Source organism: Rutidosis leptorrhynchoides, chromosome 4 (genome assembly GCF_046630445.1).
Source record: "Rutidosis leptorrhynchoides isolate AG116_Rl617_1_P2 chromosome 4, CSIRO_AGI_Rlap_v1, whole genome shotgun sequence".
NCBI lineage: Eukaryota > Viridiplantae > Streptophyta > Magnoliopsida > Asterales > Asteraceae > Rutidosis > Rutidosis leptorrhynchoides.
The window spans coordinates 128,957,141-129,029,229 of NC_092336.1; positions in this window are offsets into that span (position 1 = coordinate 128,957,141).

A 72,089-nucleotide genomic window follows, 5' to 3' on the forward strand; every position below is an offset into this window, starting at 1 on the left:
AGCATCTTTTTCTAGGAGTTTATTCATAGGAGTGGCAATTTTAGAAAAATCTTTTATGAAACGTCGGTAAAAACTGGCATGCCCTAGAAAACTCCTAACTCCTCTAACATTGGTGGGATGTGGAAGTTTAGCAATTACATCTACTTTAGCTCTATCCACTTCAATTCCTTCTTTTGAAATTTTATGACCAAGAACGATGCCTTCTTTAACCATGAAATGACATTTCTCCCAATTAAGTACTAGATTTGATTGTTCGCATCTAATAAGCATTCGTTCAAGATTAACTAGACATGATTCAAATGTATCACCGAAGACTGAAAAGTCGTCCATGAATACTTCCATGCATTCTTCTATCATGTCGTGAAAAATCGCCATCATACACCTTTGAAAGGTTGCAGGGGCGTTGCAAAGTCCAAATGGCATGCGTTTGTAAGCAAAAGTACCATAAGGGCACGTGAATGTGGTTTTCTCTTGGTCTTCGGGTGCTATTGGAATTTGAAAATATTCGGAAAATCCATCTAGAAAACAATAGTAACTATTTCCGGCTAATCTTTCCAACATTTGATCTATGAAAGGTAAGGGAAAGTGATCTTTTCTGGTGGCGTCATTTAATTTTCTATAATCAATACATACACGCCATCCTGTTACAGTCCTAGTAGGAATAAGCTCATTTTTCTCATTTGTAATGACAGTCATGCCACCCTTCTTAGGTACGCATTGAACTGGGCTTACCCATGGACTATCAGAGATTGGATAAATTAGACCTGCATCTAGCAGTTTAATAATCTCTTTCTTAACTACATTTTGCATATTAGGATTTAATCTTCGTTGGCGTTGCACATACGTTTTATGACCTTCTTCCATAAGGATTTTATGTGTGCAATACGAAGGACTTATTCCTTTAATATCATGAATCTTCCATGCAATGGCTGGTTTATGAGCTTTCAACACAGAAATGAGTTGTGATTTCTCATTTTCAGTAAGAGAAGACGATATTATTACAGGTAATTCAGATTCACCATGTAAATAAGCGTATTCCAAATGGTTTGAAAGTGGCTTTAACTCTAGTTTCGGAGGTTCATCTATCGATGATTTGTATCGATATCTGTCTTCTTCTTTTAGCATTTGAATTTCTTCTGTTGTTGGTTCATATCCATTAGCTATAAGTGTAGCTAACATTTCAGCTTCATCAATTGGTTCATTACCTTCTCCTAAAGAACATTCTCCTGTTCCTTGTAATTCTGGAAATTCTTCTAATAATTCTGCATGTGCATCTATAGTTTGAATATAATAACATGTATCATTTGCAGATTACGGTTGTTGCATTGCTCTATCAACTGAAAAGGTAACACTCTCGTCCTCTATACTTAGGGTCAGTTTCTTACCGAACACGTCTATCATTGCTTTAGCCGTGTTTAAGAATGGTCTTCCTAATATGAGAGGAACTTGAGAATCTTCTTCCATGTCCAAAACAACAATATCTACTGGAAATACTAAAGTACCAACTTTAACTAGCATGTTCTCCATTATCCCTCTAGGATATTTTATTGATCTATTGGCTAGTTGTATGCTTATTCTGGTTGGTTTCAATTCTCCAAGGTCTAGTTTAGCGTATAGTGAATACGGCATTAGATTTATACTAGCACCTAAGTCTGCCAATGCTTCTATTGAACTAAGACTACCCAGAAAACATGGAATTGTGAAACTTCCTGGATCTGATAATTTTATCTGGTATCTTATTCAACAGCACTGCTGAACAATTAGCATTCATAGTAACAGCCGAGAGTTCTTCCATTTTCTTTCTATTTGAGATTAGATCTTTCAAGAATTTAGCATATCTAGGCATTCCTGAAATCACATCAATGAAAGGAAGATTTACATTTATCTGTTTAAACATATCCAAGAATTTGGATTGCTCGGCTTCAAGTTTCTCTTTCTTCATTTTACTCGGGTAAGGAAGTGGTGGTTGGTATGGTTTAACATAAGGTTTATCCTTATCTGTGTTATCTTCATTAACCTTTTCAACTACCGGTTCTTTTTCCTTATCTTGATCAGGTTGTGGTTCTTGTGGAGTAGGAATAGCTTTATCAGAAGTTACAGGTATTTCCGGTGGTTTAAGTGTTGTACCACTTCTTGTGGTAATAGCTTTAGCTGTTTCATTCCGGGGGTTAGCATTTTTATCACTAGGTAAACTTCCCGGTTTTCTTTCACCTATTAACCTTGCTAGGTTACTTACTTCTTGTTCCAAGTTTTGAATAGAAGCTTGTTGATTTCTAAATGCTTGAGCATTTTGTTCATTGGTTTGTTTTGAGATGTGAAAAACTGCGTTTGAGTTTCAACTAGCTTCGTCATCATATCTTCTAAATTCGGCTTTTTATCATCGGTTTGTTGTGGTGGTTTGTTTTGAAAATTAGGTCTTTGCTGATTGTAAGTATTATTGGATACTTGTTGATTGCTAGGACCTTGTTGGTTGTTGTATGGAATATTTCTGTTATAATTCTGGTTTTGATTGTAAATCGGTCTTGGCGGTTGATAATTATTCTGATAATTATTTCCAGGCCTTTGGTTTATGTATGAAATATTCTCTCTTTGTTCCATTGTTAATTCAATACTGAGACAATCTTTTGTCAAATGTGGTCCTCCACACTGCTCATAACTAATTCGTATTGATTGTATATCCTTAGTCATCTTTTCCATTCGTCTCTCGACAGCATCTATCTTTGCGGAAATGGAATTTAAGTCATGGCTAGAATCGGCTCTAGCTGCTTTAGATGATCTAACGATATCTTTTTCTTGGTGCCACTCATGTGAGTGGGAAGCAGTGTTATCAATAATTTTGTAAGCATCAGTTTCGGTTTTCTTCATAATAGAACCACCAGCTGCTATATCTATGTCTTTCCTTGTAGTGATGTCGCATCCTTGGTAGAATATTTGTACTATTTGACAGGTGTCTAAACCATGTTGCGGACATCCTCTTAATAACTTTCCATATCTAGTCCACGCCTCATATAGAGTTTCATTTGGTTTCTGTGTAAACGTAACAATTTCTGCTTGAAGTCTTACGGCTTTAGATGCAGGAAAGAATTGTTTAAGAAATTTGTCAACTAAAACGTCCCATGTATCAATCGCCCCTTCAGGTAACGATTCCAACCAATCTTTGGCTTCTCCCTTTAAAGTGCAGGGAAATAACATGAGATATATATGTTCATCCTCAACTTCTCGGATTTTAAATAGTGTGCAGATCCTATTAAAGGTACGTAGATGTTCATTTGGATCTTCCTTCGGTGCACCACTAAATTGGCATTGATTAGTCACCATGTGTAGAATTTGTCCTTTGATTTCATAATCTGGCGCATTAATGTCTGGATGAGTAATTGCGTGACCTTGGCTAGTGCGTTTAGCTCTCATTCGGTCTTCCATACTTAAAGGTTCCAGATTCTCCATAATTGAATTTGTTGAATCTGAATCACTAGAGGATTCTGATTTAATAGTTCGTTCCTCAACAATCTCTGTTTGTATGATTGGTGGTTCCGGAGGAAAGTTTAGTGGTTCAGGATCTATGAATCGTTCCTGAATATTCTCCGGATTCTCAATTGTGAGGTCGGGTTCAAAAAATGGATTATCGGAAATTTGAACTGAAGTACTTGGTCGACTGGATGACGATTCTAAAGAAAAATCAATGGTAGTAATATTTGCTAAATGTCTTGATCTAGTTACAGGTGGTGAACGTACAAAAGGTGGTGAACGTCTTGCTCGGTGCATTCACTGAATATCCTATTAGTTTTTAAAAAGGAAAGAAAAATTATAATAAGTTATCCAATCAATAGACTTTTCTGATTTTGCCCACGTTTCGAATAGCCAAAAGATGCAGCAGAGGGGCAGGATTCGTTTGGTCTCAATATAATTGAGGACTGTTTGGCTCCAATAACCCGGTCCACGTACAAATCCAACTATTACTACGAACCAGAAAATTTTGATGTCTATCAATTTAACCACTTAAAATAAATTTTCGTAATTTTAAGAAATTTAGATAAGAAGTAGAATAAAAATCTATGTCCTAAAAACTAGAATAGCGAGAAATAAGAAAGAAAAAGAGTTCGTCGAAAAAGGTCGAAAAAAGAAAAATGGTTGAAAAATAAAAGGTGACGGAAAAATAAAAGAAACTTATAAAACTTAAAAATACTTGACTAACCTAACCTTATTACTACAACTAACTTAAAATTATAATCGCAAATTGAGATTACTAATTGGAATGATAATTGATACATAGGTAAAAGTCGTCTAAAATATTAAAGCTTACAGGGAAAACTAAATCCCAAATGGAAATAACTTAAAAAGAAACTAAAACTTAAAAGGGCGTCGCAAAAGTCTAAAGCACCTAAATCTTAGTCTAAAGAAAAAGCACTTAAGGAATTCTACGGCAAAGCCTAAAAATCTAGAAGTAAAAATAACTATGGCAAAAACTAAGTTTAAAACTAAATATGAGCTAAAAATATAAATATTACGCTAAAACGATTAAAAAGGGATAAAATATAAAAATATACAAAAAGTTGTAAAAATTACAATTTTTATAAAAATATTATTTTTATATTATTTATTTATTAAAACTACTAATTTTACAAATTAATTAAACTAATTAATACTAAATACATAAATTAAATAAAAAGTAAAAGTAATTATAATAATAATAATTAGGTAGGGTTATAATAATAATAATTAATAATTACTCCGTAATTAATTGAGTTAGGGTTTCTGTCGGTGTCAGGTCCCCTCCGCGAGTCGCGGTATTTAAAGCAGCAAACCCCACGAGTCGCGGGCTTCAAAAATTCAAATGACAGCTTGTTTAAAATTCGACGCGTTTTTTTTTTTTTATATTTTCTGTTTCTAATTTAATTAATCTATTTATATAAGTTAAATAAGACTTATCTTAAAAACTAAGATAAAAATAAAATACTTTATAATTTTATAAATAACAATCTAAAAAATAGATTTATATATAATTATTTTTTTCGGTTTTATATTTATAAAATATATTTATAAAATAAATTAAATAAAACTTATATTTTTACAAACTAAAGAAACTTTATAAAACTTAAATATTTATCAAACTCCTAAAAATATTTATATTTTTGTTTTTCTTTTTATATTTTAGAATATTTAAAACGTATTTTTATAAAAATGAATTTTAATAAAAGTAAACTAAAAATCTTTTTTTTTATATTAGCGTTGCGCTTCCGGCGTTTAAGAGTTGTCCCCGGCAGCGGCGCCAAAAATAACTTGATGTTATAGCAGAGTGTATAAAATACTATTAAATTTTACCAGGAAATACTATTAAATACGATACAATTTTACACAAGATATTTATTTATTTATAGAATGGATATACTTAAACCTTGCTACAACACTTATAGGCAGTGTACCTAATCGTACAGTAGTGTAGTTTTTAGTAAGTCCGGTTCGTTCTACAGGAAAATCTATAAACAAAGCTTAACGCTATATTAGTTTACTTTTATAAAAATACAAATATATATATATAAGTAATATTATTATTATAAAGGGGGGTTTTTATCGTTTAATGACCGGTTTGTCGATTTTAAAACTTTAGTCACAGTTAAAATCCAATGTAAAATATTAAAAATAAATACAAGACTTAAATTAAAGCGTAAAGTAAATAACGATAATGAAATTGCGAATAATAAAAGTGCGATAAAATAAACTTGCGATAATTAAAAAGTACGATAATTAAAAGTGCAATTAAATACAATAACAATAAAAATGCGATAATTAGAAGTGCAATTAAATATAAAATAAAGGAAATAAAATATGAAATAAGAGAATTATGCTTATTTAAACTTCCGTAATCATGATGTTTGACGTGTTGATTTTAGTTTTATGCCCATGGGTTAATTGTCCTTTGTCCTGGATTATTTAATATGTCTATACGGATTTGTCCATAATAGTCCATCAGTCATAAATATAAAGAGCGAAAGCCTTCGTCAAATTATTCTTATTCCCGAAGTCAAATATTCCAACTAATTGGGGATTCGAATTGTAACAAGGTTTTAATACTTTGATTAATGAATACACCAGGTTATCGACTGCGTGTAAACCAAGGTTTTACTACTTTGTTAACAATTACACCAATTACCATTGAATGTAATTCACCCCTGTTTCAACAAGTCTATTAACTATTAATCATGTTTCGTGTCCGGTAAAATGAATAATTATTGGTATTTATAGATATCCCGCCCACCGTACCCAGTCAAGCGTATGTGGTTATATATAAATACATCGAATTATAAGTTTGTATATTAAATTAACAAGGTATTGTTTAGTTAATATAAAACCCATTAATAGCCCATAGTCTAATTTCCACAAGTGTCGTTCTTTTATCCAAACTCCAATTATGGTACAAAGCCCAATTACCCAATTTTAGTAATTAGCCCAACATCATGATTACTTCGGATTAAATAAGCATAATAATAACTTAGCTACGAGACATTAAATTAAAAAGGTTGAACATAACTTACAATGATTAAAAATAGCGTAGCGTTACACGGACAGAATTTCGACTTACACCCTTACAACATTCGCTAACTTACCCTTATTATTAGAATTATAATTAAAATTAAAATTAAAATATAAATTATATATATATATATTTTACGTATATAGATAGAGAGAATGATATATGATTCATTAAAAATGCTCAGAATTCGATGGCTTTTATAGGGACTTTCAAAACTTGGGGCTCCGCGACTCGCGGCACATTTTGCCTTCAAACTCCGCGAGTCGCGGAGTTTGTAAATACAGCTCAGTCCCTTTTAGAGTCTTTCTTGCCGACGATTTATTTATAAATATAATATATATATAATTAATATAATTAATTATATATTATATTATATTTATATACATAGTTAACTTGTAATTTTTAGTCCGTTGCGTCGAGCGTTGAGAGTTGACTCATGTCCCGGTTCCGGATTTTCGAACGTCCTTGCGTACAATTTAATATCTTGTACTTTGCGTTTTGAATCTTGTACTCTTGTAATTTCGAGACGTTTCTTATCAATAATTGGAACCTCTTTGATTGTCTTTTGTACTTTTGAGCTTTTTGGTCGTTTGCGTCTTCAATTCGTCGAATCTGTCTTTTGTCTTCACCTTTTATTATTTAAACGAATATCACTTGTAAATAGAACAATTGCAACTAAAAGCTTGTCTTTCTTGAGGAATAATGCTATGAAATATATGTTCGTTTTTAGCAATATCAAATATTCCCACACTTTAGCGTTGCTTGTCCTCAAGCAATATCGTCTTGAAATACTAGAATCACTTCTTTATTCTTCACACTTTGTACATCAGTGATTTCTATACGGCGGTATAAACAATGGTAGTAACGATATGGTTTACAGTCCCACATGACTATAAAAATTTAGATCCATTAAGGAAATTGGATCTTTATGAAAACATTTGATCTTTTGAAAATTAAATCTATTTTTTACCCTAGATAAGTTTTCCGGAATAACCCTTCACCGGTGTTTGCAAAATATTTTTGTGGGTTTGATGGGTTTCAGATTTAAAAATTTTAGCTCAAAACTTGCGGTTTTGTGTCACCCACTTGCTAACCTTGTATTTGGAAAGCAACAAGTCCAGTTTACTTGTCCCGTATATTACCTTTCGGTAAACTACCGTCCGGTTGTAAAGGAAAGCGTTGAACAAGCAACTGTTAAGTCAATGTCCCCTGACATGCTTTTAATTATGGTCTATAACGTGTCGGACGCAATTACTATCCTTGGTAGGAGCAATAGTAAGCTCACCCTTATGATTTTTCGGTCTGGCACAAGGTCCTGTCTTTGACCATGCTATGCAACCACCGTTCTTACGGTTGACACCCGATTTGGTTCAGGTGACCTAATGAACTCCAGGTGAATTCCTAGGATTTTACATTCAATGGTAATGAACGCATTGAAAATAGGTTTTCAGAAAACAAATCGGTTTATAATTTGATCAAAATATTTTCTCGTTCAAGCTCGAGTTTAGATATCATTGAATTCCATGAGTTTGTAATTCTCAATCTTTAAGGTCAATCTCAAGGATTGAGTAATATCAAGCTTAAAAGCTGATTTTTGATCTTTTAAGGAGATTATCCTTTCTGGAGATCTGATTCATTAGTCTTATCCAGCTAATTTGCATGGTGCTCCCCCATTGTACGAGATAAATCCTTCTCATGGTTAGGATAAATCTGACCACTTGGCGACCCTGTTTAATGCTGAGGTCCGTGGATTTCCTGCTGATTTTAGTGATGACTTTTCTAGATTTTTCGTCAACCAACAGCTGGTCTGGACGACAACTTCATGACCTAAATCAAAGCGCGTTTCTTTTTCGGAAGACTTTACTTCCTTTTAATGATGGAATTGATTCATCGTGTAGATTCATCTCTTCTTTTTTTTCATCGGGTAAAACAGTTTAGTTTAGTCCAAAGCAAAAGTATTTTCAGTTATTTGTTACAGATATATGTGACATATGTTTAAGATAACTTGGTAAATTTTCCCACACTTGGCTTTTATTTTTCTTTTTATCGTCCTCTATTCCATTTTAAATGAATTTTAACATTTTGGTTTGTTTCTCAATTTATGTCCTTTCTGAGGTAACAATAATTTCGGTGTTAAAACCTAATTTTATCGTTCATAAATATGTATAAACATGATTTTGAGTTCATTTAATTGAAAATTTTGAAAAATTTTACTAGAATTGGGTAGTCAGTATATAAGAGTAGGGCTGTTCTTTATTATCAGAGAGCACTAGATTCTAATACAACTACTGCTTTACTAGTATTTTTAATGGTAACCAAGTGTTTAAGATAAAAATTTTAAAATCCGAAAGAATTTAACCCCTTCCCACACTTAAGATCTTGCAATGCCCTCATTTGCAAGAAATCAGTAACAATTTAAATTATTGAGGGTGATTTGTGTGAAAATGATTAAATTTTTACCAAAGTTTCCAAATATATTGGCGTTTGTTTGCTGAATGATAAATGGTGCACATCATTTGTTCATTCCGTCTTGTTGTTATTTCACATATATTTTGCATCTTGTCGTCAAAATTAGTTGCTTTTGCTGAACTTAATGCCAGTCTTTGAAAATGCGTTATTTTACCCTGTTGTGTACATAAGATAAACTGCAAACATATATACATATTTTTGAAGTTTGGTATATTACCCCACATTCAAAAATTATTAAAATCTAAGAATAAAAGTTAGAAAATTATAACAACTATTACAATATTAACATAAGTATTAAACGTATCAACATTACAAATTACAAAATAAATAAAACTAAGTAGACTAGGGATGATATTGGTACCATTAGGGGTTCCAAGCATAACCATAGGTGCTATAGAATGCTTCGGCAGGGTTATACGTAGGATACGGTGGTTGCATCTCTATAGACCAGGGAGGGAATATGGGTTTCGGTGTAGGAATATAGTTTCTACCTATGTGTTGGCAATGAGCTATGATTTGGTTCTGATGAACTTGCCAATCTTCAAATGCTCTCTGTCTAGCATTTTCGTACTCCTGTGAAGCTATAAACCTTTGCATTTCTTGCATCTCATTTCCCCCTCCTACATTACCTTGCTGTTGGTTTCTCTCAACCTGTGGATGTCTACCATGGTATTGTATTGCGGCGTTATTTCGCCTCTTTAAAACTTTCGCACCATGGTATACATTTAAACCTATAGTATCGCGGGGTTCTGGTTCTTCGACTAATAATCCCCCCGACTTATATCCACACCGAGATATTCAGCAATCAAAGTAATAAAAATACCACCTCCTATTATGCTATGCTGTCTCATCCCCCTAACCATAGCTGATAAATAATAACCCACACAATAAGGTATACTTACAGCGCTTTGTGGGTCTCGAATACACATATGGTAAAACAAATCCTGTTCATTTACCTTTTCCTTGTTCTTACCTCTTTGTGTAATCGAATTAGCTAAAAACCTATGAATTACTCTTAATTCAGCTCTATCTATATCCAAATAAGAGTAATTTCCCCCTTTGAAACGGTGATGGCTTGTCATTTGACTCCACACACCGTGTGTATCAAAATTTTCATCTATCTTTCTACCATTTAGTATCAACCCTATACAATCGGCAGATGCTAACTCCTCAGGTGTATATATACGTAAAGCCTGAGCCATGTCTAGTAAAGACATGTGGCGCATCGAACCTCCTAACAAAAATCTAATAAAAGATCGATCGGTTAAACTAGCTACCCGATCATTTAATTCTATACTACACAACAATTCTTCACACCATACTTTATATACAGGTCTACGCATGGTGAATAAACGTACCCAGTCATTAAAAGTAGAATTACCATACCTCTGTACAAGTAATTCCCTAATTGGTCCGGCCAATTCTACAGCTTCTAAGGGTCCCCATTCTATGACCCTAGGTACCTCAACAACTTTGGAATGAAGAGTATGCAAACCCCTTTGATATTTTGGATAATCTATCCAAAGTCTGTCAAATCTCAGGTTCGGGTGCAAATCTTCCAAGTGCATATCAGAAAAGGTCATGACTGGATGAGGTATATCTTGCTTGTAGTAGTTATCCACCTCCTGTTGTTCCGCATTCTCAGCAGGAGCATTGCGAGCTTGGGATGAAGATTCACCCCTTTCAGTCTGCAAAACACATCAAACACAATTTTTGTGCATCCAAATATGCATTAGTGTCAGCAAAATCATCAATCAAAATAATTACAATGACATGATCAATTTATATCAAACTTAAGCTTATTTTCATATTTTCATCAAATCTACACTTTTTCAAATAAGCATATACGAAAATGTTCGCCAAGTTCATAAGCATTCAACTCAAATAACATGTCAAAATAATCATTACTAGCAATTAAACAAGTTTCAAATGGCATTATCTCTCAAAAATCAAGTTCATGAATTTTAGACTTGAAAAAGTCCACTTTAATTCTCAAAATCATGTTTAGGCTCAAAGTTTGGATCATTTAACTACCTAGACACGTTACACTACTTAATTTAGCAACAATTCATGACAAAAATCGGCCATAACCTGTTTATATCAAAAAGCCCCAAATTGCTCAAGAACACAAACCCTAGATTACTCAAAATTTGAAGTTTAAGGCTTCTAATCATGTTAAATAGCATCAATCTAGGTTATACAAGCATAATACATAAACAATTTAAGCCTAATTACACTAAAAAGCATCAAAATCAAATTGGGAAAAAAATTGCTCAAGAACACTAATTTTCGAATTAAATGGTGTTTAGGTGTAGAAATTTACCGTTTTTCTTGAGTAATTCCTTGATAGCATCCTTCTCAACATGATTTTAGTAAAAAATTTGGTGATTAACGGTTAAAAATTGTGATTTTGGGGTGTATTTTTCGGGTTTTTCGTGCAGTATATTCGCAGTTTGTTTGAGTTTGTGGTGTGCAACTGAGTTGTTCTGCGTTTTTATTTTTTTTTCTGATTTTCGGTCCTCCCGCGACTCGCGGTGAATTACCCTTCAAACTCCGCGAGTCGCGGAGTTTGCTTTTTTTTTATATATCTTATACTAATTAAAACAATTAAGTAATTAATTTTAAATTTTTGTTTCCCTTGTTATTTAGGACGAGGTCGTTTCGGATCGATGTCCTAGTCCGTCCTTCGACAAAATTTTAAAATTTGTCTTTTTGTAGCGATTGTTTTAAAAGCTAAGATTTTTGGGTTTTTTAATGTTTTTGGCATACTTTAATTCAATAAGATTAAAAATAATGATAATAAAAGTTCTCGTCCCTCCCTCGGGTAAAGCAATTTCGGTTTAAAGACCTAGTCTTCAACTTACGACGAATTTTAAAAATCATATTTTTAAATTAATGAGATAAAGTAAATTTTTGTTTTTAAATTCACACAACTTAAATATAAAATTCAAAATTAATATTAAAAATTCACACCAAACTTAAAATTTGAAATACATAAAATTAAAAATTCATATTTTAAAAATTAAAAATTCACACCAAACTTAATTTAAAAATTCATATTATAAATTCACACCAAGCTTATATTAATTTTTCAAATATTTACAATTTTACAAATATTGTTTTTACAAAGTTTGCAATATTAATTTAAGATTTATATATTAATTTTAAAAACATGGTAAAAATAAAATTAAAAATCTTTTTGACTTTTTATCCCACTTTAATCAATCAAATATTATCAAAAATATGCGCCCCTCTTTTCGGTAAAGTAATTTCGGTTCCAAAACCTAATTTAACTCATGACGAATTTTTGAAATATTTTGGGTTGATTGTTTAAAGATATTTATACCTTAAGAATAAACGTTAAATTTCGCAGTGATGTAATAAATTTTTGAATGATATCAATAATTTCGGTCGCCAAACCTAATTTTATTCAATACCAATTTAATACTTTTTAGCGAATAAATTAGCGTTTATTATCAAAAGGTTAAAAATAAAAATAAATAAAATAAAAACTGTACAGACATACCTGTGAAATAGATTTCTTAGTTATATGATCTATCCCATTCATAAGATAGTCGGTTTAATTGGTTTTCCATGGCTACATAGGCGTAACCTCGAGCATTCAGTGTCTTTTCTTCTAAACATATGAACGGTCCGTCTCTGCATAAAGTAACAAATTCGGTGTTTGAATAGGTTTGATTATTTGAACATTTACCTCCATGTGACCATTTTCCGCATTTGTGACATCTTTCTAGGTGTCGTGCTCTTCTTTTCGCTGCGGATTTTGATTTTCCTTTACCAAATTGTAACTTATTATCTTCGTATCTGGATTCTTTTCTAACTCCGTCCATTCTTTCTCTGATTACTGATACTATTTCACTCGGTAGTGTGTCATTATTACGTTTAGTGATCAAAGCATGTAGCATTAGACCATGGTTTAGTTCACAGGCAGTCTTCATTTCCTAAAAACCTAAAAAAATAAAAATTCAGAATGGGGGAAGAAGACTAGTTCTTTAGGGTCTGCTAGGGAAAGACCATTCGGGTTCCATTTTCGAGAACTACACGAAAACAGACAATCTAACTCTAACAGAATTACATATTATCCTTTAAAGACTTGATTCTCCCCACACTTAGTTAGCCTTGGTGTCGAAATTGTGATTAACTTCGTTTTCAACTTCCATCGGACCATGTATGTAGTGTTTAACTCTGTGACCATTAACTTTAAATTCAATCCCATTTGAATTTATTAATTCTACTGTTCCGTATGGGAAAACTCTTTTGACTATGAATGGTCCAGACCATCTTGATTTCAATTTTCCAGGAAATAGCTTGAATCGTGAATTGAAAAGAAGAACTCTGTCTCCTTCTTTAAATTCTTTTGAACTTCTGATTCTTTTATCATGCCATTTCTTCGTTCTTTCTTTATAGATTAACGAATTTTTGTATGCTTCATGTCTTAATTCTTCTAATTCGTTTAGTTGACTTAATCGTAGACGTGCAGCTTCATGTAAATCAAGATTACATGTCTTCAAAGCCCAAAATGCTTTGTGTTCAATTTCTACTGGAAGATGACATGCTTTTCCATAAACAAGTCCAAAAGGTGTGGTTCCAATTGGAGTTTTGTAGGCTGTTCTAAAAGCCCAGAGTACATCCTCCAATTTAATGGACCATTCCTTCGGATTTGATCCTACGGTTTTCTCTAGAATACGTTTTAAAGCTCGGTTGGTATTTTCAACTTGTCCACTTGTTTGTGGATGATATGCGGTGGAGATTTTATGAGTTACTCCATATCTTTTAAGAACTTTCTCAAGTTGATTATTACAGAAATGAGTACCCCGATCACTTATTAAAGCTTTCGGTGTTCCAAACCTTGCAAAAAGACGTTTTAAAAAGTTGACTACAACTCGTGCATCGTTAGTTGGGAGAGCTTGTGCTTCCGCCCATTTAGATACATAATCAATGGCTATGAGTATATATAGATTATTATGAGATTTTGGAAATGGACCCATAAAGTCAATACCCCAAATGTCAAATACTTCACATACTTGGATGACATTTTGTGGCATTTCATCACGTTGACTTATTTTTCCGGCTCTTTGACAAGCATCACAGGATTTGCAAAGAAGGTGTGCGTCTTTGTAAATTGTAGGCCAATAGAATCCAGCATCATAAACTTTTCTTGCTGTTAGTTGAGGCCCATAATGCCCTCCTGTTGGTCCTGTGTGACAATGGTTTAATATTTTACTAGCTTCATCTCCAAATACACATCGGCGTATTATTCCATCGGGACAACTTTTAAACAGATGTGGATCTTCCCAAAAATAGTGTTTTATATCACTGAAGAATTTCTTTCGTCTTTGGTACGATAATCCTTTTTCAAGGAATCCACAAACTAAGTAGTTTGCATAGTCTGCAAACCATGGAATTTCTTTATAATCTATCTTCAATAGATATTCATCAGGAAAGTTGTCTTGTATGGCCGATTCATTTAGAACTTCTAATTCGGGATTTTCAAGACGAGAAAGATGATCAGCGGCGAGATTTTCTGCTCCTCTTTTATCTCGGATTTCAATATCAAACTCTTGTAAGAGTAAGATCCAACGGATTAATCTTGGTTTAGCATCTTGTTTTGAAAATAGGTATCTAAGAGCAGAATGGTCGGTATAGACCACCGTTTTTGCTAGAACGAGATATGATCGAAATTTGTCAAAAGCAAAGACAATAGCAAGGAGTTCTTTTTCAGTAGTTGTATAGTTCGTTTGTGCTCCTTGTAACGTCTTACTAGCATAATATATAGGTTGAAATCGTTTTTCAATCCTTTGTCCTAAAACGGCTCCCATTGCAAAATCACTTGCATCGCACATTAGTTCAAATGGTAGATTCCAATTTGGTGTTATCATGATCGGCGCATTAGTGAGTTTCTCTTTAAGAATATTAAAAGATTTGATACACTCATCTGAAAAGATGAATGGAGCATCCTTTTCTAGGAGTTTATTCATAGGAGTGGCAATTTTAGAAAAATCTTTTATGAAACGTCGGTAAAAACCGGCATGCCCTAGAAAACTCCTAACTCCTCTAACATTAGTGGGATGTGGAAGTTTAGCAATTACATCTACTTTAGCTCTATCCACTTCAATTCCTTCTTTTGAAATTTTATGACCAAGAACGATGCCTTCTTTAACCATGAAATGGCATTTCTCCCAATTAAGTACTAGATTTGATTGTTCGCATCTAATAAGCATTCGTTCAAGATTAACTAGATATGATTCAAATGTATCACCGAAGACTGAAAAGTCATCCATGAATACTTCCATGCATTCTTCTATCATGTCGTGAAAAATCACCATCATACACCTTTGAAAGGTTGCAGGGGCGTTACAAAGTCCAAATGGCATGCGTTTGTAAGCAAAAGTACCATAAGGGCACGTGAATGTGGTTTTCTCTTGGTCTTCGGGTGCTATTGGAATTTGAAAATATCCGGAAAATCCATCTAGAAAACAATAGTAACTATTTCCGGCTAATCTTTCCAACATTTGATCTATGAAAGGTAAGGGAAAGTGATCTTTTCTGGTGGCGTCATTTAATTTTCTATAATCAATACATACACGCCATCCTGTTACAGTCCTAGTAGGAATAAGCTCATTTTTCTCATTTGTAATGACAGTCATGCCACCCTTCTTAGGTACGCATTGAACTGGGCTTACCCATGGACTATCAGAGATTGGATATATCAAACCTGCATCTAGCAGTTTAATAATCTCTTTCTTAACTACATCTTGCATATTAGGATTTAGTCTTCGTTGGCGTTGCACATACGTTTTATGACCTTCTTCCATAAGGATTTTATGTGTGCAATACGAAGGACTTATTCCTTTAATATCAGGAATCTTTCATGCAATGGCTGGTTTATGAGCTTTCAACACAGAAATGAGTTGTGATTTCTCATTTTCAGTAAGAGAAGACGATATTATTACAGGTAATTCAGATTCACCATGTAAATAAGCATATTCCAAATGGTTTAGAAGTGGCTTTAACTCTAATTTCGGAGGTTCTTCTATCGATGATTTATATCGATATCTGTCTTCTTCTTTTAGCATTTGAATTTCTTCTGTTGTTGGTTCATATCCATTAGCTATAAGTGTAGCTAACATTTCAGCTTCATCAATTGGTTCATTACCTTCTCCTAAAGAACATTCTCCTGTTCCTTGTAATTCTGGAAATTCTTCTAACAATTCTGCATGTGCATCTATAGTTTGAATATAATAACATGTATCATCTGCAGATTGCGGTTGTTGCATTGCTCTATCAACTGAAAAGGTAACACTCTCATCCTCTATACTTAGGGTCAATTTCTTACCGAACACGTCTATCATTGCTTTAGCCGTGTTTAAGAATGGTCTTCCTAATATGAGAGGAACTTGAGAATCTTCTTCCATGTCCAGAACAACAAAATCTACTGGAAATACTAAAGTACCAACTTTAACTAGCATGTTCTCCATTATCCCTCTAGGATATTTTATTGATCTATCGGCTAGTTGTATGCTTATTCTGGTTGGTTTCAATTCTCCAAGGTCTAGTTTAGCGTATAGTGAATACGGCATTAGATTTATACTAGCACCTAAGTCTGCCAATGCTTCTATTGAACTAAGACTACCCAGAAAACATGGAATTGTGAAACTTCCTGGATCAGATAATTTTTCTGGTATCTTATTCAACAGCACTGCTGAACAATTAGCATTCATAGTAACAGCCGAGAGTTCTTCCATTTTCTTTCTATTTGAAATTAGATCTTTCAAGAATTTAGCATATCTAGGCATTCCTGAAATCACATCAATGAAAGGAAGATTTACATTTATCTGTTTAAACATATCCAAGAATTTGGATTGCTCGGCTTCAAGTTTCTCTTTCTTCATTTTACTCGGGTAAGGAAGTGGTGGTTGGTATGGTTTAACATAAGGTTTATCCTTAGCTGTGTTATCTTCATTAACCTTTTCAACTATCGATTCTTTTTCCTTATCTTGATCAGGTTGTGGTTCTTGTGGAGTAGGAATAGTTTCATCAGAAGTTATAGGTATTTCAGGTGGTTTAAGTGTTGTACCACTTCTTGTGGTAATGGCTTTAGCTGTTTCATTCCGGGGGTTAGCATTTGTATCACTAGGTAGACTTCCCGGTTTTCTTTCACCTATTAACCTTGCTAGGTTACTTACTTCTTGTTCCAAGTTTTGAATAGAAGCTTGTTGATTTCTAAATGCTTGAGCATTTTGTTCATTGGTTTGTTTTTGAGATGTGAAAAACTGCGTTTGAGTTTCAACTAGCTTCGTCATCATATCTTCTAAATTCGGCTTTTTATCATCGGTTTGTCCTCAAGCAATATCGTCTTGAAATACTAGAATCACTTCTTTATTCTTCACACTTTATACATCAGTGATTTCTATACGGCGGTATAAACAATGGTAGTAACGATATGGTTTACAGTCCCACATGACTATAAAAATTTAGATCCATTAAGGAAATTGGATCTTTATGAAAACATTTGATCTTTTGAAAATTAAATCTAGTTTTTACCCTAGATAAGTTTTCCGGAATAACCCTTCACCGGTGTTTGCAAAATATTTTTGTGGGTTTGATGGGTTTCAGATTTGAAATTTTAGCTCAAAACTTGCGGTTTTGTGTCACCCACTTGCTAACCTTGTATTTGGAAAGCAACACGTCCAGTTTACTTGTCCCGTATATTACCTTTCGGTAAACTACCGTCCGGTTGTAAAGGAAAGCGTTGAACAAGCAACTGTTAAGTCAATGTCCCCTGACATGCTTTTAATTATGGTCTATAACGTGTCGGACGCAATTACTATCCTTGGTAGGAGCAATAGTAAGCTCACCCTTATGATTTTTCGGTCTGGCACTGTAGTGACCCGGGAATTTCCGACCAAATTTAAACTTAATCTTTACAGGATTTCGATACGATAAGCAAAGTATGTAATGTTGAGTCTTGGAAACATTGGAACGATGTTCATATATTCAATTAATCTTCGATAGCTCTCGACGATTCACGAACCATTAATTGTAAATAAATGTGTATACATGTAAATATAAATATAAATATATGTATATATATAATAACTAAAAATAATAATATACGATTTAATTAAACTGTTATTAAAATAAATCTATATATATATAGATATATATATATATATATATATATATATATATATATATATATATATATATATATATATATATATATATATATATATATATATATATATATACATATATAGAGTATATCAAATATAATTATTTAATAATTGTAATACTCGTTGGACGTTTCGATTATTATTCAGAGAAGTTCAATTCGAATTTATGTGATTTTAAAATAAACCGTGATCCAAAAATGAGATATATAATTTATGGGCTTATTAAAAATATATTTAAGAGCTACTTGTTAAATTTTAAAACTTTTTATATCTTACCTGTAATCGAACGCGGACAGTTGAGTTTATATTTATTTAACAACTTTAAACAATTAATGACCGCTCTTATGATTAGATTAGATACTTATAATTTATGTAAAATTCTAGAATTTCATCATCCGCCACTAATCTTCAAAGGAGTACGAAATAATAGTCCGTGAAATTTTGTTATAGAGTAATACAAATTCTTGACTGTTAACTTTGCTTTTCACACCTTTCTTGCAACCTATTATATATTATTATTATTATTTATTATTAATATTATTATTATATTATATTTCTGACCTAAATTATAATTCGTGATTTGAATTCATGAGAGATTTTTTACTATTTTAAATTGATACTTGTTTGATATATATTGAATTATGATCTACTTTCTGTTATCAATCTTATCCTGTCCCTATCTATCTTACCTATTCTATTACTATATCACTATATCTATATGTACACATAGATACATATTGAGAATCAAACACCCATATTTTACTTTACTCGTTCAATCCAATATAGCTACTACATAAACCAAAATACCCTCAATTATCATCATAATAAAACAACTACTGCTTCTTCTTTTGTACATTTCCAATCGATACAAACCATCACCTTCTATTTCGTGATCAACTACAAACTCAAATTGGAACCATAAACCACCATTTTGTCTACTCATCTTGCAAACCTTCGTCTTACATCACAACTATGGTATACAACCGGAATTTTCATGGTCATCTAGTTGGTTTTTCTATCTCAGTTTAGTACAACGGGTAATCTATCTATCTTTTGTGTTTTCAATTCTCACTACTGCTATTCTCTTTGCGTTTTATGTCCGAATACAATCATGACTACCACCTTCAAACCTTGACAACCACCTTTGTCTCTTGTGATGACCCAGAAATTTCGACTAAATTTAAACTTAATCTTTGTATGATTAACATTTCCGACACGAAAAGCAAAGTCTGTAAAACTGAATCTCAAAATTTTTGAATTACTTTTATATATTTAAATACCTTCGGTTGTTTTCGACGATTCGCGAACAATTATATGTAAAAAGATACATATATACTATAACATGAAAAGGTAACAATGTATTAATTGTTTGATACCGTACATTAAACTTATTGGTTTAAATATCTATTTGAATGTATATGATAAGTTGAAATATTTATTATTAAAATTTATTTATAAATAACGTCCAATGTGTATTTAAAAACTGATTTATGTATATTAAAAAGATATATACATATATATAATAAACGATAGTAACATTCGTTTATTGATTCAATTGATATTTAGATAAGTTAACTAAAGCGTTTAAGATGAACCAGTTAAACACTAATTTGCTACAGTGTTTTCAAATTGCCACATTACTCAAAATGCTACAGTGTTTTCGAAAATCACTATTTGCTACAGTAAAATTGACTTTGCTACAGTGAATTGCTACAATAACTTTGCTACAGTAAAACACTATTTTAAAATGTATTTTTAACAAATAACGAGACGATGATTTATAGAAGTAAATGACCAAAATACTCGAAAGTTTAAGATATACTATGAGTGGTATAGTTTATGGATAACTTAAGGCTATATCTTGACAAAGGTACGTGTCACGAAACGTAAAATGCAAGTTTTCTCAGCGTACGAAAGGACATTCGAAAAACCAGAACCGGGACATAAGTCGAGTGATGACGTACGACTTATCGGAACAAAAATTACAAGTCAACTATGCACGTGAATTTAATATAATATATAATTAATTATTTAAATTATATATATTATATTAATATTTAATTATGTCGACAAGCTAGGAGCCAAAACAATGTGAGCTGTCCCTGGTCCTCATGCGAGTCGCATGGCCAGAAGGCCATTTCCATGCGAGTCGCATGACTCCAGATTTCAGGCCACATCTATAAATTTCAGTGTTTTCGCTCGATTTAAATCACACACATACACAAATATATATATACTCCGTAATATTATTTATTATTTATTATTATTATTATTATTATTATTAATAAGATTATTATTAATCTTATTATTTTTTATTATTATTAGTGTTATTATTTTTGCGATACAAAAATAATAATGTACAAAAAATATTACGACGGAGTGCTGTCCAAGTAATTTTCAAAATATGTTTTCGAGCGGGAAAGAGCTAAGGAAAATATGAGTTATTGCCAAGGAAATTATGGGTAATGTTCGGGGGTATTTTTGTGAATCAAACCTCGTGTTTATCATCTCCGATGCGTCTACGTGCTTTCCTGCAATATTGTATATCAATATTAAACTGTGAGTTTCATAAGATCCCTTTTACTCTCTACATTTTTGGGCTGAGAATACATGCAAATGCTTTATTAACCGATATACAATATTTATATGCGTGAGTTTCATTTGCTCCCTTTTACTCTTTATGTTTTTGGGCTGAGAATACATGCAAATGATTTCATAACTGTTTTACAATATCTATATGCGTGAGTTTCATTGATTCCTTTTTAATTGCTTTTGCAATATATATTTTTGGGCTGAGAATACATGCACTTTATTTAAAACACAATGGATACAAGTACATACTAAATTCTACACTGAGTTTGAACCGAAAATCCCTTAGCTTTGGTAACTGTTAACTGCCAGTTATAAGAACTGGTGGGCGCGAGTAGTAGTATATGGATCCATAGGGCTTGATATCCCCGTCCGAGCTAGAGCGCTAGCCTTTTAACGGACGTATGCTATTTGAGAAGCGTACGCGTTGGTTTGCGTGTATTATTAAGATGATTATACAAAGGGTACAAATTATATAAACATTAAAGTTTAGTTACCAGGGTGCTCAATTTTGTAGAACCGATTGATAAACGTTTCGAATGAAACAACTGAAATCTTGTGATCCACCTTTTATGTAAAACCTATTGATAAACGTTTTGAATAAAACAACTGAACTTTTGTAATCCACATTGATATACGGATTATGTGTAATATTAAAACTATGAACTCACCAACCTTTGTGTTGACACTTGAAGCATGTTTATTCTCAAGTTTCTAGAAGTCTTCCGCTGTTTGCTTATACGTGATACAAGATATGTGCTTGGAGTCATACATGCTATATACAAGAAACTTGCATTCACCAAACCATTACCATGTATCTTATTTTGACTGTATTGTCAACAGATGTATTATTGTAAACCATTTAAATGGTGATTGTCTATACGTAGGAATCATCAGATGTTAAAAACCTGGAATTTATATATTCATTTATGAAATACCTTTTCAAACGAATACAATGTTACAAAATGTATCACATAGAGGTCAAATACCTCGCAATGAAATCAATGAATGACGTGTTCGTCCATATAGATTTGGAGTGATCGTCACATCTCTCCTTTCCTCCTATTCTCAACCGATAACCACCACGACACCTCATACCATCGAATCACTCACTAGTATACTCCTGTTTCGGTTTCTATTCTAATTTTCTGATCGAACATCACACAGCTCACTTGTTAATGATCAAGTGATACTATATGGTTGTATATTATTCTGTTGGCCGACAATCCCTCAAAAGAAAACCCAATACACCTTTATTAATATTAGTTTCTAATCTTTCTTTTTAGCACATTACCTTGTCTCTTCTTGTTGTTCGACACATGATAAAGCCAACAACTCCACTTATTGATTATTAAAGATAATGATTGTAATAGGTAATGAAAAGTTGACGTGGGTGCAGTAGAGGATAGAAAGAAGAAAACAGAAATGTTACATGTTGAGTTGCACGTTTTTGTTTCTTCCTTTCCACTCTGGTCGACCAATAATGAACGCTAATGAGGGAATTGAAGACCCCACCAGCTTTTTCTTTCCTATCGAGCTGTAATCCACTTCTTAATACACAAAAACAGTTTATGGACTCATATTAATTAAGGACTTGTTAAATATAATTTTTTTGGACCGTAAACTTGTTTTAATTAGTGGGCCGATATACACCTACTATACTGCTATTGGATTGCTGCTATGTCGTTGGTATGTTGTTGATCGAAGATCCAAAGAAAACTGTCACTTGAGCATCTCGTTTAATGTTGCCCGTTTTGTGTTTTGCAATCCTGCGTGAACACAACTCAAACCATAACCTACAATAGAGAAATTAGGAAGAGGTTGATTATGATGATAACAAATGTGATGATGAATAAATCGTGATCTTATGTCAAAACAATATTACGCGTATGATATATTTAAGCATCATAATGACATATGAACAATGATGATGATAATGATCACATGTTTATGTGTTGATGAAAATAATGCGAACGTAATAATAATTCTGTGGCGAGATGAGGTAATGATTATGGGTTATGATGTTAATGACGAATTTAAACAGAAATGGTTTGGCAATGGAGTGGTTTGGGTATGTTTTGGGTTAGCAGGAGGTCATGGGTTCGAGCCCGGGCTGCGGCGTATTTATTTTTAAAAGCCTATTCTCTTGAGGTAGTTAACATATTAAAATTCATTATTATTATTATTATCATTATTATTATTATTATTATTATTATTATTGTTATTATTATTATTATTATTATCATTATTAAGTATTAGATAATATTATTATTAAGATCATCATTTTAATAATTATCAATAATGTTCTTATTAATAATATAACTATTATTATTATTACTACTAGCATTGGTATTGGAAATAACATTAGTATTAATATCATTAATATGTTTATTAAGATTATTATGATTATTATCATTATTAACAATATCACTATTATTATTAATATTCATTATTAACAAGGTTATTATTATTATCTAGTAGAACAATAATATCAAAACTATCACTTCTAGCAAGTAATTATTTTGTACATAAAAACACCCTTATTATATATATCTATATACTATAATTATATTGATAATCCACATAACTATATATTATCATTATATATAATTACATATAACAAATTAGGTATTTTTTTAAAAAATAATACTAAATATATATAGATATTAATATAACTATATAAATATTAGTCATTTTTAAAGATACATACAAATTGAATATATATAATATATAATTTAAAATATATTAAATTTGTTCGATTATAAATATATGTATTAATATATATAAATGATATAGGTTCGTGAATCCGAGGCCAACCCTGCATTGTTCAGTTGTTAATGTCGTTATATGTATTTTTACTACAAAATACATCATGGTGAGTTTCATTTGCCTCTTTTTACTCTTTATATATTTTTGGGCTGAGAATACATGCAAATGCTTTATTAACTGTTTTACAATATTTATATGCGTGAGTTTCATTAATCCCTTTTTAAATGCTTTCGCAATATATATTTTTGGACTGAGAATACATGCGCAATTTTTATAAATGTTTTACGAAATAGACACAAGTAATCGAAACTACATTATATGGTTGAATTATCGAAATCGAATATGCCCCTTTTTATTAAGTCTGGTAATCTAAGAATTAGGGAACAGACACCCTAATTGACGCGAACTCTAAAGATAGATCTATCGGGCCCAACAAGCCCCATCCAAAGTACCGGATGCTTTAGTACTTCGAAATTTATATCATGTTCGAAGGAGGATCCCGAAATGATGGGGATATTCTTATATGCATATTGTGAATGTCGGTTACCAGGTGTTCAATCCATATGAATGATATTTTTGTCTCTATGCATGGGACGTATGATTATGAGAAATGGAAATATGAAATCTTGTGGTCTATTAAAATTATGAAATGATTATTTATGTTAAACTAATGAACTCACCAACCTTTTGGTTGACACTTTAAAGCATGTTTATTCTCAGGTATGAAAGAAATCTTCCGCTGTGCATTTGCTCATTTTAGAGATATTACTTGGAGTCGTTCATGACATATTTCAAAAGACGTTGCATTCGAGTCATTGAGTTCATGAAGATTATTATTAATTTAATTATAGTTGGATGTATTATGAAATGGCATGCATGTCGTCAATTTTCAATGTAAAGAAAGTTTGTCTTTCGAAAAACGAATGCAATGTTTGTAAAGTGTATCATATAGAGGTCAAATACCTCGCGATGAAATCAACTATTGTGAATCGTTTATAATCGATGTGGACTTTGTCCGGATGGATTAGGACGGGTCATCACAGTTGGTATCAGAGCGATGGTCTTAGCGAACCAGGTCTGCGTTAGTGTGTCTAACTGATAAGTCGTTAGAATGCATTAGTGAGTCTGGACTTCGACCGTGTCTGCATGTCAAAAGTTTTGCTTATCATTTCGTGTCGAAAATTACTTGCTTATCATTCTTAGAGAATCACTTGCTTATCATCCTTAGTCTAGACACATCTTATCGCATTGATTGCATGATAGGTGTATAGACAAAATTCATATCTTAGCATATCTGCTAATTCATATCTTAGCGTATCTCTTATTGTTACCTTTTCCTGACAGCTTCCGTAAATCCCTCCGTAACTTATGGAATTTTAGTATTATATATGCATATGTAAATTATGTATTGCAGGGTACTAATCTACATCCTATAATCCATTTCTTATCGGAAATCCTTCATCTAATCGTACGAGATGAATCTATCAACCAGATCGAGTCCCTCAGATTCCGACAGCTATTTCGATAAGTTATTCCGACAGCTATTCCGACATGGATGTTCACCTAAGCTCCAAAAGCAGCGTCACCAGAATGAATCAACCAATCAGCCATTATCAATTAATCTGATGGGTTCGTAGTCGACTTAATTAATAGAAACGCGCAGAAGGCAATTCCTTCCACCAACCGAATACACCTCTTGACAATGAACCTGAAGTGTTTACCGGCAAACCTGTTCGAGACACCATTTTTAGTCTCATTTCCAGGGTAACTCGACAAGATTATATTCTATCCATAAATCTGAACCTTATTCAGCCGCTCGTTCCGATCGACAATCATCTTGGAGTAATACGTCAACGAATTTCGCGCTCGAATAATCAATTCGAAGAATATAGTGCAAAATGTACCAGCTTCTGCAACATCACCGGCACCAACAGTACCATCAATAACAGCACCAGTACTATCAACAATCCATGCTTCAATATCATCATCTGTACTTTGAGTATGATCTTCGTTCTATGTATCGTTCTACCTCATTTATCTTCGTTCGACATGGTGAATATGTAATCTCTAAAGTTTTAGAGATTATTTATTCTTGTTCCAACCGAAAAGCAAATGAGTTTAATATCATATTAACTCATTAAATCCATGAATACATCTGAAGAAAATATATATGTATATATGTTTTCATAAAAATTGTAATCAAAAATTCTCTTGTACAAACTGTTAATGGTGGAAATATTTTAACGGGTAGGTAATACCCGAGGAATATTTAGATTTCACTTTAATAAGTTACACTGTACATTCGACGAAGCTAATTCAACAGTCATTTACTATACTATCTACAACCACTGATATACGTATCCGTTCACCGCAGAATAACCATTTTCATTCAATCTCATATTTGGATTTTGACCTATCAGAATCCAACAAGTGGCATAATGAAGAAAACATTGGACAAAATAAAATTTGTTAGAAACAAACAAATTAACTATGAGAAATTTTGTTAAGAATCCACGCTAACAAAATCCTAGCTAACTGTTTCCAACTAACTGTGGACTAATCAACTGAGGACTACCAATAATGGACAATTAAAATGAATTAAAATATTGATTATAACATATGAAACTAAAACAATTCTTCAAGTTTGCCACTTGATTTTATCTTAACCTCATATGTATCTTGACAATTACAATCTGCGTTCAAACCTTTCACGAATCTTGGAAACACCTAAATCTAGAGGATGAACCAACTTCATTTCATCTACGGAAGAAAAGATTGATGCATACAGTTATGCACCTGAAAGACACTCGGAACCTGAGTAAACGTTTAACACATAGTTGTACTAATTCCTTTAGTGTTATTATTACCCAAAGTAACTTGGTAATTCCTTTCAAAGTAGCAAATTTTGTCACAGCTCCAGCAAATCAACTTCGACTTTTCGTTCGAAACAACCTTATTATCACCTTGATTTATATGTATGCTCTTTTATTGTTACCGGGGAACCTTTTATATTCCACCATATTACCGTCAGCATTTAATCAGCTAAAGACACAATTCTCTTGAAATCACCTCGGATTGATAACCGATGATTCAGATATCGTAGCATTAAATGCAAAGGAAACAGAAAAATTGTAGATGGTCTAAACGGCCAAAAGTTTGATGATAAAGAAAGGAGTGTTAGGAACGCTCGATAGAAAATTTGGTACTGAAAAACAGATTGAGCAAACCATGAAGGGGACCAAGGCCAAATACAAGTACCATACCATATATTCAAAGAAACCAGGTAATTCTGGATCCGGTCAAACCTTCAAAGAATATCTTGCTCCGAAGTCATGTTAAAATCTTGCGGAAAATCTTTTTCCAGCAACCATCGAACTTAGAAATTCCAAAATATCATCATCAATATCTTCGATATTTCTGAGGATATTTTCATAAATATTCTCGTTCGAAATTTTATACCTCTTCGTGTTTTCCTGTGTATCATTATATTGGAAACATTCAATAGAGAATTTAGTACCGCAAAGCAGATTATGCGAATTTATGAAGAAAGCCGTGAACAAATCACAAAGAATAAGTTTGACTTCAAAGAATTCAAATAATTCAATATCTGCTAAAGAATTTAGTGAATATTTTGCTCCTTACTCTAAACCCTTGCAGATAATAGTTTCTATCATCCTATGATTTTAGATATTCCAAGATATTATCGTATCTTTCATTATAAATATCCTCCATATTTCTGGAGATATTTCTATAACTATTCTTATCTGAAACCATTAATCTCTTCCTGCTATCAGTATTACATCATATAGAAACTGTTAGATTCTATATTCTGTAAACTTTCGAGCTTAAAATATGAATGATATTGAAGTAATGTTGGAAACTGATGCATGAGTTAGTATAATATAATGACACTTGATCAACGTGATTATATTACAGTGAGTCATGCTGAGTTTCTAATGGGACGTGATGATTCACAGATCCTAACGTCATCACGTGCCATGTTACATAACTCTTTCATTCTGCTTAACTTCTGAACATATCAAGAAAGTATGTTCTTGATAGTTCTATTCTTAGTGATTCAGGTAATTTGACAAATCAAATTGTGCTACTACCTTTCCTTTCTATCTTGTATATTTTGCTAATTCGAAACTCCATACCTACGAATTCTGGACCATTACTTGCGATAAGAAAACAAAAGCATGAAGTTCCGCAAGGGAAAGGGGGTATAAATCGCAGCAAATAGGAGAGAGCATTAACTATGAATGACAATGATTATAGGAGGCAGGAATAGGGACATTGAAATATAAGGGGAGATATAAAGCCCAATAACAACACGGAAATTATAGACCGTGTATATCAATGTTTATCGCAACATAAAGACACGGGAGAATTAAAAACACTATAACCCCAAGGGCGAAGTAAAAGAAAACAGATTCCTCCGGTGGAAGTTGGAAAAGAAGAATGATTGTGGCGATAGTCAGGATAAGGACAAGGATCAGAACTGGGTTAAGCATTTTCACAATTTTTTTGGATGTAAGAATTAAGAAAGAAAGAATAGGAATGGTGAAACTAATGGAATGGAAGAAGTTCATTTATAGTAAAAATACCAGACAAAGAAATCAAGGCAGATTTCCGCATTAATTATAGAGATCTTAATTTCCTTACTCGCTGAAGAATCAAATCTTTTAAATTTCGAAGATTTTCTTCAAATTCCTTGAATTCCGGAATTCAACCAAGACGCATCTTATTTTTCTAAATTCAAATGTGACTACATCAAAAGTAAGACGAATCTTAAATTTCTCATTTTCAATCTTTTGTGATAGCTTCATTCGTACGCTTCGAATAATCGAATAATTTTATTCAGGTTACACCCTGTGATAAAATTCTATTTATCAACTCATATTTGCCATGAAAACATTTTTATTGTTAGCCATGACAACCTCACTCAAATTTCGGGACGAAATTTCTTTAACAGGTAGGTACTGTAGTGACCCGGGAATTTCCGACCAAATTTAAACTTAATCTTTACAGGATTTCGATACGATAAGCAAAGTATGTAATGTTGAGTCTTGGAAACATTGGAACGATGTTCATATATTCAATTGATCTTCGACAGCTCTCGACGATTCACGAACCATTAATTGTAAATAAATGTGTATACATGTAAATATAAATATAAATATATGTATATATATAATAACTAAAAATAATAATATACGATTTAATTAAACTGTTATTAAAATAAATCTATATATATATATATATATATATATATATATATATACATATATAGAGTATATCAAATATAATTATTTAATAATTGTAATACTCGTTGGACGTTTCGATTATTATTCAGAGAAGTTCAATTCGAATTTATGTGATTTTAAAATAAACCGTGATCCAAAAATGAGATATATAATTTATGGGCTTATTAAAAATATATTTAAGAGCTACTTGTTAAATTTTAAAACTTTTTATATCTTACCTGTAATCGAGCGCGGACAGTTGAGTTTATATTTATTTAACAACTTTAAACAATTAATGACCGCTCTTATGATTAGATTAGATACTTATAATTTATGTAAAATTCTAGAATTTCATCATCCGCCACTAATCTTCAAAGGAGTACGAAATAATAGTCCGTGAAATTTTGTTATAGAGTAATACAAATTCTTGACTGTTAACTTTGCTTTTCACACCTTTCTTGCAACCTATTATATATTATTATTATTATTATTTATTATTAATATTATTATTATATTATATTTCTGACCTAAATTATTATCCGTGATTTGAATTCATGAGAGATTTTTTACTATTTTAAATTGATACTTGATTGATATATATTGAATTATGATATACTTTCTGTTATCAATCTTATCCTGTCCCTATCTATCTTACCTATTCTATTACTATATCACTATATCTATATGTACACATAGATACATATTGAGAATCAAACACCCATATTTTACTTTACTCGTTCAATCCAATATAGCTACTACATAAACCAAAATACCCTCAATTATCATCATAATAAAACAACTACTGCTTCTTCTTTTGTACATTTCTAATCGATACAAACCATCACCTTCTATTTCGTGATCAACTACAAACTCAAATTGGAACCATAAACCACCATTTTGTCTACTCATCTTGCAAACCTTCGTCTTACATCACAACTATGGTATACAACCGGAATTTGCATGGTCATCTAGTTGGTTTTTCTATCTCACTTTAGTACAACGGGTAATCTATCTATCTTTTGTGTTTTCAATTCTCACTACTGCTATTCTCTTTACGTTTTATGTCCGAATACAATCATGACTACCACCTTCAAACCTTGACAACCACCTTTGTCTCTCCTTTCCTCCTATTCTCAACCGATAACCACCACGACACCACATACCATCGAATCACTCACTAGTATACTCCTGTTTTGGTTTCTATTCTAATTTTCTGATCGAACATCACACAACTCACTTGTTAATGATCAAGTGATACTATATGGTTGTATATTATTCTGTTGGCCGACAATCCCTCAAAAGAAAACCCAATACACCTTTATTAATATTAGTTTCTAATCTTTCTTTTTAGCACGTTACCTTGTCTCTTCTTGTTGTTCGACACATGATAAAGCCAACAACTCCACTTATTGATTATTAAAGATAATGATTGTAATAGGTAATGAAAAGTTGACGTGGGTGCAGTAGAGGATAGAAAGAAGAAAACAGAAATGTTACATGTTGAGTTGCACGTTTTTGTTTCTTCCTTTCCACTCTGGTCGACCAATAATGAACGCTAATGAGGGAATTGAAGACCCCAGCAGCTTTTTCTTTCCTATCGAGCTATAATCCACTTCTTAATACACAAAAACAGTTTATGGACTCATATTAATTAAGGACTTGTTAAATATATTTTTTTTAGACCTTAAACTTATTTTAATTAGTGGGCCGATATACACCTACTATACTGCTATTGGATTGCTGCTATGTCGTTGGTATGTTGTTGATCGAAGATCCAAAGAAAACTGTCACTTGAGCATCTTGTTTAATGTTGCCCGTTTTATGTTTTGCAATCCTGCGTGAACACAACTCAAACCATAACCTACAATAGAGAAATTAGGAAGAGGTTGATTATGATGATAACAAATGTGATGATGAATAAATCGTGATCTTATGTCAAAACAATATTACGCGTATGATATATTTACGCATCATAATGACATATGAACAATGATGATAATGATCACAAGTTTATGTGTTGATGAAAATAATGCGAACGTAATAATAATTCTGTGGCGAGATGAGGTAATGATTATGGGTTATGATGTTAATGACGAATTTAAACAGAAATGGTTTGGCAGTGGAGTGGTTTGGGTATGTTTTGGGTTAGCAGGAGGTCATGGGTTCGAGCCCGGGCTGCGACGTATTTATTTTTAAAAGCCTATTCTCTTGAGGTAGTTAACATATTAAAATTCATTATTATTATTATCATTATTATTATTATTATTATTATTGTTATTATTATTATTATTATCATTATTAAGTATTAGATAATATTATTATTAAGATCATCATTTTAATAATTATCAATAATGTTCTTATTAATAATATAACTATTATTATTATTACTACTAGCATTGGTATTGGAAATAACATTAGTATTAATATCATTAATATGTTTATTAAGATTATTATGATTATTATCATTATTAACAATATCACTATTATTATTAATATTCATTATTAACAAGGTTATTATTATTATCTAGTAGAACAATAATATCAAAACTATCACTTCTAACAAGTAATTATTTTGTACATAAAAACACCCTTATTATATATATCTATATACTATAATTATATTGATAATCCACATAACTATATATTATCATTATATATAATTACATATAACAAATTAGGTATTTTTTTTAAAAAATAATACTAAATATATATAGATATTAATATAACTATATAAATATTAGTCATTTTTAAAGATAGATACAAATTGAATATATATAATATATAATTTAAAATATATTAAATTTTTTCGATTATAAATATATGTGTTAATATATATAAATGATATAGGTTCGTGAATCCGAGGCCAACCCTGCATTGTTCAGTTGTTAATGTCGTTATATGTATTTTTACTACAAAATACATCATGGTGAGTTTCATTTGCCTCTTTTTACTCTTTATATATTTTTGGGCTGAGAATACATGCAAATGCTTTATTAACTGTTTTACAATATTTATATGCGTGAGTTTCATTAATCCCTTTTTAAATGCTTTCGCAATATATATTTTTGGACTGAGAATACATGCGCAATTTTTATAAATGTTTTACGAAATAGACACAAGTAATCGAAACTACATTATATGGTTGAATTATCGAAATCGAATATGCCCCTTTTTATTAAGTCTGGTAATCTAAGAATTAGGGAACAGACACCCTAATTGACGCGAACTCTAAAGATAGATCTATCGGGCCCAACAAGCCCCATCCAAAGTACCGGATACTTTAGTACTTCGAAATTTATATCATGTTCGAAGGAGGATCCCGGAATGATGGGGATATTCTTATATGCATATTGTGAATGTCGGTTACCAGGTGTTCAATCCATATGAATGATATTTTTGTCTCTATGCATGGGACGTATGATTATGAGAAATGGAAATATGAAATCTTGTGGTCTATTAAAATTATGAAATGATTATTTATGTTAAACTAATGAACTCACCAACCTTTTGGTTGACACTTTAAAGCATGTTTATTCTCAGGTATGAAAGAAATCTTCCGCTGTGCATTTGCTCATTTTAGAGATATTACTTGGAGTCGTTCATGACATATTTCAAAAGACGTTGCATTCGAGTCATTGAGTTCATGAAGATTATTATTAAGTTAATTATAGTTGGATGTATTATGAAATGGCATGCATGTCGTCAATTTTCAATGTAAAGAAAGTTTGTCTTTCGAAAAACGAATGCAATGTTTGTAAAGTGTATCATATAGAGGTCAAATACCTCGCGATGAAATCAACTATTGTGAATCGTTTATAATCGATGTGGACTTTATCCGGATGGATTAGGACGGGTCATCACAGGCACAAGGTCCTGTCTTTGACCATGCTATGCAACCACCGTTCTTACGGTTGACACCCGATTTGGTTCAGGTGACCTAATGAATTCCAGGTGAATTCCTAGGATTTTACGTTCAATGGTAATGAACGCATTGAAAATAGGTTTTCAGAAAACAAATCGGTTTATAATTTGATCAAAATATTTTCTTGTTCAAGCTCGAGTTTAGATATCATTGAATTTCATGAGTTTGTAATTCTCAATCTTTAAGATCAATCTCAAGGATTGAGTAATATCAGGCTTAAAAGCTGATTTTTGATCTTTTAAGGAGATTATCCTTTCTGGGGATCTGATTCATTAGTCTTATCCAGCTAATTTGCATGGTGCCCCCCCATTGTACGAGATAAATCCTTCTCATGGTTAGGATAAATCTGACCACTTGGCGACCCTGTTTAATGCTGAGGTCCGTGGATTTCCTGCTGATTTTAGTGATGACTTTTCTAGATTTTTCGTCAACCTACAGCTGGTCTGGACGACAACTTCATAACCTAAATCAAGAAGCACGTTTCTTTTTTGAAAGACTTTACTTCCTTTTAATGATGGAATTGATTCATCGTGTAGATCCATCTCTTCTTTTCTTTCATCGGGTAAAACAGTTTAGTTTAGTCCAAAGCAAAAGTATTTTCAGTTATTTGTTACAGATATATGTGACATATGTTTAAGATAACTTGGTAAATTTTCCCACACTTGGCTTTTATTTTCCTTTTTATCGTCCTCTATTCCATTTTAAATGAATTTTAACATTTTGGTTTGTTTCTCAATTTATGTCCTTTCTGAGGTAACAATAATTTCGGTGTTAAAACCTAATTTTATCGTTCATAAATATGTATAAACATGATTTTGAGTTCATTTAATTGAAAATTTTGAAAATTCTTATAGTATTGTGAAAGTTACGGAGGAAATCAACAAATGGATTGAAGTAAAAGTCAAATATATACAAGTTGTTGATGATTCAATTGAAAATAATGTTAATCACAATTTCAACTAAGTATAGGGGATTTATGTATTTCTGTTAGAGTTAGATTGTCTGTTTTCGTGTAGTTCTCGAAAATGGAACCCGAATGGTCTTTCCCTAGCAGACCCTAAAGAACTAGTCTTCTCCCCCCATTCTGAATTTTTATTTTTTTTAGGAAATGAAGACTGCCTGTGAACTAAACCATGGTCTAATGCTACACGCTTTAATCACTAAACGTAATAATAACATACTACCGAGTGAAATAGTATCAGTAATCAGAGAAAGAATGGACGGAGTTAGAAAAGAATCCAGATGCGAAGATAATAAGTTACAATTTGGTAAAGGAAAATCAAAATCCGCAGCGAAAAGAAGAGCACGACACCTAGAAAGATGTCACAAATGCGAAAAATGGTCACATTGAGGTAAATGTTCAAATAATCAAACCTATTCAAACACCGAATTTGTTACTTTATGCAGAGACGGACCGTTCATATGTTTAGAAGAAAAGACACTGAATGCTCGAGGTTACGCCTATGTAGCTATGGAAAACCAATTAAACCGACTATCTTATGAATGGGATAGATCATATAACTAAGAAATCTATTTCACAGGTAAGTCTGTACAGTTTTTATTTTATTTTTTTATTTTTAACCTTTTGATAATAAACGCTAATTTGTTCGCTAAAAAGTATTAAATTGGTATTGAATAAAATTAGGTTTGGCGACCGAAATTATTGATATCATTCAAAAATTTATTACATCACTGCGAAATTTAACGTTTATTCTTAAGGTATAAATATCTTTAATCAATCAACCCAAAATATTTCAAAAATTCGTCATGAGTTAAATTAGGTTTTGGAACCGAAATTGCTTTACCGAAAAGAGGGGCGCATATTTTTGATAATATTTGATTGATTAAAGTGGGATAAAAAGCCAAAAAGATTTTTAATTTTATTTTTACCATGTTTTTAAAATTAATATTTAAATCTTAAATTAATATTGAATTAAAGTATGCCAAAAAATTAAAAAAAACCCAAAAATCTTAGCTTTTAAAACAATCGCTACAAAAAGACAAATTTTAAAATTTTATCGAGGGACGGACTAGGACATCGATCCGAAACGACCTCGTCCTAAATAACAAGGGAAACAAAATTTTAAATTAATTAATTAATTGTTTTAATTAGTATAAGATGTTAAAAAAAAAAAAAAAGCAAACTCCGCGGGATCGAAATACAGAAAAAATAAAATCGAGCTAAACAGCTCAGTCCACACACCACAAGTAAAACACAGCAAAGAACAGCCGAAAAACTGCCGAAAAAACAAGAAAAAAACCCCAAAAATCACAATTTTTAACCGTTAATTATCAAATCTTTTACTAAAATCATGTTGAGAAGGATGCTATCAAGGAATTACTCAAGATAAACGGTAAATTTCTACACCTAAACACCATTTAATTTGAAAATTAGTGTTCTTGAGCAATTTTTTCCCCAATTTGATTTTGATGTTTTTTAGTGTAATTATGCTTAAATTGTTTATGTATTATGCTTGTATAACCTAGATTGATAATGTTTAACATGATTAGAAGCCTTAAACTTCAAATTTTGAGTAATCTAGGGTTTGTGTTCTTGAGCAATTTGGGGCTTTTTGATATAAACAGGTTATGGCCGATTTTTGTCATGAATTGTTGCTAAATTAAGTAGTGTAACATGTCTAGGTAGTTAAATGATCCAAACTTTGAGCCTAAACATGATTTTGAGAATTAAAGTGGAATTTTTCAAGTCTAAAATTCATGAACTTGATTTTTGAAAGATAATGCCATTTGAAACTTGTTTAATTGCTAGTAATGATTATTTTGACATGTTATTTGAGTTAAAAGCTTATGAACTTGGCGAACATTTTCGTATATGCTATTTTGAAAAAGTGTAGATTTGATAAAAATGTGAAAATGAGCTTAAGTTTGATATAAATTGATCATGTCATTGTAATTATTTTGATTGATGATTTTTCTGACACTAATGCATATTTGGATGCACAAAAAATTGTGTTTAATGTGTTTTGCAGACTGAAAGGTGTGAATCTTCATCCCAAGCTCGCAATGCTCCTGCTGAGAATACGGAACAACAGGAGGTGGATAACTACTACAAGCAGGATATACCTCATCCAATCATGTCATTTTCTGATATGCACTTGGAAGAGTTGCACCCGAACCTGAGATTTGACAGACTTTGGATAGATTATCCAAAATATTAAAGGGAGTTGCATACTCTTCATTCTAAAGTTGTTGAGGTACCGAGGGTCATAGAATGGGGTCCCTTAGAAGCTGTAGAATTGGCCGGGCCAATTAAGGAATTACTTGTACAGAGGTATGGTAATTCTACTTTTAATGACTGGGTACGTTTGTTCACCATGCGTAGACCTGTATATAAAGTATGGTGTGAAGAATTGTTGTGTAGTATAGAGTTGAATGATCGGGTAGCTAGTTTAACCGATCGATCTTTTATTAGATTTTTGTTAGGCGGTTCGATGCGCCACATGTCTTTACTAGACATGGCTCAGGCTTTACGTATATATACGCCTGAGGAGTTAGCATCTGCCGATTGTAGAGGGTTGATACTAAATGGTAGAAAGATAGATGAAAATTTTGATACACACGGTGTGTGGAGTCAAATGACAAGCCATCACTGATTCAAAGGGGGGAATTACTCTTATTTGGATATAGATAGAGCTGAATTAAGAGTGATTCATAGGTTTTTAGCTAATTCGATTACACAAAGAGGTAAGAACAAGGAAAAGGTAAATGAACAGGATTTGTTTTACCATATGTGTATTCGAGACCCACAAAGCGCTGTAAGTATACCTTATTGTGTGGGTTATTATTTATCAGCTATGGTTAGGGGGATGAGACCGCATAGCATAATAGGAGGTGGTATTTTTATTACTTTGATTGCTGAATATCTCGGTGTGGATATAAGTCGGGGAGGATTATTAGTCGAAGAACCAGAACCCCGCGATACTATAGGTTTAAATGTATACCATGGTGCGAAAGTTTTGAAGAGGCGAAATAACGCCGCAGTACAATACCATGGTAGACATCCACAGGTTGAGAGAAACCAACAGCAAGGTAATGTAGGAGGGGGAAATGAGATGCAAGAAATGCAAAGGTTTATAGCTGCACAGGAGTACGAAAATGCTAGACAGAGAGCATTTGAAGATTGGCAAGTTCATAAGAACCAAATCATAGCTCATTGCCAACATATACGTAGAAACTATATTCCTACACCAAAACCCACATTCCCTCCCTGGTCTATAGAGATGCAACCACCGTATCCTACGTATAACCTTGCCGAAGCATTCTATAGCAACTATGGTTATGCCTGGAACCCCTATTGGTACCAGTATCATCCCTAGTCTACTTAGTTTTATTTATTTTGTAATTTTTAATGTTGATATGTTTAATACTTATGTTAATATTGTAATAGTTTTTATACTTTTCTAACTTTTATTCTTAGATTTTAATAATTTTTGAATGTGGGGTAATATACCAAACTTCAAAAATATGTATATATGTTTGCAGTTTATCTTATGTACACAACAGGGTAAAACAACGCATTTTCAAAGACTGGCATTAAGTTCAGCAAAAGCAACTAATTTTGACGACAAGATGCAAAATATATGTGAAATAACAACCAGACGGAATGAACAAATGATGTGCACCATTTATCATTCTGCAAACAAACGCCAATATATTTGGAAACTTTGGTAAAAATTTAATCATTTTCACACAAATCACCCTCAATAATTTAAATTGTACTGATTTCTTGCAAATGAGGGCATTGCAAGATCTTAAGTGTGGGAAGGGGTTAAATTCTTGCGGATTTTTAAAATTTTTATCTTTATACACTTGGTTACCATTAAAAATACTAGTAAAGCAGTAGTTGTATTAGAATCTAGTGCTCTCTGATAATAAAGAACAGCCCTAGTCTTATATACTGACTACCCAAATCTAGTAAAATTTTTCAAAATTTTCAATTAAATGAACTCAAAATCATGTTTATACATATTTATGAACGATAAAACTAGGTTTTAACACCGAAATTATTGTTACCTCAGAAAGGACATAAATTGAGAAACAAACCAAAATGTTAAAATTCATTTAAAATGGAATAGAGGACGATAAAAAGGAAAATAAAAGCCAAGTGTGGGAAAATTTACCAAGTTATCTTAAACATATGTCACATATATCTGTAACAAATAACTGAAAATACTTTTGCTTTGGACTAAACTAAACTGTTTTACCCGATGAAAGAAAAGAAGAGATGGATCTACACGATGAATCAATTCCATCATTAAAAGGAAGTAAAGTCTTCCGAAAAAGACACGCGCTTCTTGATTTAGGTCATGAAGTTGTCGTCCAGACCAGCTGTAGGTTGACGAAAAATCTAGAAAAGTCATCACTAAAATCAGCAGGAAATCCACGGACCTCAGCATTAAACAGGGTCGCCAAGTGGTCAGATTTATCCTAACCATGAGAAGGATTTATCTCATACAATGGGGGGCACCATGCAAATTAGCTGGATAAGACTAATGAATCAGATCCCCAGAAAGGATAATCTCCTTAAAAGATCAAAAATCAGCTTTTAAGCCTAATATTACTCAATCCTAGAGATTGATCTTAATGATTGAGAATTACAAACTCATGAAATTCAATGATATCTAAACTCGAGCTTGAACGAGAAAATATTTTGATCAAAATTACAAACCGATTTGTTTTCTGAAAACCCTATTTTCAATGCGTTCATTACCATTGAACGTAAAATCCTAGGAATTCACCTGGAATTCATTAGGTCACCTGAACCAAATCGGGTATTAACCGTAAGAACGGTGGTTGCATAGCATGGTCAAAGACAGGACCTTGTTCCAGACCGAAAAATTATAAGGGTGAGCTTTACTATTGCTCCTACCAAGGATAGTAATTGCGTCCGACACGTTATAGACCATAATCAAATGCATGTCATTAGACATTGCCTTAACAGTTGCTTATTCAACGCTTTCCTTTACAACCGGACGGTAGTTTACCGAAAGGTAATATACGGGACAAGTAAACTGGACGTGTTGCTTTCCAAATACAAGGTTAGCAAGTGGGTGACACAAAACCGCAAGTTTTGAGCTAAAATTTTCAAATCTGAAACCCACCAAACCCACAAAAATATTTTGCAAACACCGGTGAAGGGTTATTCCGGAAAACTTATCTAGGGTAAAATCTAGATTTAATTTTCAAAAGATCAAATGTTTTCATAAAGATCCAATTTCCTTAATGGATCTAAATTTTTATAGTCATGTGGGATTGTAAACCATATCGTTACTACCATTGTTTATACCGCCGTATAGAAATCACTGATGTACAAAGTGTGAAGAATAAACAAGTGATTCTAGTATTTCAAGACGATATTGCTTGAGGACAAGCAACGCTCAAGTGTGGGAATATTTGATAATGCTAAAAATGAACATATATTTCATAGCATTATTCCTCAAGAAAGACAAGCTTTTAGTTGCAATTGTTCTATTTACAAGTGATATTCGTTTAAATAATAAAAGGTGAAGACCAAAGACAGATTCGACGAATTGAAGATGCAAACGACCAAAAAGCTCAAAAGTACAAAAGACAATCAAAGAGGTTCCAATTATTGATAAGAAACGTCTCGAAATTACAAGAGTACAAGATTCAAAACGCAAAGTACAAGATATTAAATTGTACGCAAGGACGTTCGAAAATCCGGAACCGGGACATGAGTCAACTCTCAACGCTCGACGCAACGGACTAAAAATTACAAGTTAACTATGTATATAAATATAATATAATATATAATTAATTATATTAATTATATATATATATTATATTTATAAATAAATCGTCGGCAAGAAAGACTCCAAAAGGGACTGAGCTGTATTTACAAACTCCGCAACTCGCGGAGTTTGAAGGCAAAATGTGTCGCGAGTCGCGGAGCCCCAAGTTTTGAAAGTCCCTATAAAAGCAACCGAATTCTGAGCATTTTTAATGAATCATATATCATTCTCTCTATCTATATACGTAAAATATATATATATATAATTTATATTTTAATTTTAATTTTAATTATAATTCTAATAATAAGGGTATGTTAGCGAATGTTGTAAGGGTGTAAGTCGAAATTCTGTCCGTGTAACGCTACGCTATTTTTAATCATTGTAAGTTATGTTCAACCTTTTTAATTTAATGTCTCGTAGCTAAGTTATTATTATGCTTATTTAATCCGAAGTAATCATGATGTTGGGCTAATTACTAAAATTGGGTAATTGGGCTTTGTACCATAATTGGGGGTTGGATAAAAGAACGACACTTGTGGAAATTAGACTATGGGCTATTAATGGGTTTTATATTAACTAAACAATACCTTGTTAATTTAATATACAAACTTATAATTCGATGTATTTATATATAACCACATACGCTTGACTGGGTACGGTGGGCGGGATATCTATAAATACCAATAATTATTCATTTTACAGGACACGGAACTGGATTAATAGTTAATAGACTTGTTGAAACAGGGGTGAATTACACTCAAGGGTAATTGGTGTAATTGTTAACAAAGTAGTAAAACCTTGGTTTACACACAGTCGATAACCTGGTGTATTCATTAAACAAAGTATTAAAACCTTGTTACAATTCGAATCCCTAATTAGTTGGAATATTTAACTTCGGGAATAAGAATAATTTGACGAGGACACTCGCACTTTATATTTATGACTGATGGACTGTTATAGACAAAAATCCGTATAGACATATTAAATAATCTAGGACAAAGGACAATTAACCCATGGGCATAAAACTAAAATCAACACGTCAAACATCATGATTACGGAAGTTTAAATAAGCATAATTCTCTTATCTCATATTTTATTTCCTTTATTTTATATTTAATTGCACTTCTAATTATCGCATTTTTATTGTTATTGTATTTAATTGCACTTTTAATTATCGTACTTTTTAATTATCGCAAGTTTATTTTATCGCACTTTTATTATTCGCAATTTCATTATCGTTATTTACTTTACGCTTTAATTTAAGTCTTGTATTTATTTTTAATATTTTACATTTGATTTTAACTGCGACTAAAGTTTTAAAATTGACAAACCGGTCATTAAACGGTAAAAACCCCCCTTTATAATAATAATATTACTTATATATATATTTGTATTTTTATAAAAGTAAACTAATATAGCGTTAAGCTTTGTTTAAAGATTTCCCTGTGGAACGAACCGGACTTACTAAAAACTACACTACTGTACGATTAGGTACACTGCCTATAAGTGTTGTAGCAAGGTTTAAGTATATCCATTCTATAAATAAATAAATATCTTGTGTAAAATTGTATCGTATTTAATAGTATTTTCTGGTAAAATTTAATAGTATTTTATAAACTCTGCTATAACATCAAGTATTTTTAGCGCCGCTGCCGGGGACAACTCTTAAACGCTAATATAAAAAAAAAGATTTTTAGTTTACTTTTATTAAAATTCGTTTTTATAAAAATACGTTTTAAATATTCTAAAATATAAAAAGAAAAACAAAAATATAAATATTTTTAGGAGTTTGATAAATATTTAAGTTTTATAAAGTTTCTTTAGTTTGTAAAAATATAAGTTTTATTTAATTTATTTTATAAATATATTTTATAAATATAAAACCGAAAAAAAAATAATTATATATAAATCTATTTTTTTAGATTGTTATTTATAAAATTATAAAGTATTTTATTTTTATCTTAGTTTTTAAGATAAGTCTTATTTAACTTATATAAATAGATTAATTAAATTAAAAACAGAAAATATAAAAAAAAATAATAATAAATAAAAACGCGTCGAATTTTAAACAAGCTGTCATTTGAATTTCTGAACCCCCGCGACTCGCGGGGTTTGCTGCATCAATTACTGCGACTCGCGGAGGGGACTTGACACCGACAGAAACCCTAACTCAATTAATTACGGAGTAATTATTAATTATTATTATTATAACCCTACCTAATTATTATTATTATAATTACTTTTACTTTTTATTTAATTTATGTATTTAGTATTAATTAGTTTAATTAATTTGTAAAATTAGTAGTTTTAATAAATAAATAATATAAAAATAATATTTTTATAAAAATTGTAATTTTTACAACTTTTTGTATATTTTTATATTTTATCCCTTTTTAATTGTTTTAGCGTAATATTTGTATTTTTAGCTCATATTTAGTTTTAAACTTAGTTTTTGCCATAGTTATTTTTACTTCTAAATTTTTAGGCTTTGCCGTAGAATTCCTTAAGTGCTTTTTCTTTAGACTAAGATTTAGGTGCTTTAGAATTTTGCGACACCTTTTTAAGTTTTAGTTTCTTTTTAAGTTATTTCCATCTAGGATATAGTTTTTCTTGTAAGCTTTAATATTTTTAGACACCTTTTACCTATGTATCAATTATCATTCCAATTAGTAATCTCAATTTGCGATTATAATTTTAAGTTAGTTGTAGTAATAAGGTTAGGTTAGTCAATTGTTTTTAAGTTTTATAAGTTTCTTTTATTTTTCCGTCACCTTTTATTTTTCAACCATTTTTCTTTTTTCGACCTTTTTCGACGAACTCTTTTTCTTTCTTATTCTCGCTATTCTAGTTTTTAGGACATAGATTTTTATTCAACTTCTTATCTAAATTTCTTAAAATTACGAAAATTTATTTTAAGTAGTTAAATTGATAGACATCAAAATTTTCTGGTTCGTAGTAATAGTTGGATTTGTACGTGGACTGGGTTATTGGAGCCAAACAGTCCTCAATTATATTGAGACCAAACGAATCCTGCCCCTCTGCTGCATCTTTTGGCTATTCGAAACGTGGGCAAAATCAGAAAAGTCTATTGATTGGATAACTTATTATAATTTTTCTTTCCTTTTAAAAAACTAATAGGATATTCAGTGAATGCACCGAGCAAGACGTTCACCACCTTTTGTACGTTCACCACCTGTAACTAGATCAAGACATTTAGCAAATATTACCGCCGTTGATTTTTCTTTAAAATCGTCATCCAGTCGACCAAGTACTTCAGTTCAAATTTCTGATAATCTATTTTTTGAACCCGACCTCACAATTGAGAATCCGGAGAATATTCAGGAACGATTCGTAGATACTGAACCATTAAATTTTCCTCCGGAACCACCAATCATACAAACAGAGATTGTTGAGGAACGAACTATTAAATCAGAATCCTCTAGTGATTCAGATTCAACAAATTCAATTATGGAGAATCTAGAACCTTTAAGTATGGAAGACCGAATGAGAGCTAAACGCACTGGCCAAGGTCACGCAATTACTCATCCAGACATTAATGCGCCAGATTATGAAATCAAAGGACAAATTCTACACATGGTGACTAATCAATGCCAATTTAGTGGTGCACCGAAGGAAGATCCAAATGAACATCTACGTACCTTTAATAGGATCTGCACACTATTTAAAATCCGAGAAGTGGAGGATGATCAGATATATCTCATGTTATTTCCCTGGACTTTAAAGGGAGAAGCCAAAGATTGGTTGGAATCGTTACCTGAAGGGGCGATTGATACATGGGATGTTTTAGTTGAAAAATTTCTTAAACAATTCTTTCCGGCATCTAAAGCCGTAAGACTTCAAGCAGAAATTGTTACGTTTACACAGAAGCCGAATGAAACTCTATATGAGGCGTGGACAAGATATGAAAAGTTATTAAGAGGATGTCCGCAACATGGTTTAGACACCTGTCAAATAGTACAAATATTCTACCAAGGATGCGACATCACTACAAGAAAAGACATAGATATAGCAGCTGGTGGTTCTATTATGAAGAAAACCGAAACTGATGCTTACAAAATTATTGATAACACTGCTTCCCACTCACATGAGTGGCACCAAGAAAAAGATATCGTTAGATCATCTAAAGCAGCTAGAGCCGATTCTAGCCATGACTTAGATTCCATTTCTGCAAAGATAGATGCTGTGGAGAGATGATTGGAAAAGATGACTAAAGATATTCACTCAATACGAATTAGTTGTGAGCAGTGTGGAGGACCACATTTGACAAAATATTGTCTCAGTATTGAATTAACAATGGAACAAAGAGAGAATATTTCATACATAAACCAAAGGCCTGGAAATAATTATCAGAATAATTATCAACCGCCAAGACCGATTTACAATCAAAACCAGAATTATAACCGAAATATTCCATACAACAACCAACAAGGTCCTAGCAATCAACAAGTATCCAATAATACTTACAATCAGCAAAGACCTAATTTTCAAAACAAACCACCACAACAAACCGATGATAAAAAGCCGAATTTAGAAGATATGATGACGAAGCTAGTTGAAACTCAAACGCAGTTTTTCACATCTCAAAAACAAACCAATGAACAAAATGCTCAAGCATTTAGAAATCAACAAGCTTCTATTCAAAACTTGGAACAAGAAGTAAGTAACCTAGCAAGGTTAATAGGTGAAAGAAAACCGGGAAGTCTACCTAGTGATACAAATGCTAACCCCCGGAATGAAACAGCTAAAGCCATTACCACAAGAAGTGGTACAACACTTAAACCACCTGAAATACCTGTAACTTCTGATGAAACTATTCCTACTCCACAAGAACCACAACCTGATCAAGATAAGGAAAAAGAACCGGTAGTTGAAAAGGTTAATGAAGATAACACAGCTAAGGATAAACCTTATGTTAAACCATACCAACCACCACTTCCTTACCCGAGTAAAATGAAGAAAGAGAAACTTGAAGCCGAGCAATCCAAATTCTTGGATATGTTTAAACAGATAAATGTAAATCTTCCTTTCATTGATGTGATTTCAGGAATGCCTAGATATGCTAAATTCTTGAAAGATCTAATTTCAAATAGAAAGAAAATGGAAGAACTCTCGGCTGTTACTATGAATGCTAATTGTTCAGCAGTGCTGTTGAATAAGATACCAGAAAAATTATCTGATCCAGGAAGTTTCACAATTCCATGTTTTCTGGGTAGTCTTAGTTCAATAGAAGCATTGGCAGACTTAGGTGCTAGTATAAATCTAATGCCGTATTCACTATACGCTAAACTAGACCTTGGAGAATTGAAACCAACCAGAATAAGCATACAACTAGCCGATAGATCAATAAAATATCCTAGAGGGATAATGGAGAACATGCTAGTTAAAGTTGGTACTTTAGTATTTCCAGTAGATTTTGTTGTTCTGGACATGGAAGAAGATTCTCAAGTTCCTCTCATATTAGGAAGACCATTCTTAAACACGGCTAAAGCAATGATAGACGTGTTCGGTAAGAAATTGACCCTAAGTATAGAGGATGAGAGTGTTACCTTTTCAGTTGATAGAGCAATGCAACAACCGCAATCTGTAGATGATACATGTTATTATATTCAAACTATAGATGCACATGCAGAATTGTTAGAAGAATTTCCAGAATTACAAGGAACGGGAGAATGTTCTTTAGGAGAAGGTAATGAACCAATTGATGAAGCTGAAATGTTAGCTACACTTATAGCTAATGGATATGAACCAACAACAGAAGAAATTCAAATGCTAAAAGAAGAAGACAGATATCGATATAAATCATCGATAGAAGAACCTCCGAAATTAGAGTTAAAGCCACTTCCAAACCATTTGGAATACGCTTATTTACATGGTGAATCTGAATTACCTGTAATAATATCGTCTTCTCTTACTGAAAATGAGAAATCACAACTCATTTCTGTGTTGAAAGCTCATAAACCAGCCATTGCATGGAAGATTCATGATATTAAAGGAATAAGTCCTTCGTATTGCACACATAAAATCCTTATGGAAGAAGGTCATAAAACGTATGTGCAACGCCAACGAAGACTAAATCCTAATATGCAAGATGTAGTTAAGAAAGAGATTATTAAACTGCTAGATGCAGGTTTGATATATCCAATCTCTGATAGTCCATGGGTAAGCCCAGTTCAATGCGTACCTAAGAAGGGTGGCATGACTGTCATTACAAATGAGAAAAATGAGCTTATTCCTACTAGGACTGTAACAGGATGGCGTATATGTATTGATTATAGAAAATTAAATGACGCCACCAGAAAAGATCACTTTCCCTTACCTTTCATAGATCAAATGTTGGAAAGATTAGCCGGAAATAGTTACTATTGTTTTCTAGATGGATTTTCCGGATATTTTCAAATTCCAATAGCACCTGAAGACCAAGAGAAAACCACATTCACGTGCCCTTATGGTACTTTTGCTTACAAACGCATGCCATTTGGACTTTGTAACGCCCCTGCAACCTTTCAAAGGTGTATGATGGCGATTTTTCATGACATGATAGAAGAATGCATGGAAGTATTCATGGATGACTTTTCAGTCTTCGGTGATACATTTGAATCATGTCTAGTTAATCTTGAACGAATGCTTATTAGATGCGAACAATCAAATCTAGTACTTAATTGGGAGAAATGCCATTTCATGGTTAAAGAAGGCATCGTTCTTGGTCATAAAATTTCAAAAGAAGGAATTGAAGTGGATAGAGCTAAAGTAGATGTAATTGCTAAACTTCCACATCCCACCAATGTTAGAGGAGTTAGGAGTTTTATAGGACATGCCGGTTTTTACCGACGTTTCATAAAAGATTTTTCTAAAATTGCCACTCCTATGAATAAACTCCTAGAAAAGGATGCTCCATTCATCTTTTCAGATGAGTGTATCAAATCTTTTAATATTCTTAAAGAGAAACTCACTAATGCGCCGATCATGATAACACCAAATTGGAATCTACCATTTGAACTAATGTGCGATGCAAGTGATTTTGCAATGGGAGCCGTTTTAGGACAAAGGATTGAAAAACGATTTCAACCTATATATTATGCTAGTAAGACGTTACAAGGAGCACAAACGAACTATACAACTACTGAAAAAGAACTCCTTGCTATTGTCTTTGCTTTTGACAAATTTTGATCATATCTCGTTCTAGCAAAAATGGTGGTCTATACCGACCATTCTGCTCTTAGATACCTATTTTCAAAACAAGATGCTAAACCAAGATTAATCCGTTGGATCTTACTCTTACAAGAGTTTGATATTAAAATCCGAGATAAAAGAGGAGCAGAAAATCTCGCCGCTGATCATCTTTCTCGTCTTGAAAATCCCGAATTAGAAGTTCTAAATGAATCGGCCATACAAGACAACTTTCCTGATGAATATCTATTGAAGATAGATTATAAAGAAATTCCATGGTTTGCAGACTATGCAAACTACTTAGTTTGTTGATTCCTTGAAAAAGGATTATCGTACCAAAGACGAAAGAAATTCTTCAGTGATATAAAACACTATTTTTGGGAAGATCCACATCTGTTTAAAAGTTGTCCCGATGGAATAATACGCCGATGTGTATTTGGAGATGAAGCTAGTAAAATATTAAACCATTGTCACACAGGACCAACAGGAGGGCATTATGGGCCTCAACTAACAGCAAGAAAAGTTTATGATGTTGGATTCTATTGGCCTACAATTTACAAAGACGCACACCTTCTTTGCAAATCCTGTGATGCTTGTCAAAGAGCCGGAAAAATAAGTCAACGTGATGAAATGCCACAAAATGTCATCCAAGTATGTGAAGTATTTGACATTTGGGGTATTGACTTTATGGGTCCATTTCCAAAATCTCATAATAATCTATATATACTCGTAGCCATTGATTATGTATCTAAATGGGCGGAAGCACAAGCTCTCCCAACTAACGATGCACGATTTGTAGTCAACTTTTTAAAACGTCTTTTTGCAAGGTTTGGAACACCAAAAGCTTTAATAAGTGATTGGGGTACTCATTTCTGTAATAATTAACTTGAGAAAGTTCTTAAAAGATATGGAGTAACTCATAAAATCTCCACCGCATATCATCCACAAACAAGTGAACAAGTTGAAAATACCAATCGAGCTTTAAAACGTATTCTAGAGAAAACCGTAGGATCAAATCCAAGGAATGGTCCATTAAATTGGAGGATGCACTCTGGGCTTTTAGAACAGCCTACAAAACTCCAATTGGAACCACACCTTTTAGACTTGTTTATGGAAAAGCATGTCATCTTCCAGTAGAAATTGAACACAAAGCATTTTGGGCTTTGAAGACATGTAATCTTGATTTACATGAAGCTGGACGTCTACGATTAAGTCAACTAAACGAATTAGAAGAATTAAGACATGAAGCATACGAAAATTCGTTAATCTATAAAGAAAGAACGAAGAAATGGCATGATAAAAGAATCAGAAGTTCAAAAGAATTTAAAGAATGAGACAGAGTTCTTCTTTTCAATTCACGATTCAAGCTATTTCCTGGAAAATTGAAATCAAGATGGTCTGGACCATTCATAGTCAAAAGAGTTTTCCCATACGGAACAGTAGAATTAATAAATTCAAATGGGATTGAATTTAAAGTTAATGGTCACAGAGTTAAACACTACATACATGGTCCGATGGAAGTTGACAACGAAGTTAATCACAATTTCGACACCAAGGCTAACTAAGTGTGGGGAGAATCAAGTCTTTAAAGGATAATATGTAATTCTGTTAGAGTTAGATTGTCTGTTTTCGTGTAGTTCTCAAAAATGGAACCCGAATGGTCTTTCCCTAGCAGACCCTAAAGAACTAGTCTTCTTCCCCCATTCTGAATTTTTATTTTTTTAGGTTTTTAGGAAATGAAGACTGCCTGTGAACTAAACCATGGTCTAATGCTACATGCTTTGATCACTAAACGTAATAATGACACACTACAATGTGAAATAGTATCAGTAATCAGAGAAAGAACGGACGGAGTTAGAAAAGAATCCAGATACGAAGATAATAAGTTACAATTTGGTAAAGGAAAATCAAAATCCGCAGCGAAAAGAAGAGCACGACACCTAGAAAGATGTCACAAATGCGGAAAATGGTCACATGGAGGTAAATGTTCAAATAATCAAACCTATTCAAACACCAAATTTGTTACTTTATGCAGAGACGGACCGTTCATATGTTTAGAAGAAAAGACACTGAATGCTCGAGGTTATGCCTATGTAGCCATGGAAAACCAATTAAACCGACTATCTTATGAATGGGATAGATCATATAACTAAGAAATCTATTTCACAGGTATGTCTGTACAGTTTTTATTTTATTTATTTTTATTTTTAACCTTTTGATAATAAACACTAATTTGTTGCTAAAAAGTATTAAATTGGTATTGAATAAAATTAGGTTTGGCGACCGAAATTATTGATATCATTCAAAAATTTATTACATCACTGCGAAATTTAACGTTTATTCTTAAGGTATAAATATCTTTAAACAATTAACCCAAAATATTTCAAAAATTCGTCATGAGTTAAATTAGGTTTTAGAACCGAAAAGAGGGGCGCATATTTTTGATAATATTTGGTTGATTAAAGTGGGATAAAAAGCCAAAAAGATTTTTAATTTTATTTTTACCATGTTTTTAAAATTAATATATAAATCTTAAATTAATATTGCAAACTTTGTAAAAACAATATTTGTAAAATTGTAAATATTTGAAAAATTAATATAAGCTTGGTGTGAATTTATAATATGAATTTTTAAATTAAGTTTGGTGTGAATTTTTAATTTTTAAAATATGAATTTTTAATTTTATGCATTTCAAATTTTAAGTTTAGTGTGAATTTTTAATATTAATTTTGAATTTTATATTTAAGTTGTGTGAATTTAAAAACAAAAATTTACTTTATCTCATTAAGTTAAAAATATGATTTTTAAAATTCGTCGTAAGTTGAAGACTAGGTCTTTAAACCGAAATTGCTTTACCCGAGGGAGGGACGAGAACTTTTATTATCATTATTTTTAATCTTATTGAATTAAAGTATGCCAAAAACATTAAAAAAACCCAAAAATCTTAGCTTTTAAAACAATCGCTACAAAAAGACAAATTTTAAAATTTTGTCGAAGGACGGACTAAGACATCGATCCGAAACGACCTCGTCCTAAATAACAAGGGAAACAAAATTTTAAAATTAATTACTTAATTGTTTTAATTAGTATAAGATATATATATAAAAAAAAAAAAGCAAACTCCGCGACTCGCGGAGTTTGAAGGGTAATTCACCGCGAGTCGCGGGAGGACTGAAAATCAAAAAAAAAATAAAAACGCAGAACAACTCAGTTGCACACCACAAACTCAAACAAACTGCGAATATACTGCACGAAAAACCCGAAAAATACACCCCAAAATCACAATTTTTAACCGTTAATCATCAAATTTTTTTCTAAAATCATGTTGAGAAGGATGCTATCAAGGAATTACTCAAGAAAAACGGTAAATTTCTACACCTAAACACCATTTAATTCGAAAATTAGTGTTCTTGAGCAATTTTTTCCCCAATTTGATTTTGATGCTTTTTAGTGTAATTAGGCTTAAATTGTTTATGTACTATGCTTGTATAACCTAGATTGATGCTATTTAACATGATTAGAAGCCTTAAACTTCAAATTTTGAGTAATCTAGGGTTTGTGTTCTTGAGCAATTTGGGGCTTTTTGATATAAACAGGTTATGGCCGATTTTTGTCATGAATTGTTGCTAAATTAAGTAGTGTAACGTGTCTAGGTAGTTAAATGATCCAAACTTTGAGCCTAAACATGATTTTGAGAATTAAAGTGGACTTTTTCAAGTCTAAAATTCATGAACTTGATTTTTGAGAGATAATGCCATTTGAAACTTGTTTAATTGCTAGTAATGATTATTTTGACATGTTATTTGAGTTGAATGCTTATGAACTTGGCGAACATTTTCGTATATGCTTATTTGAAAAAGTGTAGATTTGATGAAAATATGAAAATAAGCTTAAGTTTGATATAAATTGATCATGTCATTGTAATTATTTTGATTGATGATTTTGCTGACACTAATGCATATTTGGATGCACAAAAATTGTGTTTGATGTGTTTTGCAGACTGAAAGGGGTGAATCTTCATCCCAAGCTCGCAATGCTCCTGCTGAGAATGCGGAACAACAGGAGGTGGATAACTACTAGAAGCAAGATATACCTCATCCAGTCATGACCTTTTCTGATATGCACTTGGAAGATTTGCACCCGAACCTGAGATTTGACAGACTTTGGATAGATTATCCAAAATATCAAAGGGGTTTGCATACTCTTCATTCCAAAGTTGTTGAGGTACCTAGGGTCATAGAATGGGGACCCTTAGAAGCTGTAGAATTGGCCGGGCCAATTAGGGAATTACTTGTACAGAGGTATGGTAATTCTACTTTTAATGACTGGGTACGTTTATTCACCATGCGTAGACCTGTATATAAAGTATGGTGTGAAGAATTGTTGTGTAGTTTAGAATTAAATGATCGGGTAGCTAGTTTAACCGATCGATCTTTTATTAGATTTTTGTTAGGAGGTTCGATGCGCCACATGTCTTTACTAGACATGGCTCAGGCTTTACGTATATATACGCCTGAGGAGTTAGCATCTGCCGATTGTAGAGGGTTGATACTAAATGGTAGAAAGATAGATGAAAATTTTGATACACACGGTGTGTGGAGTTAAATGACAAGCCATCACCATTTCAAAGGGGGAAATTACTCTTATTTGGATATAGATAGAGCTGAATTAAGAGTAATTCATAGGTTTTTAGCTAATTCGATTACACAAAGAGGTAAGAACAAGGAAAAGGTAAATGAACAGGATTTATTTTACCATATGTGTATTCGAGACCCACAAAGCGCTGTAAGTATACCTTATTGTGTGGGTTATTATTTATCAGCTATGGTTAGGGGGATGAGACCGCATAGCATAATAGGAGGTGGTATTTTTATTACTTTGATTGCTGAATATCTCGGTGTGGATATAAGTCCGGGGGGATTATTAGTCGAAGAACCAGAACCCCGCGATACTATAGGTTTAAATGTATACCATGGTGCGAAAGTTTTGAAGAGGCGAAATAACGCCGCAGTACAATACCATGGTAGACATCCACGGGTTGAGAGAAACCAACAGCAAGGTAATGTAGGAGGGGGAAATGAGATGCAAGAAATGCAAAGGTTTATAGCTGCACAGGAGTACGAAAATGCTAGACAGAGAGCATTTGAAGATTGGCAAGTTCATCAGAACCAAATCATAGCTCATTGCCAACATATAGGTAGAAACTATATTCCTACACCAAAACCCACATTCCCTCCCTGGTCTATAGAGATGCAACCACCGTATCCTACGTATAACCCTGCTGAAGCATTCTATAGCACCTATAGTTATGCTTGGAACCCCTATTGGTACCAATATCATCCCTAGTCTACTTAGTTTTATTTATTTTGTAATTTGTAATGTTGATACGTTTAATACTTATGTTAATATTGTAATAGTTGTTATAATTTTCTAACTTTTATTCTTAGATTTTAATAATTTTTGAATGTGGGGTAATATACCAAACTTCAAAAATATGTATATATGTTTGCAGTTTATCTTATGTACACAACAGGGTAAAATAACACATTTTCAAAGACTGGCATTAAGTTCAGCAAAAGCAACTAATTTTGATGACAAGATGCAAAATATACGTGAAATAACAACAAGACGGAATGAACAAATGATGTGCACCATTTATCATTCAGCAAACAAACGCCAATATATTTGGAAACTTTGGTAAAAATTTAATCATTTTCACACAAATCACCCTCAATAATTTAAATTGTTACTGATTTCTTGCAAATGAGGGCATTGCAAGATCTTAAGTGTGGGAAGGGGTTAAATTCTTTCGGATTTTAAAATTTTTATCTTAAACACTTGGTTACCATTAAAAATACTAGTAAAGCAGTAGTTGTATTAGAATCTAGTGCTCTCTGATAATAAAGAACAGCCCTAGTCTTATATACTGACTACCCAATTCTAGTAAAATTTTTCAAAATTTTCAATTAAATGAACTCAAAATCATGTTTATACATATTTATGAACGATAAAATTAGGTTTTAACACCGAAATTATTGTTACCTCAGAAAGGACATAAATTGATAAACAAACCAAAATGTTAAAATTCATTTAAAATGGAATAGAGGACGATAAAAAGGAAAATAAAAGCCAAGTGTGGGAAAATTTACCAAGTTATCTTAAACATATGTCACATATATCTGTAACAAATAACTGAAAATACTTTGCTTTGGACTAAACTAAACTGTTTTACCCGATGAAAGAAAAGAAGAGATGGATCTACACGATGAATCAATTCCATCATTAAAAGGAAGTAAAGTCTTCCGAAAAAGAAACGCGCTTCTTGATTTAGGTCATGAAGTTGTCGTCCAGACCAGCTGTAGGTTGACGAAAAATCTAGAAAAGTCATCACTAAAATCAGCAGGAAATCCACGGACCTCAGCATTAAACAGGGTCGCCAAGTGGTCAGATTTATCCTAACCATGAGAAGGATTTATCTCGTACAATGGGGGGGCACCATACAAATTAGCTGGATAAGACTAATGAATCAGATCCCCAGAAAGGATAATCTCCTTAAAAGATCAAAAATCAGCTTTTAAGCCTGATATTACTCAATCCTTGAGATTGACCTTAAAGATTGAGAATTACAAACTCATGGAATTCAATGATATCTAAACTCGAGCTTGAACGAGAAAATATTTTGATCAAATTATAAACCGATTTGTTTTCTGAAAACCTATTTTCAATGCGTTCATTACCATTGAACGTAAAATCCTAGGAATTCACCTGGAATTCATTAGGTCACCTGAACCAAATCGGGTGTCAACCGTAAGAACGGTGGTTGCATAGCATGGTCAAAGACAGGACCTTGTGCCAGACCGAAAAATCATAAGGGTGAGCTTACTATTGCTCCTACCAAGGATAGTAATTGCGTCCGACACGTTATAGACCATAATCAAATGCATGTCATTGGACATTGACTTAACAGTTGCTTGTTCAACGCTTTCCTTTACAACCGGACGGTAGTTTACCGAAAGGTAATATACGGGACAAGTAAACTGGACGTGTTGCTTTCCAAATACAAGGTTAGCAAGTGGGTGACACAAAACCGCAAGTTTTGAGCTAAAATTTTCAAATCTGAAACCCATCAAACCCACAAAAATATTTTGCAAACACCGGTGAAGGGTTATTCAGAAAAACTTATCTAGGGTAAAAACTAGATTTAATTTTCAAAAGATCAAATGTTTTCATAAAGATTCAATTTCCTTAATGGATCTAAATTTTTATAGTCATGTGGGATTGTAAACCATATCGTTACTACCATTGTTTATACCGCCGTATAGAAATCACTGATGTACAAAGTGTGAAGAATAAAGAAGTGATTCTAGTATTTCATGACGATATTGCTTGAGGACAAGCAACGCTCAAGTGTGGGAATATTTGATAATGCTAAAAACGAACATATATTTCATAGCATTATTCCTCAAGAAAGACAAGCTTTTAGTTGCAATTGTTCTATTTACAAGTGATATTCGTTTAAATAATAAAAGGTGAAGACAAAAGATAGATTCGACGAATTGAAGACGCAAACGACCAAAAAGCTCAAAAGTACAAAAGACAATCAAAGAGGTTCCAATTATTGATAAGAAACGTCTCGAAATTACAAGAGTACAAGATTCAAAACGCAAAGTACAAGATATTAAATTGTACGCAAGGACGTTCGAAAATCCGGAACCGGGACATGAGTCAACTCTCAACGCTCGACGCAACGGACTAAAAATTACAAGTTAACTATGTATATAAATATAATATAATATATAACTAATTATATTAATTATATATATATTATATTTATAAATAAATCGTCGGCAAGAAAGACTCCAAAAGGGACTGAGCTGTATTTACAAACTCCGCGACTCGCGGAGTTTGAAGGCAAAATGTGCCGCGAGTCGCGGAGCCCCAAGTTTTGAAAGTCCCTATAAAAGCAACCGAATTCTGAGCATTTTTAATGAATCATATATCATTCTCTCTATCTATATACGTAAAATATATATATATAATTTATATTTTAATTTTAATTTTAATTTTAATTTTAATTTTAATTATAATTCTAATAATAAGGGTATGTTAGCGAATGTTGTAAGGGTGTAAGTCGAAATTCTGTCCGTGTAACGCTACGCTATTTTTAATCATTGTAAGTTATGTTCAACCTTTTTAATTTAATGTCTCGTAGCTAAGTTATTATTATGCTTATTTAATCCGAAGTAATCATGATGTTGGGCTAATTACTAAAATTGGGTAATTGGGCTTTGTACCATAATTGGGGTTTGGATAAAAGAACGACACTTGTGGAAATTAGACTATGGGCTATTAATGGGTTTTATATTAACTAAACAATACCTTGTTAATTTAATATACAAACTTATAATTCGATGTATTTATATATAACCACATACGCTTGACTGGGTACGGTGGGCGGGATATCTATAAATACCAATAATTATTCATTTTACCGGACACAGAACTGGATTAATAGTTAATAGACTTGTTGAAACAGGGGTGAATTACATTCAAGGGTAATTGGTGTAATTGTTAACAAAGTAGTAAAACCTTGGTTTACACGCAGTCGATAACCTGGTGTATTCATTAAACAAAGTATTAAAACCTTGTTACAATTCGAATCCCCAATTAGTTGGAATATTTAACTTCGGGAATAATAATAATTTGACGAAGACTTTCGCTCTTTATATTTATGACTGATGGACTATTATGGACAAATCCGTATAGACATATTAAATAATCCAGGACAAAGGACAATTAACCCATGGGCATAAAACTAAAATCAACACGTCAAACATCATGATTACGGAAGTTTAAATAAGCATAATTCTCTTATCTCATATTTTATTTCCTTTATTTTATATTTAATTGCACTTCTAATTATCGCATTTTTATTGTTATTGTATTTAATTGCACTTTTAATTATCATACTTTTTAATTATCGCAAGTTTATTTTATCGCACTTTTATTATTCGCAATTTCATTATCGTTATTTACTTTACACTTTAATTTAAGTCTTGTATTTATTTTTAATATTTTACATTTGATTTTAACTGCGACTAAAGTTTTAAAATCGACAAACCGGTCATTAGACGGTAAAAACCCCCCTTTATAATAATAATATTACTTATATATATATTTGTATTTTTATAAAAGTAAACTAATATAGCGTTAAGCTTTGTTTAAAGATTTCCCTGTGGAACGAACCGGACTTACTAAAAACTACACTACTGTACGATTAGGTACACTGCCTATAAGTGTTGTAGCAAGGTTTAAGTATATCCATTCTATAAATAAATAAATATCTTGTGTAAAATTGTATCGTATTTAATAGTATTTCCTGGTAAAATTTAATAGTATTTTATACACTCTGCTATAACATCAAGTTATTTAAATATGGAGTATAAAATATTATTAAATTTTACAAGAAATACTATTAAATACGATACAATTTTACACAAGATATTTATTTATTTATTGAATGGATATACTTAAACCTTGCTACAACACTTATAGGCAGTGTACCTAATCGTACAGTAGTGTAGTTTTTAGTAAGTCCGGTTCGTTCCACAGGGAAATCTTTAAACAAAGCTTAACACTATATTAGTTTACTTTTATAAAAATACAAATATATATATAAGTAATATTATTATTATAAAGGGGGGTTTTTACCGTTTAATGACCGGTTTGTCAATTTTAAAACTTTAGTCGCAGTTAAAACCAAATGTAAAATAATAAATGTAAATACAAGACTTAAATTAAAGCGTAAAGTAAATAACAATAATGAAATTGCGAATAATAAAAGTGCGATAAAATAAACTTGCGATAATTAAAAAGTACGATAATTAAAAGTGCAATTAAATACAATAACAATAAAAAATGCGATAATTAGAAGTGCAATTAAATATAAAATAATGGAAATAAAATATGAAATAAAATAATTATGCTTATTTAAACTTCCGTAATCATGATGTTTGACGTGTTGATTTTAGTTTTATGCCCATGGGTTAATTGTCCTTTGTCCTGGATTATTTAATATGTCTATACGGATTTTTGTCCATAACAGTCCATCAGTCATAAATATAAAGTGCGAGTGTCCTCGTCAAATTATCCTTATACCCGAAGTTAAATATTCCAACTAATTGGGGATTCGAATTGTAACAAGGTTTTAATACTTTGTATAATGAATACACCAGGTTATCGACTGCGTGTAAACCAAGGTTTTACTACTTTGTTAAAAATTACACCAATTACCCTTGAATGTAATTCACCCCTGTTTCAACAAGTCTATTAACTATTAATCCAGTTCCGTATCCGGTAAAATGAATAATTATTGGTATTTATAGATATCCCGCCCACCGTACCCAGTAAAGCGTATGTGGTTATATATAAATACGTCAAATTATAAGTTTGTATATTAAATTAACAAGGTATTGTTTAATTAATATAAAACCCATTAATAGCCCATAGTCTAATTTCTACAAGTGTCGTTCTTTTATCCAAACCCCAATTATGGTACAAAGCCCAATTACCCAATTTTAGTAATTAGCCCAACATCATGATTACTTCGGATTAAATAAGCATAATAATAACTTAGCTACGAGACATTAAATTAAAAAGGTTGAACATAACTTACAATGATTAAAAATAGTGTAGCGTTACACGGACAGAATTTCGACTTACACTCTTACAACATTCGCTAACATACCCTTATTATTAAGATTAAAATTAAAATTAAAATTAAAATATAAATTATATATATATATTTTACGTATATAGATAGAGAAAATGATATATGATGGATGAAAAATGCTCAGAATTCGGTTGCTTTTATAGGGACTTTCAAAACTTGGGGCTCCGCGACTCGCGGTCTATTTTGCCTTCAAACTCCGCGAGTCGCGGAGTTTGTAAATACAGCTCACCAGCTTTTGGAGTCTTTCTTGCCGACGATTTATTTATAAGTATAATATATATATAATTAATATAATTAATTATATATTATATTATATTATATTTATATACATAGTTAACTTGTAATTTTTAGTCCGTTGCGTCGAGCATTGAGAGTTGACTCATGTCCCGGTTCCGGATTTTCGAACGTCCTTGCGTACAATTTAATATCTTGTACTTTGCGTTTTGAATCTTGTACTCTTGTAATTTCGAGACGTTTCTTATCAATAATTGGAACCTCTTTGATTGTCTTTTGTACTTTTGAGCTTTTTGGTCGTTTGCGTCTTCAATTCGTCGAATCTGTCTTTTGTCTTCACCTTTTATTATTTAAACGAATATCACTTGTAAATAGAACAATTGCAACTAAAAGCTTGTCTTTCTTGAGGAATAATGCTATGAAATATATGTTCGTTTTTAGCATTATCAAATATTCCCACACTTGAGCGTTGCTTGTCCTCAAGCAATATCGTCTTGAAATACTAGAATCACTTCTTTATTCTTCACACTTTGTACATCAGTGATTTCTATACGGCGGTATAAACAATGGTAGTAACGATATGGTTTACAATCCCACATGACTATAAAAATTTAGATCCATTAAGGAAATTGAATCTTTATGAAAACATTTGATCTTTTGAAAATTAAATCTAGTTTTTACCCTAGATAAGTTTTCCGGAATAACCCTTCACCGGTGTTTGCAAAATATTTTTGTGGGTTTGATGGGTTTCAGATTTGAAAATTTTAGCTCAAAACTTGCGGTTTTGTGTCACCCACTTGCTAACCTTGTATTTGGAAAGTAACACGTCCAGTTTACTTGTCCCGTATATTACCTTTCGGTAAACTACCGTCCGGTTGTAAAGGAAAGCGTTGAACAAGCAACTGTTAAGTCAATGTCCAATGACATGCATTTGATTATGGTCTATAACGTGTCGGATGCAATTACTATCCTTGGTAGGAGCAATAGTAAGCTCACCCTTATGATTTTTCGGTGTGGCACAAGGTCCTGTCTTTGACCATGCTATGCAACCACTGTTCTTACGGTTGACACCCGATTTGGTTCAGGTGACCTAATGAATTCCAGGTGAATTCCTAGGATTTTACGTTCAATGGTAATGAACGCATTGAAAATAGGTTTTCAGAAAACAAATCGGTTTATAATTTGATCAAAATATTTTCTCGTTCAAGCTCGAGTTTAGATATCATTGAATTCCATGAGTTTGTAATTCTCAATCTTTAAGGTCAATCTCAAGGATTGAGTAATATCAGGCTTAAAAGCTGATTTTTGATCTTTTAAGGAGATTATCCTTTCTGGGGATCTGATTCATTAGTCTTATCCAGCTAATTTGCATGGTGCCCCCCCATTGTACGAGATAAATCCTTCTCATGGTTAGGATAAATCTGACCACTTGGCGACCCTGTTTAATGCTGAGGTCCGTGGATTTCCTGCTGATTTTAGTGATGACTTTTCTAGATTTTTCGTCAACCTACAGCTGGTCTGGACGACAACTTCATGACCTAAATCAAGAAGCGCGTTTCTTTTTCGGAAGACTTTACTTCCTTTTAATGATGGAATTGATTCATCGTGTAGATCCATCTCTTCTTTTCTTTCATCGGGTAAAACAGTTTAGTTTAGTCCAAAGCAAAAGTATTTCAGTTATTTGTTACAGATATATGTGACATATGTTTAAGATAACTTGGTAAATTTTCCCACACTTGGCTTTTATTTTCCTTTTTATCGTCCTCTATTCCATTTTAAATGAATTTTAACATTTTGGTTTGTTTCTCAATTTATGTCCTTTCTGAGGTAACAATAATTTCGGTGTTAAAACCTAGTTTTATCGTTCATAAATATGTATAAACATGATTTTGAGTTCATTTAATTGAAAATTTTGAAAAATTTTACTAGAATTGGGTAGTCAGTATATAAGACTAGGGCTGTTCTTTATTATCAGAGAGCACTAGATTCTAATACAACTACTGCTTTACTAGTATTTTTAATGGTAACCAAGTGTTTAAGATAAAAATTTTAAAATCCGAAAGAATTTAACCCCTTCACACACTTAAGATCTTGCAATGCCCTCATTTGCAAGAAATCAGTAACAATTTAAATTATTGAGGGTGATTTGTGTGAAAATGATTAAATTTTTACCAAAGTTTCCAAATATATTGGCGTTTGTTTGCTGAATGATAAATGGTGCACATCATTTGTTCATTCCGTCTTGTTGTTATTTCACGTATATTTTGCATCTTGTCGTCAAAATTAGTTGCTTTTGCTGAACTTAATGCCAGTCTTTGAAAATGCGTTGTTTTACCCTGTTGTGTACATAAGATAAACTGCAAACATATATACATATTTTTGAAGTTTGGTATATTACCCCACATTCAAAAATTATTAAAATCTAAGAATAAAAGTTAGAAAATTATAACAACTATTACAATATTAACATAAGTATTAAACGTATCAACATTACAAATTACAAAATAAATAAAACTAAGTAGACTATGGATGATATTGGTACCAATAGGGGTTCCAAGCATAACCATAGGTGCTATAGAATGCTTCGGCAGGGTTATACGTAGGATACGGTGGTTGAATCTCTATAGACCAGGGAGGGAATGTGGGTTTTGGTGTAGGAATATAGTTTCTACCTATATGTTGGCAATGAGCTATGATTTGGTTCTGATGAACTTGCCAATCTTCAAATGCTCTCTGTCTAGCATTTTCGTACTCCTGTGCAGCTATAAACCTTTGCATTTCTTGCATCTCATTTCCCCCTCCTACATTACCTTGCTGTTGGTTTCTCTCAACCTGTGGATGTCTACCATGGTATTGTACTGCGGCGTTATTTCGCCTCTTCAAAACTTTCGCACCATGGTATACATTTAAACCTATAGTATCGCGGGGTTCTGGTTCTTCGACTAATAATCCTCCCCGACTTATATCCACACCGAGATATTCAGCAATCAAAGTAATAAAAATACCACCTCCTATTATGCTATGCGGTCTCATCCCCCTAACCATAGCTGATAAATAATAACCCACACAATAAGGTATACTTACAGCGCTTTGTGGGTCTCGAATACACATATGGTAAAACAAATCCTGTTCATTTACCTTTTCCTTGTTCTTACCTCTTTGTGTAATCGAATTAGCTAAAAACCTATGAATCACTCTTAATTCAGCTCTATCTATATCCAAATAAGAGTAATTCCCCCCTTTGAATCGGTGATGGCTTGTCATTTGACTCCACACACCGTGTGTATCAAAATTTTCATCTATCTTTCTACCATTTAGTATCAACCCTCTACAATCGGCAGATGCTAACTCCTCAGGCGTATATATACGTAAAGCCTGAGCCATGTCTAGTAAAGACATGTGGCGCATCGAACCTCCTAACAAAAATCTAATAAAAGATCGATCGGTTAAACTAGCTACCCGATCATTCAACTCTATACTACACAACAATTCTTCACACCATACTTTATATACAGGTCTACGCATGGTGAATAAACGTACCCAGTCATTAAAAGTATAATTACCATACCTCTGTACAAGTAATTCCCTAATTGGCCCGGCCAATTCTACAGCTTCTAAGGGTCCCCATTCTATGACCCTCGGTACCTCAACAACTTTAGAATGAAGAGTATGCAAACCCCTTTGATATTTTGGATAATCTATCCAAAGTCTGTCAAATCTCAGGTTCGGGTGCAAATCTTCCAAGTGCATATCAGAAAAGGTCATGACTGGATGAGGTATATCTTGCTTGTAGTAGTTATCCACCTCCTGTTGTTCCGCATTCTCAGCAGGAGCATTGCGAGCTTGGGATGAAGATTCACCCCTTTCAGTCTGCAAAACACATCAAACACAATTTTTGTGCATCCAAATATGCATTAGTGTCAGAAAAATCATCAATCAAAATAATTACAATGACATGATCAATTTATATCAAACTTAAGCTCATTTTCACATTTTTATCAAATCTACACTTTTTCAAAATAGCATATACGAAAATGTTCGCCAAGTTCATAAGCTTTTAACTCAAATAACATGTCAAAATAATCATTACTAGCAATTAAACAAGTTTCAAATGGCATTATCTTTCAAAAATCAAGTTCATGAATTTTAGACTTGAAAAAGTCCACTTTAATTCTCAAAATCATGTTTAGGCTCAAAGTTTGGATCATTTAACTACCTAGACATGTTACACTACTTAATTTAGCAACAATTCATGACAAAAATCGGCCATAACCTGTTTATATCAAAAAGCCCCAAATTGCTCAAGAACACAAACCCTAGATTACTCAAAATTTGAAGTTTAAGGCTTCTAATCATGTTAAACAGCATCAATCTAGGTTATACAAGCATAATACATAAACAATTTAAGCATAATTACACTAAAAAACATCAAAATCAAATTGGGGAAAAAATTGCTCAAGAACACTAATTTTCGAATTAAATGGTGTTTAGGTGTAGAAATTTACCGTTTTTCTTGAGTAATTCCTTGATAGCATCCTTCTCAACATGATTTTAGTAAAAGATTTGATGATTAACGGTTAAAAATTGTGATTTTTAGGGGTTTTTTTCTTTTTTTTTTCGGCAGTTTTTTCGGCTGTTCTTTGCTGTGTTTTACTTGTGGTGTGTGGACTGAGCTGTTTAGCTCGATTTTATTTTTTTTGTATTTCGATCCCTCCGCGAGTCGCGGAGATTAAAGCTTCAAACTCCGCGAGTCGCGGAGTTTGCTTTTTTTTTTTTTTATTTTTTTTTATAACATCTTATACTAATTAAAACAATTAATTAATTAATTTAAAATTTTGTTTCCCTTGTTATTTAGGACGAGGTCGTTTCGGATCGATGTCCTAGTCCGTCCCTCGACAAAATTTTAAAATTTGTCTTTTTGTAGCGATTGTTTTAAAAGCTAAAATTTTTGGGTTTTTTAATGTTTTTGGCATACTTTAATTCAATAAGATTAAAAATAATGATAATAAAAGTTCTCGTCCCTCCCTTGGGTAAAGCAATTTAGGTTCAAAGACCTAGTCTTCAACTTACGACGAATTTTTAAAAATCATATTTTTAACTTAATGAGATAAAGTAAATTTTTGTTTTTAAATTCACACAACTTAAATATAAAATTCAAAATTAATATTAAAAATTCAAACCAAACTTAAAATTTGAAATGCATAAAAAATAAAATTCATATTTTAAAAATTAAAAATTCACACCAAACTTAATTTAAAAATTCATATTATAAATTCACACCAAACTTATATTAAATTTTCAAATATTTACAATTTTAAAAATATTGTTTTTACAAAGTTTACAATGTTAATTTAAGATTTAAATATTAATTTTAAAAACATGGTAAAAATAAAATTAAAAATCTTTTTGGCTTTTTATCCCACTTTAATCAATCAAATATTATCAAAAATATGCGCCCCTCTTTTTGGTAAAGTAATTTCGGTTCCAAAACCTAATTTAACTCATGACGAATTTTTGAAATATTTTGGGTTGATTGATTAAAGATATTTATACCTTAAGAATAAACGTTAAATTTCGTAGTGATGTAATAAATTTTTGAATGATATCAATAATTTCGGTCGCCAAACCTAATTTTATTCAATACCAATTTAATACTTTTTAGCGAACAAATTAGCGTTTATTATCAAAAGGTTAAAAATAAAAAAATAAAATAAAAACTGTACAGACTTACCTGTGAAATAGATTTCTTAGTTATATGATCTATCCCATTCATAAGATAGTCGGTTTAATTGGTTTTCCATAGCTACATAGGCGTAACCTCGAGCATTCAGTGTCTTTTCTTCTAAACATATGAACGGTCCGTCTCTGCATAAAGTAACAAATTCGGTGTTTGAATAGGTTTGATTATTTGAACATTTACCTCCATGTGACCATTTTCCGCATTTGTGACATCTTTCTAGGTGTCGTGCTCTTCTTTTCGCTGCGGATTTTGATTTTCCTTTACCAAATTGTAACTTATTATCTTCGCATCTGGATTCTTTTCTAACTTCGTCCATTCTTTCTCTGATTACTGATACTATTTCACTTGGTAGTATGTCATTATTATGTTTAGTGATCAAAGCGTGTAGCATTAGACCATGGTTTAGTTCACAGGCAGTCTTCATTTCCTAAAAAAAATAAAAATTCAGAATGGGGGGAGAAGACTAGTTCTTTAGGGTCTGCTAGGGAAAGACCATTCGGGTTCCATTTTCGAGAACTACACGAAAACAGACAATCTAACTCTAACAGAAATACATAAATCCCCTATACTTAGTTGAAATTGTGATTAACATTATTTTCAATTGAATCATCAACAACTTGTATATCTTTGACTTTTACTTCAATCCATTTATTGATTTCCTCCGTAACTTTCACAAATTCAACTAACACTGCCTTTTCTTTTGACGATAAATTGGATATTAATCGGTTATATAACTTAAAGTTTCCTTTAATCTTAGCATCGTGAATCCTTTTATAAAGTTTCTTCGTTGAACTGTTAAAAATGGGTTCATCTAATTTCGTATCATCAACGGCATTCTTTGTGATTGGATCATCATTAAGTGTTTCTTCATCTTCCCCACACTTATGCGTTTTTATTGGTCTAACAGTTTTGGTTTGTGGAGATCTAAACTTTCGGTTCACAAAGGTGATTGATGTATCACCATTCCTAAGTGTCATTCTACCTTCTCTTACATCAATGAATGCCTCGGTGGTTGCTAAAAATGGGCGACCTAGAATTAGAGGAATATCAAGGTATACTATTAAATACGATACAATTTTACACAAGATATTTATTTATTTATTGAATGGATATACTTAAACCTTGCTACAACACTTATAGGCAGTGTACCTAATCGTACAGTAGTGTAGTTTTTAGTAAGTCCGGTTCGTTCCACAAGGAAATCTTTAAACAAAGCTTAACGCTATATTAGTTTACTTTTATAAAAATACAAATATATATATATAAGTAATATTATTATTATAAAGGGGGGTTTTTACCGTTTAATGACCGGTTTGTCGATTTTAAAACTTTAGTCGCAGTTAAAACCAAATGTAAAATAATATAAATACAAGACTTAAATTAAAGCGTAAAGTAAATAATGATAATGAAATTGCGAAGAATAAAAGTGCGATAAAATAAACTTGCGATAATTAAAAAGTACGATAATTAAAAGTGCAATTAAATATAATAACAATAAATAAAAGTGCTATAATTAGAAGTGCAATTAAATATAAAATAAAGGAAATTAAATATGAAATAAAAGAATTATGCTTATTTAAACTTCCGTAATCATGATGTTTGACGTGTTGATTTTAGTTTTATGCCCATGGGTTAATTGTCCTTTGTCCTGGATTATTTAATATGTCCATACGGATTTTGTCCATAATAGTCCATCAGTAATAAATATAAAAAGCGAAAGCCTTCGTCAAATTATTCTTATTCCCGAAGTCAAATATTCCAACTAATTGGGGATTCGAATTGTAACAAGGTTTTAATACTTTGTTTAATGAATACACCAGATTATCGACTGCGTGTAAACCAAGGTTTTACTACTTTGTTAACAATTACACCAATTACCCTTGAATGTAATTCACCCCTGTTTCGACAAGTCTATTAACTATTAATCCAGTTCCGTATCCGGTAAAATGAATAATTATTGGTATTTATAGATATCCCGCCCACCGTACCCAGTAAAGCGTATGTGGTTATATATAAATACGTCGAATTATAAGTTTGTATATTAAATTAACAAGGTATTGTTTAATTAATATAAAACCCATTAATAGCCCATAGTCTAATTTCCACAAGTGTCGTTCTTTTATCCAAACCCCAATTATGGTACAAAGCCCAATTACTCAATTTTAGTAATTAGCCCAACATCATGATTACTTCGGATTAAATAAACATAATAATAACTTAGCTACGAGACATTAAATTAAAAAGGTTGAACATAACTTACAATGATTAAAAATAGTGTAGCGTTACACGGACAGAATTTCGACTTACACTCTTACAACATTCGCTAACATACCCTTATTATTAGGATTTAAAATTAAAATTAAAATTAAAATATAAATTATAAATATATATTACGTATATAGATAGAGAGAATGATATATGATTCATTAAAAATGCTCAGAATTCGGTTGCTTTTATAGGGACTTTCAAAACTTGGGGCTCCGCGACTCGCGGCACATTTTGCCTTCAAACTCCGCGAGTCGCGGAGTTTGTAAATACAGCTCAGTCCCTTTTGGAATCTTTCTTGCCGACGATTTATTTATAAATATAATATATATTTAATTAATATAATTAATTATATATTATATTATATTTATATACATAGTTAACTTGTAATTTTTAGTTCGTTGCGTCGAGCGTTGAGAGTTGACTCATGTCTTGGTTCCGGATTTTTGAACGTCCTTGCGTACAATTTAATATCTTGTACTTTGCGTTTTGAATCTTGTACTCTTGTAATTTCGAGACGTTTCTTATCAATAATTGGAACCTCTTTGATTGTCTTTTGTACTTTTGAGCTTTTTGGTCGTTTGCGTCTTCAATTCGTCGAATCTGTCTTTTGTCTTCACCTTTTATTATTTAAACGAATATCACTTGTAAATAGAACAATTGCAACTAAAAGCTTGTCTTTCTTGAGGAATAATGCTATGAAATATATGTTCGTTTTTAGCATTATCAAATATTCCCACACTTGAGCGTTGCTTGTCCTCAAGCAATATCGTCTTGAAATACTAGAATCACTTCTTTATTCTTCACACTTTGTACATCAGTGATTTTTATACGGCGGTATAAACAATGGTAGTAACGATATGGTTTACAATCCCACATGACTATAAAAATTTAGATCCATTAAGGAAATTGGATCTTTATGAAAACATTTGATCTTTTGAAAATTAAATCTAGTTTTTACCCTAGATAAGTTTTCCGGAATAACCCTTCACCGGTGTTTGCAAAATAATTTTGTGGGTTTGGTGGGTTTCAGATTTGAAAATTTTAGCTCAAAACTTGCGGTTTTGTGTCACCCACTTGCTAACCTTGTATTTGGAAAGCAACACGTCCAGTTTACTTGTCCCGTATATTACCTTTCGGTAAACTACCGTCCGGTTGTAAAGGAAAGCGTTGAACAAGCAACTGTTAAGGCGATGTCTAATGACATGCATTTGATTATGGTCTATAACGTGTCGGACGCAATTACTATCCTTGGTAGGAGCAATAGTAAAGCTCACCCTTATAATTTTTCAGTCTGGCACAAGGTCCTGTCTTTGACCATGCTATGCAACCACCGTTCTTACGGTTGACACCCGATTTGGTTCAGGTGACCTAATGAATTCCAGGTGAATTTCTAGGATTTTACGTTCAATGGTAATGAACGCATTGAAAATAGGGTTTTCAGAAAACAAATCGGTTTGTAATTTTGATCAAAATATTTTCTCGTTCAAGCTCGAGTTTAGATATCATTGAATTCCATGAGTTTGTAATTCTCAATCTTTAAGGTCAATCTCTAGGATTGAGTAATATCAGGCTTAAAAGCTGATTTTTGATCTTTTAAGGAGATTATCCTTTCTGGGGATCTGATTCATTAGTCTTATCCAGCTAATTTGCATGGTGCCCCCCCATTGTACGAGATAAATCCTTCTCATGGTTAGGATAAATCTGACCACTTGGCGACCCTGTTTAATGCTGAGGTCCGTGGATTTCCTGCTGATTTTAGTGATGACTTTTCTAGATTTTTCGTCAACCTACAGCTGGTCTGGACGACAACTTCATGACCTAAATCAAGAAGCGCGTGTCTTTTTCGGAAGACTTTACTTCCTTTTAATGATGGAATTGATTCATCGTGTAGATCCATCTCTTCTTTTCTTTCATCGGGTAAAACAGTTTAGTTTAGTCCAAAGCAAAAGTATTTTCAGTTATTTGTTACAGATATATGTGACATATGTTTAAGATAAGTTGGTAAATTTTCCCACACTTGGCTTTTATTTTCCTTTTTATCGTCCTCTATTCCATTTTAAATGAATTTTAACATTTTGGTTTGTTTCTCAATTTATGTCCTTTCTGAGGTAACAATAATTTCGGTGTTAAAACCTAGTTTTATCGTTCATAAATATGTATAAACATGATTTTGAGTTCATTTAATTGAAATTTTTGAAAATTTTTACTAGATTTGGGTAGTCAGTATATAAGACTAGGGCTGTTCTTTATTATCAGAGAGCACTAGATTCTAATACAACTACTGCTTTACTAGTATTTTTAATGGTAACCAAGTGTATAAAGATAAAAATTTTAAAAATCCGCAAGAATTTAACCCCTTCCCACACTTAAGATCTTGCAATGCCCTCATTTGCAAGAAATCAGTAACAATTTAAATTATTGAGGGTGATTTGTGTGAAAATGATTAAATTTTTACCAAAGTTTCCAAATATATTGGCGTTTGTTTGCTGAATGATAAATGGTGCACATCATTTGTTCATTCCGTCTTGTTGTTATTTCACGTATATTTTGCATCTTGTCATCAAAATTAGTTGCTTTTGCTGAACTTAATGCCAGTCTTTGAAAATGCGTTGTTTTACCCTGTTGTGTACATAAGATAAACTGCAAACATATATACATATTTTTGAAGTTTGGTATATTACCCCACATTCAAAAATTATTAAAATCTAAGAATAAAAGTTAGAAAATTATAACAACTATTACAATATTAACATAAGTATTAAACGTATCAACATTACAAATTACAAAATAAATAAAACTAAGTAGACTAGGGATGATATTGGTACCAATAGGGGTTCCAAGCATAACCATAGGTGCTATAGAATGCTTCGGCAGGGTTATACGTAGGATACGGTGGTTGAATCTCTATAGACCAGGGAGGGAATGTGGGTTTTGGTGTAGGAATATAGTTTCTACCTATATGTTGGCAATGAGCTATGATTTGGTTCTGATGAACTTGCCAATCTTCAAATGCTCTCTGTCTAGCATTTTTGTACTCCTGTGCAGCTATAAACCTTTGCATTTCTTGCATCTCATTTCCCCCTCCTACATTACCTTGCTGTTGGTTTCTCTCAACCTGTGGATGTCTACCATGGTATTGTACTGCGGCGTTATTTCGCCTCTTCAAAACTTTCGCACCATGGTATACATTTAAACCTATAGTATCGCGGGGTTCTGGTTCTTCGACTAATAATCCTCCCCGACTTATATCCACACCGAGATATTCAGCAATCAAAGTAATAAAAATACCACCTCCTATTATGCTATGCGGTCTCATCCCCCTAACCATAGCTGATAAATAATAACCCACACAATAAGGTATACTTACAGCGCTTTGTGGGTCTCGAATACACATATGGTAAAACAAATCCTGTTCATTTACCTTTTCCTTGTTCTTACCTCTTTGTGTAATCGAATTAGCTAAAAACCTATGAATTACTCTTAATTCAGCTCTATCTATATCCAAATAAGAGTAATTTCCCCCTTTGAAACGGTGATGGCTTGTCATTTGACTCCACACACCGTGTGTATCAAAATTTTCATCTATCTTTCTACCATTTAGTATCAACCCTCTACAATCGGCAGATGCTAACTCCTCAGGCGTATATATACGTAAAGCCTGAGCCATGTCTAGTAAAGACATGTGGCTCATCGAACCTCCTAACAAAAATCTAATAAAAGATCGATCGGTTAAACTAGCTACCCGATCATTTAATTCTATACTACACAACAATTCTTCACACCATACTTTATATACAGGTCTACGCATGGTGAATAAACGCACCCAGTCATTAAATGGGTACGTTTATTCACCATGCGTAGACCTGTATATAAAGTATGGTGTGAAGAATTATTGTGTAGTATAGAATTAAATGATCGGGTAGCTAGTTTAACCGATCGATCTTTTATTGGATTTTTGTTAGGAGGTTCGATGCGCCACATGTCTTTACTAGACATGGCTCAGGCTTTACGTATATATACACCTGAGGAGTTAGCATCTGCCGATTGTAGAGGGTTGATACTATATGGTAGAAAGATAGATGAAAATTTTGATACACACGGTGTGTGGAGTCAAATGACAAGCCATCACCGTTTCCAAGGGAAAAATTACTCTTATTTGGATATAGATAGAGTTGAATTAAGAGTAATTCATAGGTTTTTAGCTAATTCGATTACACAAAGAGGTAAGAACAAGGAAAAGGTAAATGAACAGGATTTGTTTTACCATATGTGTATTCGAGACCCACAAAGCGCTGTAAGTATACCTTATTGTGTGGGTTATTATTTATCAGCTATGGTTAGGGGGATGAGACCGCATAGCATAATAGGAGGTGGTATTTTTATTACTTTGATTGCTGAATATCTCGGTGTGGATATAAGTCGGGGGGGATTATTAGTCGAAGAACCAGAACCCCGCGATACTATAGGTTTAAATGTATACCATGGTGCGAAAGTTTTGAAGATGCGAAATAACGCCGCAGTACAATACCATGGTAGACATCCACAGGTTGAGAGAAACCAACAGCAAGGTAATGTAGGAGGGGGAAATGAGATGCAAGAAATGCAAAGGTTTATAGCTTCACAGGAGTACGAAAATGCTAGACAGAGAGCATTTGAAGATTGGCAAGTTCATCATAACCAAATCATAGCTCATTGCCAACACATAGGTAGAAACTATATTCCTACACCGAAACTCATATTCCCTCCCTGGTCTATAGAGATGCAACCACCGTATCCTACGTATAACCCTGCCGAAGCATTCTATAGCACCTATGGTTATGCTTGGAACCCCTATAGGTACCAATATCATCCCTAGTCTACTTAGTTTTATTTATTTTGTAATTTGTAATGTTGATACGTTTAATACTTATGTTAATATTGTAATAGTTGTTATAATTTTCTAACTTTTATTCTTAGATTTTAATAATTTTTGAATGTGGGGTAATATACCAAACTTCAAAAATATGTATATATGTTTGCAGTTTATCTTATGTACACAACAGGGTAAAACAACGCATTTTCAAAGACTGGCATTAAGTTCAGCAAAAGCAACTAATTTTGACGACAAGATGCAAAATATATGTGAAATAACAACAAGACGGAATGAACAAATGATGTGCACCATTTATCATTCAGCAAACAAACGCCAATATATTTGGAAACTTTGGTAAAAATTTAATCATTTTCACACAAATCACCCTCAATAATTTAAATTGTTACTGATTTCTTGCAAATGAGGGCATTGCAAGATCTTAAGTGTGGGAAGGGGTTAAATTCTTTCGGATTTTAAAATTTTTATCTTAAACACTTGGTTACCATTAAAAATACTAGTAAAGCAGTAGTTGTATTAGAATCTAGTGCTCTCTGATAATAAAGAACAGCCCTAGTCTTATTACTGATACTATTTCACTCGGTAGTGTGTCATTATTACGTTTAGTGATCAAAGCGTGTAGCATTAGACCATGGTTTAGTTCACAGGCAGTCTTCATTTCCTAAAAACCTAAAAAAATAAAAATTCAGAATGGGGGAAGAACACTAGTTCTTTAGGGTCTGCTAGGGAAAGATCATTCGGGTTCCATTTTCGAGAACTACACGAAAACAGACAATCTAACTCTAACAGAATTACATATTATCCTTTAAAGAATTGATTCTCCCCACACTTAGTTAGCCTTGGTGTCGAAATTGTGATTAACTTCGTTGTCAACTTTCATCGGACCATGTATGTAGTGTTTAACTCTGTGACCATTAACTTTAAATTCAATCCCATTTGAATTTATTAATTCTACTGTTCCGTATGGGAAAACTCTTTTGACTATGAATGGTCCAGACCATCTTGATTTCAATTTTCCAGGAAATAGCTAGAATTGTGAATTGAAAAGAAGAACTCTGTCTCCTTCTTTAAATTCTTTTGAACTTCTGATTCTTTTATCATGCCATTTCTTCGTTCTTTCTTTATAGATTAACGAATTTTCGTATGCTTCATGTCTTAATTCTTCTAATTCGTTTAGTTGACTTAATCGTAGATGTCCAGCTTCATGTAAATCAAGATTACATGTCTTCAAAGCCCAAAATGCTTTGTGTTCAATTTCTACTGGAAGATGACATGCTTTTCCATAAACAAGTCTAAAAGGTGTGGTTCCAATTGGAGTTTTGTAGGCTGTTCTAAAAGCCCAGAGTGCATCCTCCAATTTAATGGACCATTCCTTCGGATTTGATCCTACGGTTTTCTCTAGAATACGTTTTAAAGCTCGGTTGGTATTTTCAACTTGTCCACTTGTTTGTGGATGATATGCGGTGGAGATTTTATGAGTTACTCCATATCTTTTAAGAACTTTCTCAAGTTGATTATTACAGAAATGAGTACCCCGATCACTTATTAAAGCTTTCGGTGTTC